The sequence below is a fragment of the Polypterus senegalus genome, chromosome 1, assembly GCF_016835505.1.
Source record: "Polypterus senegalus isolate Bchr_013 chromosome 1, ASM1683550v1, whole genome shotgun sequence".
NCBI lineage: Eukaryota > Metazoa > Chordata > Cladistia > Polypteriformes > Polypteridae > Polypterus > Polypterus senegalus.
The window spans coordinates 80,897,234-80,969,322 of record NC_053154.1 but is presented as its reverse complement, the minus strand read 5'-3'; the positions used below and the strand labels follow the sequence as shown (position 1 = coordinate 80,969,322).

Genomic DNA, 72,089 nt, shown 5'->3' with positions numbered 1-72,089 from the left:
AGGGGTCTCTAAAAAAAGAGATAAAACAGAAATTTTTTCACCAATGTTTGCACACATTAAATGCACACCAAGATTTGAAATTCTATGCAATGTATGAACACCTTTATAGATATTCTTCAGAAAGATTTACTGTCCACCTAGTCATGTGATAATCTTAAATTTTTCATTACGGCTGTTTTGTCAGGATAACAAACTTATCTCCACTAATTTATAAAGCAGTGTTTTTTTTAAGGTAGTAGTGAAGGACAGAATAAAAACAAAATCGAGTACCACTATGAACACTTCTGCATATCATCTCTCCGACGCACCGATACTGAGGACTTTTTAGTGAACAAACTATTTAGCAGAAGTGTGGAAAAAAAAAAAAACGCTACTGGGACTCCTTTAAACACACTGGAATATGCCTGGATAAAGCCCCATTGTGACCATATCTGCCAAGAAAGAGGTCTACTTTCTTTTTTATCATTCTGATTAATTTGTGAGAGAGGGTTTGTTCTTCCTTATAATATAGTAATATTGTTAATTTATTTATTGAGCTTCTGTAAAAAAAAAAGCCAAATTTCCCCCAGGGACTAATAAAGTTCTATCAATCTAAGAGTTTACAGATTCACTACATTGCAAAGGTTTTGTGGTGATTATAAAAGGAACTCTTATATCTCAAAAATTTTGTAAAGAATGACTATATGAAACTGATTAATATATTTTCTCACAAAACATAGTATAATAGGTTTACACAGATTATAGTAAAAAAATAAAAATAAAAACATTTACAAACTTTTTTGACAAGATTTGAAACTAATTTTACAAAGGGTTCAAATGTTTATGACAAGAGTAAAGTGTTAACATGATTTTAAAATTCCAAAAAACAGCCACAATCAAATTTTGTTACTAATGGCTAAAGAAATGGGCCATACACCACAAGGCTGTTCCATTCTTCATATCTCCAATTGTCTCTGCTCTAAATATTCAAAACTAAAAAGCCAAAAATTATAAACAATTGAGCAATATTTATGTTGGTGTTTTAAAATAAAGTATTCATGACAAAAGAGTTAAAGTGGCAAATACAAATCTGCATGATATTCCAACCCACTTACTACAATTTAATGTCTGGCAGGGCTAGGTTTAATTCCAACACAACTGTATGCAATGCAGGAAGCAACTCTGGACTGGAAGAACATCACTGAAGGACCAAATTATGTACCCATCTGCAATGGGTCAAAAACTGAGGTTTTGAAAACGTTATGGGGAAGCACAGTGACATAACATAAGAATCCATGGCCTATAGTCTGAATCTTAGTCTGATTTCTATTCTTTGTGGAGTCTCCACGTGTCTAAATTGGTTTTCCCATATTAGGCATGAATGTGCACTGCAATGTATTGACACTCTATCCAGTTATTCTTTACTGCCTCCACAATTCTGGGCTGGATTATGAGGTAGGAAGACTGTCTTTCAAAAAAAGAGGACAGATACGGGGCACATTTCTAAGGATGGTAACTAATACTCAACACAGTGCATAAGTAACCTCTTCAATTACGATGCTCCTGTCCTCCCACTAAGGTCCACCATTTCTTGTCACATCCCAGACTAACCTGTGCCCTAAGGGTGAAAGGGCCTTCAGTTCTTTTGCACCCAGACTTCGGAAGGAACTCTCTAAATTAATAAGATCAACTGACCCAATTCATTCTTTTTAAAAAGGCAACTTAAAACTCATTTGTTCAGGAAGGCAATTAACTTACCCTGACATTCTGATTCTCTCTACTTACTTTCTTTATCCAGGTGGTTAGATTATTTTGTTTTTATTCTGATTTATTGTCTTTCATCCTAATTCAAAGTTTTGTGTCTCTAGTATCTATCTTTATTTAGTGTTTTATGCAGATATTATTTTGTATGTAATGTTTTATGTCCTGTTCATTTTGAATTTGTGTGCTTTCAGGATGGGAAAGGCGCTATATAAAAAATGTATTAATCTTACAAAGTAACAAATCTTTATTACTTTTTCTATTCATAAAAATAATCAATTTGCACTTCTTAATAAAACTTTTTAAACAGCTGGCAATATTGCTATTTCTTTCCCTGTTTTTATCTTAGTTTTGTTTATCCCCCCTTTCTAACACAACAAAAATCCTAGCCTCTGATGGAATGAGACAGTTAATTAGGGCAAGTCAGATTAGGGAGACTTTACTGTACCAGAGGGAAACGTGTTTGCAGCAGAAAACACATAAGGCATTATTACAAAGATCTAATAAAATCAACAAAAACACAACAACTGACAACCAGCGTTATCATATATACACAAAGTTAAGGAGTAATTCACGTCAACAGTGCACAAAATAATAATTCAGCATTTAGCAGCATTCTTACAAATAAGAGAATTCAAAATACATATAGCTCTAGGAAGAAAAGAGCTCTTCAATCTGTTGCTCTTTACTGTCAGAAACCTAAATATGCAGCCTGATGGCAACAACTGGAATCTGGAGAAAAGATGGCTATTGTCGGACAGAATTTCATTAAGCCTCTTTCTAATCCATCTGTAACCCAATAATTTTACAGTGTTGTTAAAATGGTTAATATTCTCAATGCTGAGGTGGCCAAACCAACATATAAAAGCAAATGTAACAATCGATTAAATAAATGACAGTGGTCACTTTAAAACAATTGAGCTTCCTAAAAAAGAAAAGCAGTCCTCGGTGCTTAGCCTTATCAATGATCATCCTCAGATATTTGTTGTGCCCCATTATGTCTTAGAAATATTTTGCAGTTAAAAGGAACAATAACACCATTGCACAAATGGTCCATAGCTGTCTTCTTTATCTTGTATATGACTCACAATGAGTCGTAAGAAAATTTCAGGGTAGGCCTATTCTTATGTGAACTCCTGCAGTCATTTGTAAGCTAGAAACACAAAAAAGATGATAAACAGCAAGCTTGGGGGTACCGCAAGATATCCTTAGGTCATCACAAAAACGGACATTAACACGCGTCGAGGTCAAGAACAAGCGTAATTATTCTTAACTCAAATAATTTTGTAACTGACGTCTGCATTGGTTGTGTTGTTCACTCCTAATGCTAATCTGTCCCGTCCCTCCAGAGAAAAACGTACCTGGCAGTTTGACTCAGTACAAACCTCTTACTTATTTCTAGAAACTTCTTCGTCACGTTACGGTGTGTGTTAGTTTAAAGCGTCTACTGGCACTTACTTTTTCAAATGATAATATACGTTCTGTTTACAAGCAATATAAAATCCCGGACAATCGTAGGAAAAATAAAAAACCGGACCGGACCCGTACTTCAGGCATCTAAATGAGTTCATGTTCGAGAAAAAGAGCCGGTCTGTAACTGTTATTCGCACACGTTCACATTAAGTTACTCTACAGAAGCAGCAGTATTTTCTGTAAGCGTTTTACTCTTTAAAATTGGTAATAAAAAGAAAAACGTCACTGCCTCCGACAACGTCTTCAAAAGGGACACCACACAAAGCGAAATATAAACATGTCTGTATTGTTTTTGAAGTATTTTAATCTTAGCCACCACAGTGTCACCCCGTAATACAAAATCAAAACAACTTCAACGCGGTATCTTTGCTCCTATGACTTGTAATGAGCGGTCCATGTATTTTCAACTGTCTAAACGTAACTAAATATCTGATGAAATATAAGCATGCTTACATTCTTCGCTGTCCATGAAAACCACCCCCATGGAACCCAAAGAATCTTCTAAATAAATCAAAGACACTCATTGTGTCACGGCTCACGCAACAACAACCCTAAAATAAACCATCGACGACGCTAACGGAAAGTTGAAAGTGTCGTAAAGTGTCGCTCGAATGGGACAGCTTCGAAGAACATGTGACAGAGTAGTTTGCGTGCTCTGATTGGCTGGTGAAGTCATCCGGGAGATTCAGCCTGGATATTTACAGTACAGTATAGAGAAATAATTATACAAGTCATTTTGAAAAATTAGGGGGATGGGGGTTATTTTAAGATGATTGCATTTATGAATAATTTCTTTACCTAAAATAATAAAGAACATTAATTAAAATATCTTTTTTTAGTAATATAATATCTTGGAAAAAGATCAAAGTAACAATTTTTTTGGTCTAACCATTTATGTAAATCATGGCAGGAGTTGTTGGAACGAGAACACAAGTAAAACAAACTGACAGTTGTTTCAATACCAAGACAAAATTTATCGTTATTTCAATCAAAACCAAACCGTTGTCTTAAAGGTTCATTAGAACTGAATATAACAAATGAATTTCTTTAGATTTGGGAGGAGCAGGGAACTTAAATGATGTCTGTCAAAATGCTATGACATGGAATTCATGGAAAAAAACTCAAGTCCTTGAACTAATAATGAAGGTAGGTTGGGAGTTACAGCAACAGAATTTGAAAAGAAAAACATCTGTACCATTTTTAAAACTGTAGATTGAGTAGCCTTAATGATCAAATTATATTCTTTTTGAGAAATGTTAAATTTATATTTTGAGCAGAAATACTTAAAAACATAAACTTTCTTTTGTTTTCCAATAGATGTACCATTGACCAAATTCCCTGTCATTATCCAGATATTGTTATACAGCAATTTGTTTTGAATTAAAATGTATCTGTTGTTCCAAATTAGAGTATTGTGCAGTGTAAAACTCTGAACATACAGCAGTTTCCACTATAATAATACGTACTGGTTAAAAGATGACAGCTGAAAAGGTTGTATGTGAATATTAAAGTCACACGATGAAAGAAAATGAATACTTTCCAATATGTTGCCAAAAATTAACAATTTAAAAATATTTCAACCATCCATCATCCAACCCGCTATATCCTAACAGAGGGTCACGGGGGTACCGGCTGGAGCCAAACCCAGTCAACACAAGGCAGGAACAAACCCCAGGCAGGGCACCAGCCCACTTCAGGGCACACACACGTGCCCACACACCAAGCACACACTAGGGACAATTTAGGATCACCAATGCACCTAACTTGCATGTCTTTGGACTGTGGGAGATAACCAGAGCACACGGAGGAAACCTATGCAGACACAGGGAGAACATGCAAACTCAATGCAGGGAGGACCCGGGAAGCGAACTCAGGTCTCCTTACTGCGAGGCAGAAGTGCTACCCACTATGCCAACGTGCTGCCCAATATTTCAAACACTTGATCTAATTTGTACCATTTAGCCATTTAAAGTCTATAGCTTGTATGTCACTGTTTCTAATATATTTGATTCATTTGACTTTTTTTATATAATGTGTTTTTTCTTCCAAATAAAGTCAAAGTTAGACTTGGAGAGCTTAGAAGAATAGTTTGTGTATTCTGTTTAACTGATGAAGTCATCTTGAAGATTCAGCTTGGTAAATTCTCAGTTGGACCTTGAACTGATCTTAACATCATATTATATTAGCAAGTATCTATCTATCTATCTATCTATCTATCTATCTATCTATCTATCTATCTATCTATCTATCTATCTATCTATCTATCTATCTATCTATCTAATAAAATGGCACTCTGTGTGTGCATGTCTGTTTATGTATGTGTGACCAGTGCCTCTGAGTTTGACTTTGGTCACTTAGTGTTAGGGATGATGACACAATAATTTAAGGATATGAAATTCAATCCCTGATAGTAAGTATTTTATTTTTGCAAAAAAAGAGTTAATATGGAGCATTTTAATGACACCAAAGCAAATAACATACCAAGTGCTGCTAAATACTAACAAGGCGAAACCTGTGTTTCCCTTAGAGAAGGGAAAAATTCATAAGAATAATGTTTTCACACTGGGTAATCAAAGTCTGTCTAGCATTGGCAGTAGTAAAAAGTGGACAAGAGGCGAGCAAAGCTGAGAAGCAAGCTTTATGGGAGGACAATTGAGAAAGGAAGAGCTGGGCAAGAGAGGTTGAGACACATGAAGAAACAGAGGAAAAGGTGTAGGAAGAGTGCTGAGGGCGCATGTAGGGTGAGAGATATCAAATACTAAATATTTTAAAATTTTGTCTATTACAGGTAGCATAACTTATATTCCATATGCAATACTCTAACATACAGTGGTGTGCAAAACTATTTGCCCCCTTCCTGATTTCTTAGTCTTTTGCATTTTTGTCACACAAAATGTTTCTGATCATCAAACACATTTAACCATTAGTCAAATATAACACAAGTAAACACAAAATGCAGTTTTTAAATGATGGTTTTTATTATTTAGGGAGAAAAAAAATCCAAACCTACATGGCCCTGTGTGAAAAAGTAATTGCCCCCTTGTTAAAAAATAACCTAACTGTGGTGTATCACACCTGAGTTAAATTTCCATAGCCACCCCCAGGCCTGATTACTGCCACACCTGTTTCAATCAAGAAATCACTTAAATAGGAGCTGCCTGACACAGAGAAGTAGACCAAAAGCACCTCAAAAGCTAGACATCATGCCAAGATCCAAAGAAATTCAGGAACATGAATGAGAACAGAAGTAATTGAGATCTATCAGTCTGGTAAAGGTTATAAAGCCATTTCTAAAGCTTTGGGACTCCAGTGAACCACAGTGAGAGCCATTATTCACAAATCGCAAAAACATGGAACAGTGGTGAACCTTCCCAGGAGTGGCTTGCCGACCAAAATTACCCCAAGAGCGCAGAGACGACTCATCCGAGAGGTCACAAAAGACCCCAGGACAACGTCTAAAGAACTGCATGCCTCACTTGCCTCAATTAAGGTCAGTGTTCACGACTCCACCATAAGAAAGAGACTGGGCAAAAACGGCCTGCATGGCAGATTTCCAAGACGCAAACCACTGTTAAGCAAAAGAACATTAGGGCTCGTCTCAATTTTGCTAAGAAATATCTCAATGATTGCCAAGACTTTTGGGAAAATACCTTGTGGACTGATGAGACAAAAGTTGAACTTTTAGAAAGCAAATGTCCCTTTACATCTGGCGTAAAAGGAACACAGCATTTCAGAAAAAGAACATCATACCAACAGTAAAATATGGTGGTGGTAGTGTGATGGTCTGGGGTTGTTTTGGTGCTACCGGACCTGGAAGGCTTGCTGTGATAGATGGAACCATGAATTCTACTGTCTACCAAAAAATCCTGAAGGAGAATGTCCGGCCATCTGTTCGTCAACTCAAGCTGAAGCGATCTTGGGTGCTGCAACAGGACAATGACCCAAAACACACCAGCAAATCCACCTCTGAATGGCTGAAGAAAAACAAAATGAAGACTTTGGAGTGGCCTAGTCAAAGTCCTGACCTGAATCCAATTGAGATGCTATGGCATGACCTTAAAAAGGCGGTTCATGCTAGAAAACCCTCAAATAAAGCTGAATTACAACAATTCTGCAAAGATGAGTGGGCCAAAATTCCTCCAGAGCTGTAAAGACTCATTGCAAGTTATCGCAAACGCTTGATTGCAGTTATTGCTGCTAAGGGTGGCCCAACCAGTTATTAGGTTCAGGGGGCAATTACTTTTTCACACAGGACCATGTAGGTTTGGATTTTTTCTCCCTAAATAATAAAAACCATCATTTAAAAACTGCATTTTGTGTTTACTTGTGTTATATTTGACTAATGGTTAAATGTGTTTGATGATCAGAAACATTTTGTGTGACAAACATGCAAAAGAATAAGAAATCAGGAAGGGGGCAAATAGTTTTGCACACCACTGTATTTACTATTTCATTTAGTTTAACATTATCTGCAAATTTAACCAACTAAATAGTTACACTTGTCTGTTGTTCATGTGTTTTGCATGACAGACCAACAACCTTTAGGGTCATTCTATGTCGAATCAACCAATTTTCCAGAAATCCTACGCACGTAGGCCTCAAAAAATCTGAAAACAAATAGCAGGTGTACCCATGTTATCCAGGAGATATCCTGTAAAATTATTTTCATTTAAGATTAATACTTTCCAAGATACAGACAATTTTGTGAGGGGAGAGGGGTGTCATATTTGACAAAGCTTTATTTTTTTCATTAATTTCATAAGACCATATCTCAAGAACTAAACCTAGTTCCCAGCAGCCTCAAATTTTGCATGCTAGTACCTTTATATGTATGGTACATAACAAATTCAAAATGTGTGGCATAGATGACACCACTTAGTAAGGGCAGACCTTCAAAAATGGAAAACAAATTATTTTGAGTCTTTGGCTTTGCCATGTTTAGGCTTTCAGAAAGCATACTTCTAACTAATACAGCCTGCTGAAATTTTTTCCATGTTTAGATATCTACACAGGGCCTTTCAAAAGGCTATAAACAAACAAGAAACTGCAGCAGGGATTGACCAGCAGATCTCTCAAATGTGAAAAAATCATTTTGTGTCTAATTTTCAAATAGGTTTAATGCACTATAGGAATGTCCAGACATTTTTGAATTATTTTTCCATGGTCTCTTCTTTCTAAAAAAAAAAAATCTTAGCTTTTCTTATGTGAATCTTTCATTTTTATTTTCCATTCTAAACAGGAGTTAAATTCACCATTTGTCAGTAATGATAATCATCAAGTTTTTCATGATTAACTTGGTTGTAGGATTAATGGAAAAAAATAAATCACCAAATGCACATTATGAACAATAGCTGCATGATTCATCATTAAACACAACACTAGTTATAATGAAATGTCAACATCTTGGTATTGCAGCAGCAGGGATGTGATCCATTTCATTTCTGTTTCAATCAAAGTGTAGAGTGTACAGCATTTTTGTCTTTGAGATCGAGATGGTATTGCCTGGTGTGCAATGACACACTGTAATGGCATCCAACAAATATAGTCTCTAGATGGCCAAAGGAAAGACTGTACAGAATAGTTTGGATGCATGCAACATATCAGGATGTCTGATTCCGCTTCACTCTTGTCACAAATCATACCAATCCAACATTTTTCATCATCTATCCACCCAACATAGCCTTCAAATAGAACACTGGTCTAATGTGAGAGACACGTCTGATCCATTAGTAGAGTGATCGCGAGAGGGCAGGATCTCAGCTGCTGCTTCAGTGGTGAAAACTCACAGTCAATTGACTGTCTTCACCAGACACCAGGCTGACTTTGAGTTTACCATCTTCTGTAGGGATGTAACACTGGTATTCCTGAGCACCAGGTACTCTTTTGGCTGTGGAGAATCACATTCTCTGTTCAGCAACATGAGAGAGGTCATCATCATTTGATATGAGAAAAAGTTTGATATTTTTGAAACGTACGGATTGAAAACTCAGTGATTACCATTATTGACATATGGCATGTTCAGGATGGAAATTAAACATGAAAGATTAGCAGGAGAAAAGTAAGGTTTGTGTTTTGAGAAAGAAGGGACAATGTAGAATAAATGAAAGATGTTTAAAAAATTATCTGCACATTCCCGCATGCTGTTAGGGTGCTCAGGGGCGGCACGGTGGTGCAGTGGTAGCGCTGCTGCCTCACAGTTAGGAGACCCGGGTTTGCTTCCTAGGTCCTCCCTGCGTGGAGTTTGCATGTTCTCTCCGTGTCTGTGTGGGTTTCCTCCCACAGTCCAAAGACATGCAGGTTAGGTGCATTGGGGATTCTAAATTGTGCTGGGTGTGTGTGCACGCCCTGTGGTGCGCTGGCACCCTGACTGGGGTTTGTTCCTGTCTTGCGCCCTGTGTTGGCTGGGATTGGCTCCAGCAGACCCCTGTGACCCTGTAGTTAGGATATAGTGAGTTGGATAATGGATGGACGGCTGGATATTAGGGTGCTCTAAAAATGAAATCCAAAAATTTTTTTTGGATTTGAGAGGTATGTTGCTCAAACCCTGATAGTTATTTTTCTGTTTGTTGCTTTTTCAGAAAGTCTATATAGTTATCTGAATAGTATTCTGAATAAGGGGGGAAAAAACAAAGTCTCTGTTGGTTACAACTATGTGTTTCTGAGCCCTACACATATCTAAGCCAAAAACTCAAATTAAATTTTTAAAACTTCAAGGGGTTGTTTTGACCATGCAGGGTCATCTGTAGCAAATGTTTTAATTTCGTCACATTCTATACCAATTAATGTAGCAGCATGAAAAGTCTGAGCCTATTTAGTGGTTTAGTTCTTGAGCGATGGACCTGTGAAATTTGATGAAAAAAATGAGGCTGGATAAAATCGACACTCCCCTCCCCTTGGTAAACTGACTGTATTTTGGAAAGTATTGATCTTATATCAGAAAACTTTTACAGGGTGTAGTGGGTGCGGCAATGTGCTATCGGTGCATGCTACCAACCTCCCTATCTCCTGACTTACATGGGTACACCCTGTAATTTTTCTGAAGTGCATGGGCCATTGGTTGATATGACATGGAATGACCCCTTAGAATTGTATATGTTACAACAAAAAGTTGCTGTTAGACCCAGGTAAGAAAATGGGTGAATGTCATGTCATGCCCCCAAGACACCTCTTAAGTTCTGCACATGCTCAGCTAGTACCTGACTGTTCACCATGCTCTCATGGATGGATGGTAACTGACTCCAGCTTTACTTAAAAGCTGCCTTTTGACACCAATAATATCACAAATTTGTATTGCTGGGGAGTATGTGCACTTAATAAAGGATCCTAAAGTCACCAGATGCTCTTGAGCAGGCAGCATCTTGGGGTTTTATGTCTTTATTCATGTATGAGCTTTCTGGATTTTAGGACAACAAACAAAACTTAGTATTTTGTCTATTGTTTGTAACATGGTGGTAGCCTGTCCTTTTTCCAGTTACAGTACTTGACAGCATCTGTGGCTCTTAAAAGTGCTGGTTCTTTAACAGCGCTCTATGGTTCTTTACTGTGTTGTGTGATTCCTTTGGTATGAAAGAATTTAGCATTCCTTTGTGTGAAACCTAATGACATGTGAGTCCTTGTTTAACTATTGTTTGACAAAGAACCATTTAATTCTAGGAAATGATCTTTTCATATAAGCTTGGTTCTTTGTGCTTTGAAAAATTTCCTAATATGTAGAAGAAATCTGAAATCTTTCATGTATGGTAGGCTACCTAACAGGATACTAACAAATTATATAATCTGGACTGTTTTACTGTACATATACATCAAGAGTCTTTTTAAAATCATGACCAATTGGTGTTTCACAAATCTGTTACCATCTCTTTATGGTTATTTACTGTGTGGAGCCTGTTACAGATCTAAATAAATAAGGTCCTTTCTGGAACCTTTATGTGGATGGGTCTTTTTGGAACCATGGCTCTGAAGAACCACTCTGGCACCTTTATTTTTAAGAGTGCAGATACACCTGTCAGTCCATTTTACTCATCTTCTGTCCTTTGATCCTGAATTGCTTGGTGGTGGACTGCACAACAGCTATGTTAGGAATCGTATATTCATATCCACCATTTGCCCTTGTTGAGTACTGCTTTCTTATGCAACACTTGAGCCCTCCATTTTCTCTTATTGTACTTCTTCCTGAAAAAGAGAGAATCTGAAGACCATGTTGAAGATAATGTGTGTGTGTGTGAAAGTTATCCAGTCAGTTAAGAAGTGACAATAAAATGCTTCAAAAGTTTTAAAAGTTACTTTCTTACACAGTGTTACTTTGAACAATGTCCGGAGCATCATTAAGAAGTGAAAGATGTTTGACATCACTAAGAACTTGCCTCGACCATGTTGACAAAATATGGAACAGACTGATCAGAAAGGCCTCACAAATCCAGCAGCTGTATGAGATTTTGCCAAGAAGAAAAATACTTTTCGAAAAAAGTCATCATTGAGTCATTTTTAAGGTATGCAAAACAACACTGTGGAGATTCTTATGTAATGTGGAAAAAAAAAGACTAAACATTTTGGCCTTCATACAAAACATTACATTTGGTGAGAATCAATTGCAACATGTTGCCAAAAGAGCTCTGCCCCCAGTGTAAAGCTGGTTGTTTTGGTAGAGGAGTGTTTTTGTTCAACTAGGACATGTGAAGGTAGAAGGAAAACTACATACTGAGAAAAATATGCATATGCAGGTTTTTGAAGACATATTACTGGTCTCTGCACACACACAACTAAATATGAGAAAGAAAGAAAGAAAGAAAGAAAAGTCTACATTTCATTATAATGATAACACTAGGCAAGCAGCCAGAGTAACTGTGGAATGTGGGAAAAATAAAAAAGTAAATCTCTTAGAGTGCCATTTAAATGAAAATCTCTAGAACAGTTAAAAAAAGTGCTCCCCATTAGTGTCCACCTTGAAATTAGACTCTGGTTAAACAGCCTTGAAAGAAAGAATGGTCACACATTTCAGGCTCTAGTTGTGATTTGTCGTATAACTCGGTATTGAAATGCTTCAGTACTATATCACTAGTGTGTATACTTATCTAATGATTTTTTATATTATACAAAATTTTCTGAAAATATGAGCATTTGGTTTTCACATGGTAATATGTAAACTGCTCAGAAAAAATAAAGGAACACTTTGAAGACACATCAGATCTCAATGGAAAAAAAATCCTGCTGGATATCTATACTGATATGGACTGGGTAATGTATTAGGAATGAAAGGATGACACATTGTTTGATAGAAATGAAAATTATCAACCTACAGAGGACTGAATTCAAAGACACCCCAAAAATCAAAGTGGAAAAAATGATGCGGCAGGCTAGTCCATTCACACCAGTGGCCTGCTGGAGGTCATTTTGTAGGGCTCTGGCAGTGCTCATCCTGTTCCTCCTTGCCCAAAGGACCAGATGCCGGTCCTGCTTAAGGGTTAAGGACCTTCTATGTCCCTGTCCAGCTCTCCTAGAGTAACTGCCTGTCTCCTGGAATCCCCTCCATACCCTTGAGACTGTGCTGGGAGACACAGCAAACCTATTGGCAATGGCAGGTATTGATGTGCCATCCTGGAGAAGTTGGACTACCTGTGCAACCTCTGTAGGGTCCAGGTATCGCCTCATGCTACCAGTAGTGACACTGACTGTAGCCAAAACTACGCTAAATGCAAAACATGTGAAAAAACAGAAAAGATGAGGAGGGAAAAATGTCAGTGACCCCCACCTGTTAAACCATTCCTGTTTTGGGGGTCGTCTCATTGTTGCCCCTCTAGTGCACCTAGAGCTGAAACTGGTTAACAACCCCCTCTGCTACTTAACTGACCAGATCAATATCCCAGAAGTTTCTTTGACTTGATGCTATACTCTGATTAGAAAGTGTTCCTGTAATTTTTTGGGCAACTATGGGGCTCCACCCCCTGCTCGCTTCACTCGCCTGCCCCTGGGTTTGGTTTACCAGATATACAATTTAAAGAGATTGTTAGTTTCATGGGAATTGTTACATATGCATTATTTTTACTTTTATTTTAAAACTTTTGTAAAAACAATACTTTATTTCCGGCCCCGGGTGTGGTTACATCTCTTTCTCGCAGTATGTATAACGCTGCTCGCGTTGTGAAGGGGGGACAGCTGAACGCACGCTAAGGAGATGCTGTCGGATCATCTACTGTCTTTCTGCTGCTGGTGAGCTGCCTGTTCTGCTTGTCTCGCTGCCCGATCATTTCAAAGCCTGTACAGCAGCTGTCCATTTGGCTGAACGCACGCTAAGGAGAAGCAGTCTGATCATCTGCAGGCTTTTTGTTGCTGGCAAGCTTCATGTTTTGCTTGTCTCTTGTTGTTGTTTTAAGTGCTGGGAGTACATGAAGTGTGTCTGCCAGCAGCAATCCAACAACTGCTGGGTTAGATGTCCGTGGACTTGTTTTAAATGATGTCTCACTGCCTTGTCTCGCGTGACGTTGTAAAAACAATACTTGTCCTTTATTTCTGGCCCCGGGCGTGGGTAAATCTCTTTCTCAGGACGTATAATGCTGCTCGCATTGCCAAGGGTTGAACGCATGTTAAGGAGGTGTTGTCGGATCATCTGCTGTCGCGCTGCTATCAGTCTTGCTGTACTCCACCCTCCCTCAGTTGGACTTAACAGTCACTTAAAACAAAAAAGACTTCAACCTGGCCGGGACGCTATAATACTTTCGAATTTTACTGCTTTCATATTCTTTACCTTTCTCTGCATGCGTATCGCACCATTGTTTGTTTGAGCCTTTCGAATTCCACTGCTTTCATAATCTCTTATCTGCCTTTTTTTCTCTCCAACACTTTTGGGTCTCTTTTCTCCACACTGCTTTTTCTTCTTTGCTTAGTCGTTGACGTTTCATCTAGAATGTATTGTCCTTATACGCTTTATATGTGCTGAGAGCACAGGATCTGTGTGTGCTACGTGCCTTTGCACAACTGAGTGTTATTTGATACTGTTTGTGTCTTGCGGATCTTTTAAGTGTCTTCAGAGAACATCCGAGAAGATCATGTATCGTCGCCGTGCATTTCCTTTGCATGATTTTTTTTTATAATTGAGAGATATATTACAGTTTGTGTGGGTTGGTTTCTATCTTTCTTAGTCTGTCCTTCAGCAATAAGGAGGAATGGAAAACTAATATTTTCTGCCATAGAAACATTTTGAGATTTTTAATAAGAAAGTATGAGAGAGGACACCTAGTCTAAAGTGCAACACTCAAAACAAGGAAACCTAAGTTGATCTGTCATCAAGCTTAATCAAAATACCAGAAATGAAAGTCAAAAGGAAATAAAGTCATAACCAGAAGATCAATACTTTTAATGTACTTGCCACTAAACAGTTTTATCTAAAATTCATAAACCCAATGAAGTCATTAAGTTGACTTTTATACCATCATGGGTCACAAATTCCAGTTGTCGTGCACAGCAACAAAACTGGCAACAGTACACAAACTAAGCCCAAAATGTGTAAAGATTACATTTTTAATGTGTTTCAATAAAAGTCTTAACAAAAACTGTAACCAAAATAAGATTTAACAGCCATCAAAACCTTTAAAAGTGCCCAAATGTCCAAGAAAAAATGAACAATAAATCTATTAAAATGTATAACAATCAAATCATAACTGAATGAATGCTGTATGTAATGAATGAGGAAGTTGAAACAAAAAGAAAATTCTGGGAAAGAAAAACTAAGCTCCATGAATGTGTTGTTTTTGCAATTCTTGCTTTCTCCTCACACTATTTAAGTAATCAAGTGAGGTGTTAGGACAGGGTCAAAATTTCAGTTCCAAGTTTTCAATCGATTTACATGTTTTAGACTTTTCTGAGCACAACTTGCCCACTTTTAGGGGGATGTCTGTGCAAGTGAGTGTGGTTGGTGTGTTAGGATATGGTGACTCTAAAACGGACCACTCAATCTGAATAAAACTTGGCACAGTCATTAATGTTAAAGAATGATGGCAGTCGATTGACTTTGAGCACAATTGCTCCAGTAGTTTTTGTCCTACAGGGATAATGTTTTTACATTTTTTTGAGTACAATGGCCTACAGTATTTTATTGCTAAAATCACAGTCTTATGTAGGGAAAGCTGCATGGTGGACATATTAGATTTTCTGCGTAGCTGGTTGAGTGTGGTTGCAAGCTACAGGACATGTGCTCTGGGTTGTAGTCTGTCCTTACTTACCTCTTGGATCCTTCAATTACTCAAGTGTTATTGAGAAGAATTTCCTGTATTCATGGGTGGGGTGGTGGGACTAGCAAGTCAACTGACATATCACAGGATCCTTCTCTTTGCTCAGACTTGGGAACATTATCATTTGAGAGCTCTAACACTACTGATGGCCCATTTAGTTTAATATGTCACTATGCTCTGTCCAAATATTTTAAATCTGCTTTTCTTTTCTTCTCACATGTACAGCTAACACAAAACCAGATTTAGTACAGGGGCCCAGCATTTGAACTGCTAGGCAAGCATTAGAAGACAAGATAGGGACAACTGCGAAATGGGCATTGTACTATTTCTGTGTGTCAGAGTCAGCATGACAGTGGATCTTCTTTTCCTTGTTTGGAATTGTATTATTCACCTAAGTCGGGGCCTGCACATGAAGAAAGGGTATAAAGCCTTGGAACATTGCTTGGCACACCTTTGAAGCCGACAGACAGATGGGAGATAACATCATCCGATCCGGAAAATCCTTCCAACGCAGTGCAGAAAATGTCAGACCTCTATACAGCGGGCCCCAACTCCCAAACTGAGTTCTTGCCATTGGCTTCCTTTATCTGTTATGCCGCGTATTAAAGAAAGCTAAGTTATTTCTCCTATGTGAATTCTTACTGCCATATCACTAAGGGGGGGGATCGCCTTTTTATATAATATCTATATAGTTTCGGGTTATGTAACACACCACAATTACAAAAGAACTTATTCCAACAAGAGAGCTAGCGCCCCCTGCTGGATACACCTTCTTAGAGTGAGCTACAAGTCACCTCTCTGCCAAGCAACAGTAAAAGTTTACACTCTGTGGTAAAAATATAAGCAATTTGTTATATTTCTGTTAAATTCACAGCTGACACAACTATGGTATGCATCCAGAAGTTAAACATTTGATACATTTTTTTTCTGCTTAAAAGTTTATAAACCGTAACACTTATTGGAAAAAGTATTCGGCATCTTAGAGTAAAAGCTTTGTCAGTGTCTCTTTATTATAATAAAAAAATATGTGACGAGATGAGACTTTTTGGAAGATTTTTTCAAGTCCCACGAGATGAAACTTTGGCCATGAGATGTTTTCAAGTCACGCTCTTCTCTCAACCATAGAAAACCATGTATACAGTACTCTCACTTCTCATTCGTGTGAATGCTTTTGACAGACACATTTTCTGCTCTCTAAGCTCTTATAAATTTTAATGTTTTCTTCACTTTAAGTTCCCAATTAAAGAAGACATTTAATGTCCAAATCTTATTGAAGAATTTCATCATGAAGGGTTATCAACAGAAAAAATGAGTACATGGGCAATCCTAGCACTGAGAAACAAGGAAGTCAAACGAAATTATGCCAAAAATTTCAATCAGTATCAATAGACTATTCTGAAACAGTTGGTGATGATCGTGCGGAAGATAAAAACAACAACTTACAATATCCTGAAGAATATCTACAACCGTTAACACCGTCCAGTCTTCCACCACACGAATTACTGTAGAAAGAGGGATGTATCCAAGAAAGGTAATGTAGTACATCTGCAGATAACATTACACAACACAAGAGATCTTGATATGCCATTTCTATTACATTGTTAACGGTTTCCCATTAGAATAGCTTTTGCATAGACAATTAACAAATCTCAGAGCCAAACATTTGAAAAAGTCGTTTTATTTAATGCAAAGAAAAGAAATTCAATTGTGCAGTTATACCTCGCATTGTCACGATGAAACTCCAAACACAGAATCACAATTCAATACGATATTGACGAAAATTTTATTCAAATAATTGTTTTTGCTTAAGTTTTACAGTAAAAGTGTAAGTTTAAAATGTTTTTGCATTGTAATTTCAAAGCCAAACAGAACGAAATTGTATTACGCAACAATTAACTAACGCAACATGAAACATAATTTACATTTCAAATTATTACGTTTTAATATTTTTTAATATGGTTAGTAATGTAAAATAGTTAGTAAATTTTACAGCTCCATCCCCATACGCAAGCGGCAGAACCGCAAAGAGGCTAGCGTGTAGTGGAAGCACGGTGGTTGGCGAGTAAAGCGAGCAGGGGGCAAAGCCACATGGGGCCTCATGCATAACGCTGTGCGTAGAATTCGCACTATAACATAACGTAAGCACAAAAGCCACAGAACAATCCAGATGCAGGAATGTGTCGTTTGCCCACTTCGCGTTTGCCCACTTCCGCGTTCTTCTGCTACATAAATCCCGATCAGCGTGAAAAGTAACGCTCGTGCACGCGCTTGCTGTCCCGCCCCAACTCCTCCCAGAATTACGCCTCTTTGAATATGCAAATAAATATAAATAGCCCTTAAGCTCAGTGTTCTGTAAAAAGACAATAGAAAAAGCAAGAGGGAAAATGGAAGAATTTCAGAGAATACCAAATGGAGGCAAGGAAAAACAGTGGTATAAACAACAAAAGGAAGCTGATCGACTGACATAGCGTGTCGGAGAAACTCGAAAGCTCAAGTTCACAAAGTCGCACAGTGCCCAAAATAAAAAAGAAGTTGTCAAATATCAAAGTCGCCGTGAAAAGGCGAGTCGCAGCCCACCGTCTGAGTATCATATGAAAGCTTATTAGGGTACAGAGAAAAAAAAGGCACACAGTAGAAAAAAAGCATGAAATGTCAACTTCAATCTTGAAATTTCCACTTTAATTACGTAGTTTATTTTGTCATTAAAGTAGAACATCATAAACTTCATCTTAAAATCGTTTAATTAACCAGTTTCTCAAATCACATCGTAATTAAAGTAGCCCGTTAAATGCTTTGTTTTGTATTTGATCTTTTGCTCTATGTGTGTGAATCACTACGTGCTTCTGCTTTCTCTTTCTCCGACAGGACACAGAATCCATTACATTTGTGATATTACGGCTCTCTGAATAATTAAAATACTGAGATGTATACCTGATATCTTTTTCATGAAGATAGGAGTTAAAGCATGATATTAAACAGGGGAGCATGGTGCGTGATTGTGCGCGACCTTCGATGAAATTATTGTAGCAGTACTATCTCTTTCAAACATACTAACCTCCAATTCCTGTGCTTACTTTTCTTTCTCCAAATACCCAATCGCCACACAATCAGCTCTGTAATAGACGTTAAGCCATTTGTAAGCTTACAATGACGATTCTTGAAAATTTTTAAGGAACATTGAAATATCTTTGTAGTACATGTTTAATTATTCTATCCATCTATCCTTCCAGAGTCGCGTCAGCCCCAGAAAGAATACAGCACAAGGTACTTCAATCCGTGAACTAGCTAGCGCTGCGGAACTGTGTCCTCACAAGTTTAATTATTAACAATACAGATTATTTAAATTAAGTTAAAGTTTTATCTCTATAATATAATCAACATATTTTGCTGCATTTCATCATAAAAATGATATCGTCATCATATGTAAATACGCGCTTTATAAAGTGGCGCAGGTTGTGCAATATTATAACTATAGTGCAAGTTTACAGTGAGGTGATTGTACTTATAAGTACAAACAGTTCTACAAGGAGGACTTGATGGACTGATTGACTGTTTAAAGTTCTTGGGATGAAACTGTTTCTGAACTGCAAGGTCCGTACAGGAAAATCTCTAAAGCGTTTTGCCGTGGCTGAGGCAGCATGTGCTTGATACTGTATACCGATAATTCTCTTTCCGATCAGCTGCTGCTGTGATTCACACTCAGATACAGTGATAAAAATACTCCGAGTGGTGCAGTGAGAGTAATATGGAAAAAGATGATCCGCTGTGGTAACCCCTGATGGGAGCAGCTGAAAGAAGAAAAAAAAGGTGCAGTGTGAGTAACAACGCTAAAGCAGTTATGGTATTTGGAATACTATGGCTGTTCCCTGGACCATTATATGGTTACAGGTTAATTACAATCAGATGCATTACACTAATAAACAATATGCTGTTAGTTTCAGTGTATTTATAAAGCTGCGTCAGGAAAATAAAGAGTAACCACACAGGAACAGTAGCACTGCTTTGACGCTGGGTGCCGCAGACTGCAAAACCAATACGACAAGGTATGAGGTGCCGTAGAAAAGTGCGTGGCTTTACGCCAAGTGTAGGTTTTATACATCACGATTTGAACGTGGAAAAGTTCTTAGGCAACATTTCTGTGCGTACGCACCGTTTATGCATGAGGCCCCTGGTATTTTTATATATTATCAGACAGGCAAGCTTAGCACATGCTTTGTGGCAATGGGATTGGTTAAAAATATGAGGAGTTTGAATGTAACACCAGCTTTAACCCGATTTCTGTTTGCTATAGTGTGGAGGAGGACCTATCTGAGGTCTTTTCACACCACTTCAGCTCATCATCCCACCTCTTTCACCTCTGCCTCCATAAAAACCACCTGGCCTGAGACAAAGTCATCATTTGTGACCAGGAGCTTGTGTAAAACTAACATCTGCAAAGAGCTGCCATATTTTGTGTCAATACAATGTTACTAACCCAGCGCTATTTTTTTGCCAAAGTTTTCCTTTTTTTCCTGTGCAATTAATGGGACCACCTCAGTGCCAAAACGTTTTTCATTTGCTTCACAATCATATTTACAATATATACATTTTGATAGCAATATATACATTTTGAAAATCATATACAGTATGATTCATATGTCTATTTAAAATACTTGTTGCCAATAGGGAACATCTCGGGACCCCAGATTCTCAACACAACTACACAAACAACAGTCACAGGTTTAAGTAACTCTTTATTTCATGTTTGTACCACCACTACACAACTCAAAAGTTGCTCCTGTCTCTTTCTCCCAAACCTCCTCCAGTAAGGGTTGTCCTGCACTTTTCAAACCCCCAAATGAGATGAGGAGACCCCATTTATGCTGGACTTCAAAGCACTTGTGGTGACACAACATTGCACGAAGGAAGCACTTCTGGGTCAGGTAGAAGCTGTCCCTGGCAGCATTCACAGAACCCAACAGAGCTGCCCAACAGGACTACAATGGCCCAGTATGCTCTACAGAAGTGTGCATTGGTGAACCACTCCAGAGAAACTACTATCTAGTGAGTCAGGGAAGCATACAGTCCTGGAAAGCTGTCTCCTCCTGTCCATCCATTTTATAGTCCTGTCCAGGAAAGGGAACAATGCCTTCGAATTGCATTGTATTTTGTCTTCTCATCATTTATCATCCCCTGCTTATTCACACTCACATTTCCTGCTGAACTTGGCTCCTCTCCGTTATGTCAGAAGTCAAACTGAAGGTATTGCCATGGATGAGCACCTGTATCTGAAGGCATGGTTGGCCAACATGCTGCTGACACATATTTGCAGTAATGATGAATGCGGTGATCAGAGAGATAAGTGAAAAAAAAAAAACTATGCAGACTTTTGTACTTTGATGAACCCATTTTAATGTGAAGTAACCACTGAATGGAAAGTCTGTACAGAAGCAAAAGGTCTGTGGTGAATGCAGGAACGACTGAGGCAGTTCTGAAAGAGAAGGTATGGTTGACATTGGTAACATGACCTGTGTGGTACGTGGTTTGCATTCTGTGCATGAGTACCTGGAAGGGAAACTGTAAAAGGGGGTAGTGGGTAGGATGCTAGTGTCAAAAACACAAAAGTGTCTGAGAGATGTACTGGGCAAGCATGAGCTTGGATAACAGAGATGGGGTTAGTTTGGAGGAAGTAAGAAAATTCTGCATTTTAGGTAACATTATAAATGTGGATGCAGGTGCAGAATCTGTTGTAAAACCAAGGCCGAGGTGTGCATGGAGGAACTGCCTGGAGCTCACTTCTACAAAGTAGTCAAATTGCTTTTGTTCTGCTTTGAAAAATTAGCTTCACTTGTTACCATTGCTTCTTTTTAATAATTTGTAATTTTGTGCCAGACTAATAAACAAAGATATTAACATTTATATATCTGCATATTTGGTTCATAACATTAATTTATCAGTTGCAAATATTGGAGAGTATAAGCTTGTATAGTAAAAATAATGCAGAAAATAGAAGCCTATCTTGGCAGCACGGCATTAACCATTCTTGGATAATGGACCCGTTCCTCACAGGGCACACACAAACAGACACACTAACACTGGGGACAATTTAGAGACATGGGGAATCTGCAAATTCCACACGGTAAACACAATACAGGGTTCAAGCATTGGATAAAACAACCATGAGGCTGCAGAGCTAACCTCTGCACCACCATGTTTTCCTTCAGTCTAAACAACCTGTGGCAACAGTAACTTATAAAAGGCCTGTTGAAAAAAAAAAGTATTGCAGAGCCTTAAACTTAAGTGGTCCTTTGTGTGGAGTTTTATTGTAGATCGTGAATTTGCTTCTCTGCTGGATTCACTGAGATAAGCTGCCAAAATTAGATTCAGGCGAGGAGGACAAATTATTTCAAGATGAAACGCATTATTTATATTGAAAGCAGATTAGAACTGAACACATGGCAAGGCGGGACCATTTTTTAAACAAGTAATGCAAACACAAAGGAAAAAAAATACAGATCACAAAAAATCCACAATATCTCTTAACTCCCCATGAGAGTGCTGAAGCTAGATAAGGTACTGACAAATCTGATAAGTGTGCTCACTACATTTTGATTCATTAATAACAGGAATAGATGCTCTTGATTAAAATGTGCATGAACATTCGAGTTATTGGATTTATGGGTCCTGAGGCTATCTGGTTCACATGTGGTCAAAATGAGGCATCAAGTGACTTCTTTAAGCTATATAATAACAACAGTAATGAAACATATTTTTTCACATAATAATTGTCACGCAGCATCCGAAATGCACTTCAAGTTTTAATGAAGGATTGCATTGATCAGATGCAGTCACCCCGGGCTGGTAGATTTCATTCATAGTTCGAGCACTGAGCCATGATACAGGGTACAAACATTTCTTCTGGTACTTGTTTGTTTTGAGTGCAGCACGGTTCCAGTTTGTCATTTGTTCCCTTTGGTGAAGTCTAAGATAACCAGCCTTCATGTTTAGTATATAAATATGGTACCAAATGGGATATTGGCAGGCATTTTCTGAAACTCAGCTGTCCATGTTGTTTAACTTTGGCTTAATAAACATCACTCATGCAGTCATTGAGAAGATGAGTTCACCATACTGGGTCAGATGATGCACAGAATGATTCTGAAGAATTTTAACTCCACAATCCACCTAATGTTGTTCAAACTCCTTTTATTAACAAATTTGTTTCTGTGACATCTTGAAATGTAAGGAAATTCAGACATACTTGACTGGACTAAGGAAATACTGATTGTGCACCCCGAACATCTCTTTTGATGACCAGAAGTTTATTGTGAACGTTGTAGGTCAGCAGTTTGTGCTTTTTTCAAAATTTCTGACCCTCCAAATGTAGTCAAGTTTTGGATTTCTTTTTCAATACAACCTTCACTGGGGCTTCAGGCAGACATTTAATGAACTGCCATGCTTCCAAGCGCATGAGTCCCTGCATGCTCTGGCCATGAATCTCTAGGATTTCATCTCCAGGTTGAACCAAGTCTACAGGACCTCCTACAAAAGTGGAACAATAGAAAAAGAGAGATTCAGGAATTAAAAGTGCTTGGTGACTAGAGTGTGTTGTTCTTGCACATAGACATTCATACACAAGTGCTTTATGGATATGTAGCATGGAGAAATATTTTGTGCAAAACAGAATAAATAAATTCACAAATAAATAAAAGTATATGAGTATAAAATAATTAAATGTGTCACAAAATACATATTTTGTTGCTTATTTATTTATGGTTTTAATTATGCATTTATTTATTTTTCTGAAATAAGCCCTGAAGTGAAAACTGTCACTTTCACTGGTCAAAGTTGAGCTGGCAGGTTTAAGGAAGTACTGACTTTTGATTAGTGAAATATTTCAGTTTATCCCTGCCATACTCTTATTATGCCAAGTCTGAGAGGCTTTTTATTTCAATCCTTATTGTACATAAGAAAAAGTAATACAGTGTGCTGTTTCGGTTACACTGAAAGTGATTCAGTAATTTTAGTATGTCAATCAGTGCCCTAAGTTGGAATGGCACTTCATCAATGGACTGGTTTTTGCCTTGCACCAGTTGCTAGCTAACCTGACTCCCATGTTACTTTGACCAGCAAAAAGCAAATTAGAAGATGGACAGATGAATGCAACAACAAACTGCTAATTGTCAATACTGACTTTGGTTGCAATAGTATTGTTGTATCCCAATGAAAGCAGTAAATATTTCCAACAAAGTATTTCTGAGGCCTGTTTACAAGAAATACTCTATAAGTTTCTTGCAACAATTAACAGATTACCTGTATCTAGAAAACCTACCACTGTGCCACATTTAGATGGACCATTTCTTTAAAAAAAACAAAAACATGATCTGTAGAATTGGTACTTTACATCTTAATGTGGAGCTGCACTCTCAGTCTGTTGTTTGTTGTTGTTTTTGCTTCTTCCATAAAGTTTGTACATATTCCCAAACTGCACATGTTTCTTGGACTAATTAGCTTGCACACAGTATTATGACCGGAGGGGGGTTTCCTAGGATTGATGTATCTTAGAGAGTTAAGAATAATAAACTAAAGAAGGATGCAAGTAAAGTTCCTGTCACTTTTGCTACCATTTCATTATTTGTAAATTTCAAAACACAGTAGAAAATGCTTCTTGAATCATCCCCTGCATCAGAATGGGAAAATGGGAAGCTTTTTTGTTTATTAAACAAATACGAAAATACAAATTAGTGCAAACCAAACACAACAATGAAAACATCAATACATATAAAATACCTACCCCATGGCATTCATACAGGAGACAAGTTGTACTCGGGATTGTTAATTAAAAATATTGGGGATGGCTGTACCATTAATTCTAGCAGGAAATAGTTCAAGAAGCATAAGGCTGTAGACAGAGCGAGGAGACTGCCAACATGAAACTACGACCAGCTTTGTAGCAAATGTGCCCAAAGTGAACAATCTCTGTTGGAAATAGAAAAGACAAAGAGCAGAAAGATCTAAGAGAATGAAAACTTGAGCAGTAAAAGGGGTGTTACAGGAAAGAACAGACGAAAAAAACTGTGACACAGCTCACCAAAAGCATGAGACCTTAGGACATTCCCTGTAAACATGTAAGAAAGTTCCTGCAGTTATAGAAGATCAAAGAAAACAAGGTCATCATTAGAAAGGCCCATAGCAAAATTTTTATGAGTTGTGAAGTACAGGTGATGCATAAATTTCACTTCAGTACGTTGATGATTAGGATTTTCAGAAGCAACAGTGGTGTTCTAAAAAACTAGGCCCCAATTAAGAGGAATAAACAATGATAGATCACATTCCCAGTCTGATTGAAAGGTCAAGGACTTGGAGGCAGCCTTGAACAAAAAGGTGTAAGTAGCAGAGACAGGTTTAATTTTACAGGACAGAGAATGATTAAAAGAGGGTAAAAGGAGTGCTGAGAAAATATACAAATACTTCAAGACCTGTTAACACGCTGAAGTTGGAGGTGAAACAAAAAAGTGGAGTAGAAAAAGTGGACCTCAGCAATTAAAACATTCTGAGCCCTGAGCCAACAAAAATATCAATGATGCCACACTGTTCCAGCCTGGGAATGAGACAGGGTTACCTCATTTATGGAGACTGGGGTTATGAAAGATGGAGGAGTGAGAATTCAGACTTGTGGAAGAACCTACATGTTTATCTAATTTGCACAAACCCATGAGTTCATAAAAGAGTAATAAACATTATTTAAAGGATTGTTGTTTTAAACTCACAGAAGTATAAAGGGAAGACGTTAAAGAGTTAGTTGGAAAGCCAGGTTAGATTCAATTAAAAAAACAGAATGGGGGGCTATCAACACCAAACAGATGTCATGGCAAACAGCCAGTGGTAGAAAATGAGGACATAGAAGCTTTAAGAATTTGATAAAGCAGTGTGTTTCCATAATGCTGAGAAGAGTTCTTGTGGAAAACAATCAGGGCCAGGAGGTTTCCCAGAATGCAAAAGATCAAAAACCTCCTTAAGTTCAGTCATATTAATAGGGACAATTATGGTTTAGTTAAAAAGGAATCAATTTCATCACAGAACACAAAATGGTTGTGACTTTATGAAAGTAACAATAATTTTTATTAAGTTTAATCCAGCATTTTTAAACCTAAATCACAACAGCCTTTTCTGTGTGTTTTAAGCTCATGTTTTCACACAAAGCGAAGCTAATAAAGTCTATGCTTCAATATAAATGGATGTTGAAAAAAATTTCACCTTACTTGTGTTGCATAACTGTTAATCCAATTGAAGACCGGACTCTTGGCCAATGAACTGGGGAAGGGGCAGTCTTCTATTTAAAACCGCAACCCTGTGTGAAACGGTCCTGGATTGTGTGCTACTTTTAATGGAGGAATCGAATTAACAAAAATTTAGAGAAAAATGCATGTGTTTTACATGTTTTGGGTATTCAACTGGATAACTTTACATGGATTATATGACACTGAGATTTTTCCATGGATTATTTTTTTTAGTGTTGGCCACTGTCTACTTACATTGAAGTATAAACTTTGTTAACTCTGTTTTGCATCAAAACATTAAATTACATTTTTTTTCAGCCACTACTAAAAAAGTACTCAGCATAAGTAACATTTTAAAATAATGTTATTTTTGGTTGAAGTATTCCTTTAAGTGAACACCTGGATCAAACTCTCAAGCTCCTGTGGCCCTTGAGGATCAGGATTAGATATTTCTACAGTACCATATGCTTTATTTTTATAGGAGGATTAAAGGCAGATTTTTGTCCTAAGTTTTTCTGTGTTTTAGTTAATTTGCTCATCTCTTCCACCCAAATCTGCTTTCTCTATATTAGGGCTTTGGAGAGCCAGTAGCACCAGATGCAAATGAAATGACCAATAATGGATTTGACATCAAATTGCTGCAGGGAAGACTTGTACACACACCCACGCTAGTGACATCTTGAGTCACCAGTTAACTTAATGCAAATCTCTTTGGGATACTGAAGCATACCAGAGTTATCATAGAAAATCAATGTAGAAACAGTGTGTACCTAAAGAAATCATATATATGGGGATAAAATCATAATATTATCAGTAATATATGTTTTGGCATTAATCAATGAGCATTATATACAGCCCATATTCTAAATGCCCATTTATGATTTCAGTTTTATATGAAAGGCTAATGTAATTACTGGTAATTATTTACCAAACAATAAAAACACCTTTGCTGCATGTCCCATTTTACACTTTTCTTGGATTAAACTTTCATTTTTCTAGAATATACAGCATAAAGAATAAATGTAGAGTGTTGTCTTTTTCTTTATTTTTTTGTTGTCAAAGAACCCTTTACAATACATGTTTATTTAAAGGCCAGCATGGACGTTCAGTGTGTAGATCCAGTCTCCTGATTTTTTATCCCATTTCTTGATGTTGCTCATGTAGAGTTGGCACATTTGCACATCTATAGTATGTGAATTTTCCCTCAGGTACTCCAGTTTTCCTCCCACATTTCCATTCAGGCTGATTGCAAGTCTAAATTGGTGTCACTGTAAGCAAAGGTGAATGCATGGGCATGAAATGGCGTCTTGTGCAGTGCTGTTTCCTGCTAAGCTAAATCTTCCCGTGGCCCTGAATTGAACTAAACCGACTTGAGAATATTATGTAGCATTCACTTTATACAGTATACTATGTGAACTCATCCACTTGACCATTTGATTTCATATATTGTTAAGGATAAATTTCAGACAAACAGAAGTTTTTTTGGTAACACTTTATAATAACTGCACACTATGAAGCATTAGTTAAGCATGACTAAATACTTTGTTCATCATTTAGAAAGCATCGCTTCCACATTAATTGGCATTAGCAACCACTTTATAAATGCGGTAAAACTTTATAATAACTGCACACTGTGAAAAAGTGCTTGCTAATGCCAATTAATGTGGAAGCGATGCATTCTAAATGATGAACAAAGTATTTAGTCATGCTTAACTAATGCTTCATAGTGTGCAGTTACTATAAAGTGTTACCGTTTTTTTCTTCACACAGAGAACCATAGACATGTGGACAGTAAATAGCAGGACTTTAAGAAACTTTATAACTCACCCTGATGTTATTTTGGATAAATTAGGAGAATAGGATTGGCAAGCTTTGTTGGTTTAAAAGAACTGCTCTTAAGAAAATTGTTTTCATGTTCTAATATTAAATGAATGTACTCTTACCAAGCTTTTGGTGTTTCAGTTTTTATTTATTTGTTTGTTTGTTCACAGTATTTATTTTTAAATACCAATGAATACTAAAAATCTGTGCACCGTAAATAATTGGGGGGATTTTCAGTCTGTAGTAGCCTGCATCAAAGGAATGCTTACACATTATATTGTAATGCTGATATGGCTCTTCACATAATCAGGAAAAAACAAGATAATTTTATTATACAAATCAATGTTAGAAAATGACAAGGGCATCAAGCATTTACTAAAATCTAAGATAATTCTCTTCCTTTTATTTTTTCCTTCAGATAAGAAACATAGAACCAAGGAGTTTTGTCTTACCCAGGAAAACCTTCTTCACTGTGAGAGGTCGATCACCCTGGCTCGATTGCTTGCCCCCTTCCAGACTGAAGCCCAACCCAGATGACCTCTTGGTGATTTCCACAGTGACCATCTCTTCTGATGGCTCTTCTATGCAGAAGGAAGGAGAGAGATAGAGAGAGAAGGTTCAGTAAATCAAAAGATATGTTTTCAATAATAGCCACCTTAATGGGGATAAATTGGGAAAACAGGACATTGTAATAAATTTTAGGAAACATTTCTTCACACAGGGGACAATCCTGACATGGAAGAAGGCTCCAGTAATGTAGTCATTGTAGCTGAAAGTAGCACGTAAGAGAGTATTTTATGTCTTATAGCCTGGTCTCTGCGGTGGGCTGGCGCCCTGCCCGGGGTATTTTTCCTGCCTTGCGCCCTGTGTTAGCTGGGATTGGCTCCAGCAGATCCCCGTGACCCTGTAGTTAGGATATAGCGGGTTGGATAATGGATGGATGGATGGATAGCCTGGTCTCATCAAAACTGTGTTTGTGTAAAGAGAATTTCAGGCCTCAAATCATAGAATATTGGGAAAATTAGATGAATGCAATTGAGGAATAATTTATTGCACAGTTGTAAAAAATTTCCAACTGCTTAATCCAATTTAAGATCCTGGGGGTTGGAGCCTATCCTGGCAGTGCTGTGTGTAAGGCAGGAACCAGCCCTGAACACGACCATTGTGGGATCCACTCAATCACACCCACACAAAACTTACTTGGAATTGTCAACTAACCTTACATACATATATCTGTGGTCATTCAAGGGAAAAAATGCAAACATTAAAACAATTTTGAAAAGAACGGATCATTTATGCCAACAAACAAATCATTCCTATTTACTTTATTTTCCTGAAATAACAATCTGGAGAATATGTGCAAATTTCACCACAGATGATGAGAAGGTGGCAGACTGAAATCATAGCGCCAATCACTGTGCCACTCAATAAGTCTAAATAATGTCCTCTTATCCTGAACAGCCACTTGATGCACATAACCTGATGAAATAAATACAGTAGCCACACTAATCTTCTAAAGCATGTTGTGAAAACATTGCAAATCAATTTACTACCTGAAAAGCAACAAGAGATCAGAAATAAATGAAGCAGCAAGTTATGTGAGATAACACAAGGATAATCGTGGTGGCAACAGCTACAATAAATATAGGAAAATACCAGTAAGCCAAATATTTGTTTGGCATACATGAGACAGGAATGTGACACATGCAAATCTCTTCTCATAAGTCAGTGACTCTGAAGGGGATGTATTTGTGGATTCTTGTTTAGCAGGTACTGTGACAACAACTGGGCAAATCTCCAGAGTGCCTAAAGAAACTGTTTTAAAAAAGTAGAAAAAATAACCACTATCATCTAATAGCAGACAACAGAACTCCAAAACGGTACTACAAACGTTTGTTTGTGATACACAAACACAAAAGTGAACAAGCATAGAGCTGACAATAAGAACTGTTATTTGGTACATGCAAAACAAGCCAAGAAACAACATTACCCATCCATGTTCATGCTGCCTCAGCAACACTGGAAATTCAATGTCCCACAGTTTTCAATTTGGACAGTCACAGGACTGGACCCCATTGTTGCTATAAAAACACCATTCCTAATGTGATAATGCAGTGTGCAAAGAGCAGAGAAGACCTTCTTCATCACAGAAAAACAGAAGAATGAGAAGCTTAAACAGTGGCTCTGACTATAAAGTTTCTGTTAATACCACTGGGAAGATGTGCTTGGGCTTAACCACTTCTTTCAAAAGCTGAGTTGATGGTACTCAGTGCACCACCGTTCAGAGAGATTACCCATATGCCACAGTTTCATCTTGTATGGTGTGGTGTTTTCCAAGACAATAGTGCTTCATAATTATCCATCCTTCCTTGCCCTCACAATTATCAGAACTTATAGCCCTTAGATATTGCAGAAGTGACATTATAAGAAATGCTATAATGAGTAGGAATCATTCCTAGACGCCACATTCTACAACACATTAATTTTTAAGATATGCTGGTTGAATACCTGCATCCAACCTAATGGCAATTTATTGATGTTTTGTTATTTCCTTCCAATATCTAACTTCACATTTGTGACTAATACAAAAAAAAGCCATAGAAGGTATGTTGTTCACTCACCTTGTTCACATTTAAGCTTTATGGAGCTCTTCACAACATTTTGGTCCACATTAAGTGTTTGCACATCATTTGGGTCAACCGGGCCCTGTTTCTGCAGCACAATGATTGCCTGGGCAAGCATACGGGACTTGCGCAGAATTCGGAGTGCCTCACTGTGCGTACAGCCCTTAAGTGAATAGCCATTAACTGACAGAACTTTATCACCATGTTGAATTGTCCCTTCCTGGGCTGCCAGGCCATTGGGAAAAACCTTGTGAACCTAAAGAGGAAGAAACAAACGTCTTTTTCAGATATTTCCACCATCCACCTGTTTTCTACATTCACATATCTTGGTTCTGGGGTAGGGGGACCAGAACCTATTCTAGAAGCATTGAGTGCAAGTCGAGATATAACAGTGGTTAACATTTCAGGGCATTGCAAGGCACACACCCATACTCACTCAGTTCTGCCTGTAAGAAACTAGGTAAACAAAAATAAGAAGAGCTCAAAGTGAACAAAAAGCAGAGGTCTAAACTAAATGATCAATCCTACCAAAAATCACATTTATATTACGTGTATTTGCTTAGCAGATTAGACACTGCCTCTTTCTTCTGCTCAGTTAATTTCCTGGTCAAAACATTTCACAAACCTTGAGTGTCTGTAACTGGTTTGTAATAGTTGATTCTCCAGAGTGATATGTGTTTTCATTATACACCATACTGTGCTACGTATGGAAAAAGCAAAAAAAAAAACACAACCAATCAACTTTGAATTGTAATCTAACAAAAACAGTATAAAGAAAAGATAGTTAATGTTTAGTGTGGTCAATTTAATTTTTTCACATGTATACATTCATTCTTGCCATTGAGGGCCTACAACACATTCCAAAAAAGTTCTCATGGGGCAAGTTAGTGCCTATAATGAGTTAAAAAGAAAATTACAATGTGAATAGAAGCAGATCATATTCAATAGGTGATTGTAATCATGGTTTGGTATAAAAGCTGCATCCAGGAAAGGCCTAATCCTTTAGAAGCAAAGATAAGCTGAGGATCATCAATTTTCCCATAAATGTGTAAAAAACATCATTCAGAAGTTTAAAAACAATATTTCTCAAAGAGAGGTCAGAAGGAATCTGGGTATTTCAGTATAAGCAGTGCATAATATAATTAAAAGATTCAAGGAATCTGGAGACAGTTTAGTGACTGCCCGTGACCCCTCAATCTCACAGATGGCACCACTTCAGGAATCATCATTCATCAATAAATAGGAAGAAAGCATCACTGTAAGTGTATTTCCAAAGCTTCATGGCATGAATCGGTAGCTCACTGGTCATGTTTTCTGAGTAACTTCAGCAGCAATTCATTTCATTATTTGTGACATCCTGAAGGGTGAAATGTCCTATGGTGCAAAAGCCATATGCAAAGTTGGGGAAAAATCGATCATTTCCACCTCAGCAGTATTCCTCAATGATAGTTAGGAGTGAATAACATTATAAAAAATGTAGGCCATGAACATTGTAAAGAAGATACATGTTTTACATGAATTCTCAAATTCTTACATGGCTAAGCTATTGTAATTATCTTTTACGAAGCTAAAGTCATTTCAGCCACAGAACTTGCTTACCGTGACCGGTCTGCTTTGGTCGGCGCCGCCAGCAATGCTGAATCCCAGGCCAACCCCCTCCTCTTTATGCAAAACAACAACGTGAATGTCTTCATAGTTCTACAGGGCAAAAGAGGAAAAGATGAGCAACCATTAGGCCAAAGAGTGAGTAAAAATGGAAACAAAGCAGAAGTGACACAATGACAAAATTGTCAGCATAGAGAAGGACAAAAAGATGACGAAAGCGAGAGACTAATAAAAGAGGATTTATAGATGTAAGGGAAAGCACTGAAGCTACAGGGTGAGGTTTTTTTTTCCATTTTGGTAACAGGGTAAATCTTCTGACTTCTTCATCAAGGTTAGCAAATCTTAGTTTTGTCTAAATAGAAACCAGAACTGTAAATATTTTCTTAAAAAAAAATCCTTGGGGGTTTTAAGCTAGGGGAAATCCAGGCTGACTGAGGAATGATACAGATTTAAGTGTTTATGAATTACGGCTTATTTAATAAACTTGTGGGTTTTTTTCATAAGCAAAACAGAAAGATAAATAAATCAACTGCAAATAAAAGGGGTCAGTTATTTACATAAGTTCCTCATCTAAATAGCCTTTGAAAAATACTTTAAATGTCACATCTAGCACTCCATTACATATTTAAATATTTTTAAATTGTATTTTCTATGTCGTTAATGAATATGGAATATCAGGAAAAGATGTGCACCTTCTTCAGTGTTTATTTGATCAATGAAAGGTAATATAAGGACAACTATGAAGAATCCTTATAATTGTCATCCATCTAGCAAAAGACTGAGAAATAGAAAATAGCATAGAACTGCTGGGTGGTGCCATCAGAGAGTGGTTAGCACTGCTGCCTCACAGATTCAGCATCCAAGCTTTGAATTCAGTGCCTACAAGCCGTCTGTGTGGATTCTGAATATCCGGATTCTATGTCTATTCAATTTCTCTCCGTCCACGAAAAAATATGTGCATGCTATATAAATGTGCCACTCCTGTGTAAACACTAGTGTGTGTGTCAATGGGTCCAGCATCCCAGTCCAAAGTTTGCTTCTGTCTTGTGTCCACATCTGGGTTCCACAACTCTAAAATGGACTGTGCCAGCTTAAGAATGTTATGTTATAAAAAGATCTTAGCCTTAGCTCAACAAATCTCATTCTAGTGTTCTTTTCACACCAAGTCCAATAATTATGTGAAAAAAATATTAAGTTGTATGCTTCCAATTTAGAGTCTCATTTTATCAATCCTGAAACACCATCAAGTTTAACCGTCGACCACTACTTAAAGTAGCTTTAAGCTTTGCCTTTTTCATGAGTGAAAGTGTACTAATGGACACTCAAATTGCAACACTGTTTAAGTGATTTCCTTTAGATACGGAAACACTAAATTCACATCTAAATCCAAATCCATTCTGCACCCCCTGGAGTTAGTAGCATAGGAGAGAATTAAAACAAAACCGTGGGCCATTATGAACAATGCTGCACATCCCCTCTCTGATACACTAACACTGAGGACTTTCAGCCAACAAATCATTCAGCAGAAGTGTGTCAAGAAACGCTAATAGGCTCCTTTAATCAAATCAAAGTTTTCTTTTCTTTCTTTTTTTTCCTGGGCACAAATAAAGTATGTTCATATAAGGTTTGTTCTATCTATCTAAATCTAATCTAAATTAAACTTAGGTAATGCGCATATGGCCACACAATTAGCTTGGTTTCCTTGCAGCTCCTGGAGACTGGCTTGAAATCCTGGCTTGGTCACTTTCTGTGCAAACTCAGCATGTCCTCCCTGTCTTCATGAGGGCTGTTCTCTATTCTGCCTCCAGCAAACCAAAAATATACTTTTTAGGCTAATAGTTCACTGTAATCTGGCCCTGTATAAATGACTGTGGGTGAGTGTGTTTGTGAGCCCTGCTGTGTACTCAGGCCCCTTTACATGGACTGCTTTGTGGTCAAAGATGTCAAGATAGGCTTCAGCACTGCACAACCCTGAAAATTAATGCATAAATCAGCATTTGTAATTATATCAAATGTGCATGCAGAGAGCTTACTGGTGTTACAGTACCTGCTTTAAAAAATATATTTAAATTAGAAGAAGATCACTGCAGGCTAAAGGCTGCTTTTTCCATCTTTGCACTGTGCTTCAAATACTCAAAACGTCTAAATGTTAATATGATTATATACAAAATTATAGCTTAACCATCTAGTTTTTTTTTTGCTTAATTCGGTTGAAATATGATTGTTTTCTTGTATTGCCTGATCTTTACCCGTATAGATATTTTTTACCAAATTTACATATTTCAGGCTTCCCTGAGCACTAGTTCACCATTTTCTCAGTGATGTCTGTGTGTCACAATGTGAGCCTCTGGATAGCTACAAAACAAATTGCTCACAGTTACAAAATGCTAAAAGTGTATTGACTTTAAGCTAAATCACCCCAGTAGACTTTTCCTTCCGTGATAATGATTTTGTTTCTGTCAAAGCAGTACAAATAGGGAAAGAGAATATACATTTTTTATAAAAAAGAATATTTTTTTCATCTCATTCTACATAATTAAATCTGCAATGCTTTAATTCTAAAATCACACTTTTATGTGGGCATGGTTATGTGTGGAGACATTCTTTTATTTGCAAATTTATATACCTGCCTTGAAAGTCTAGCAATGACTCTGTACCTTCAGCTGTAAGAAGAACCTATCCTTTGAAATCTGCCATTTCCTTTTCATTTTTTAATTATGGACGTCAACCCAGTATCGCCTTTTCCTTTTTCTTTTTAAAGATGTGAATACAATAAATTAATCCTTAAAGAGAGCTGACAACCTGTTTGATGTCTCAGTATGATCTTTGTTTTCAGAAAAACTTAGAATTTACATCACGAATAGAACATTGGTGTGTGAAGACTATTTATGGAGTGACATAAGGCAGCACTGTAACAGCTGGGCTCAGCATCCAAGGTCATTGTGGCCAGTATCATATGCATCTTCTGTAAAGCTCAAGCAGGCACATCTTTGTCACTCACAGTTGCCTGGCTGTGGCGAAATACTTTGGACCAATGAATTACACAGATTCATCTTTGTTAAAACGACTGTGCCCTGCCCTGGTTCACAGGCCAATACTCGTCACTCACCATCAGTGGCCAATAAATCCACTACTGCTGGCCATTCCTAGTCAAAGGGAAAGGGAAAAACCTTGGGAATAAAGGACAACAATGTTGCACTGTTTGGAGATTCAACATCCACAGTACAGCATTTCCCATTGGGTCAATTGGATTTCTTTCTGGCAGTGCTGACTATTGATAGATAGCTGTCATTTCTTACATTTTTGCTTGTTTGAACATATCTTTGTATATGCCTTTTTACATCTCATTTGATCATTTAAAAAATAAACACTAGAATGTATTTTATCTTAAAAATTTCTAAAAGCTAGGGCACAGTGGTTTGAGCTGCTGCCTCATGGTACCAGTGTCCTTTGTTTGAGTCCTTCTCCTCGATGCTGTCTGTGTGGAGTGTGCCATGTGAGGGATGTGCACCCCATTCAGGGTTGGTTCCTGTGACCCTGAACTGGATAAACTGGTAGAAAATGGATCGGTAAAATGCAAATATTCATAGTTAGTGGCTTGTGGTTTCATTGTCTGCTGACAAGAGAACAGATCATCAAGTATCATTCTGAAAATGACCAAACGGTAATTTGCTCTTCAGTATGGTTCTAATTTCTTTTTTTTAAATACCAGTTCTGTTTCTAGTGGAAAGTGATGTCAACTACATGGCTTTGACCTGACCCCTATCTGTGTCGATTTTGCATGTTCTTTCCATGTTTTTTCCGGATCTTTTTGTTTCCTCTCATATACCACAGATAAGCATTTTAGGCTATGGGGCACTTGTAAATTGGCAAGACATAAGTGAAAGTGTGTGTGTGTGTGTAAGAGAGAGAGAGAGAGTAGGTGTTCTTGTAATAAACTGAACCCCAGCCAGGACTGGTTCTTACCACACACCCATTGTGGCGCCAGTTCCATGTCAATGTCATGTAATAATCCAATTCACATCAAGATGGAGGATACAATTTAGTGTGCAGGTTCAAAAGGCACTAACTGAGCCTCTTCTCTGCTGGATACCTGCCAGTTGGCACATGTGCTTGCTTATTACTGGCTGATTAGGTGACGCCAAATTAATGACAGCAAACAAACTTGTGCACTACATGCCATGGCATAAATATATACTGCATATTTCCAATTTTCTTGTAATAGCAGGCCAAGCACAGTTTGCTATGTTGGCTCTGCATGCTCATAAAATAAATTAGTTATTTAACTGACATAACATACTCTAAATGAAAGCATAGTTACAGTATGAAGAAACCTAACAGTCATGGGGTCAGTACAAGGCAGAGTTACAAATTCTTCAATATTCCTCAGTTTTAGTAAACATTTTAGTTTTGCTCTGCAACAGTAGGCTGGTACATCAACATACTGTAAATGGTAGAAAGAATATTATTGGTTACCAAATACTAAAAGCACCATTTGAAGTAGAGGAAGAAAAGGTAAGTCCCCAATTAAAATGTCGGGAGTGAAGGAGCTTCACATGCACAGCGTTCCTGACACACGGTGTACAGTACTATAAACTGATGCTTACTTCTGACTGAACAGTGCGGAGTTCATCTGATGGCCTCAAGTGAAAACCCACTTATTGGAAGACCCTGCTCTGCATTGTAGAGAGAAGCTCTGCAGCTACTGTACCTGCAGCACATCCTCCCTCACTCCCTGCACATCTTCAATCATCCTGTCGAGATCCTCCGAAGGGATAAGGGAAACAAAGGATAAGACGGACATATTGGAGCCAAGGGAAGCGGTGCCATCCATCAGGTTGCCTTGAGCTGCTTTGGGATCATCAGGGTGGCATAAATCCAGTCCAAACTCGCGCAGCTCAGCCAGGCTAGAGAAGTCAAGACAATACACAAAAGGACTTACAAAAGAAAACACAGGCTGTGAGAAAGCAAAACCACAGGAGTGTATTACATTTATCTGGGAAGTGCTGAAATCCGTAAATAAGAGGTCAAGTAAACCAGGATTTTGATCAAATAAATATTTAAACATATGCTGCACAACCCTAAAGTAGATTAAGAGGTTTGATAATGATAAGTTATACACAAACAAGTATTATTTTAATATATAGCACTTGACCTAGGAAGCCTCGGATAGAGACGGGTATCTGAGAAAATCACTGCTGCACTGGAGTTGGGCATTGCTCTTTTATTGGATATGGTGCTGAGCAGATGTGTAGGGGTTTAAGGCAGAACTTTACACACAATGACTAAAATCCCTTTGTTATATGTTATCAGCATTTTTAGTAATACCATTGTACTCTGCACAGATGACAATACTCTTACACTTACCACACCAATCCAGCAGCAGGACCCAGCATATCAGTTTTTAAGAAGACGTCACTGATAACCCGCCCCATCCCAAAACAGACAGCTAAAAGATCCTTATCGCAACAGGAAACCCACTCGCACAAAAGCAGCTTTACATCGCTGTGTTATCTTTTTCAGTCAAGACTAAAACTTATTTTAAGCCTTTAAATGATACACATAAAAACTACTCAAGACTACGATAATAAAGTGAAAGAGAGGGCCGGCACAAGGACTAAACCATCATGGTGTATCTTCTCCATTTTATATAATCATTTCATGTTCATAAAACATGCCATTGCAATTGGTAAGAATAAATCCACCCCACCTGCTGCCTCAAACATCCAGTGGCTTGGGCTCACATATTGCGCCTGTTCATTATCTGTATGGAATATGCAGATTATCTGTGTGTCTGTAGTCCTCCTGTATCCCAAAAGATATGTTGGTTAGGCTGACTGATGATTCTAAAATTGCTCTGTGTGTGTCCATGTCTTATCCTTGTGCCTGATGCTGCCTGAATATTCACCATCCCTCAAGGCTGATTTATAATTCTGCAATAAGCCTATGCCAAAGGTACACCATTGCCTGAGTAGCCGGATGTGCACATCCTCAAAAATGTGACTATGTGTCACACCAATGAAAACCCTATCCAGACCCCCTCAGCTCTGACTGGCCAGCTTGGTAAGAATGTATCTAATGAAACACATTTACATTCATCTTCTAGTTTGGAAGTCGATGAATGCATGAAGAAGTGAAAAAAAGCTAGAAAGAAATACATTCGCTTATGGAAGAAAATCAGTAGCAAGAGAAGGGGTGGGAAAATCCATCCATTATCCAACTCGCTATATCCTAATTACAGGGTCACGGGGTCTGCTGGAGCCAATCCCAGCCAACACAGGGCGCAAGGCAGGAAACAAACCCTGGGCAGGGCGCCAACCCACCGCAGGGTGCGCACACACACTAGGAACAATTTAGAATCACCAATGCACCTAACCTGCATGCCTTTGGAAGGAAACCGGAGTACCCGGAGGAAACCCACGCAGACATGGGGAGAACATGCAAACTCCATGCAGGGAAGACCTGAGAAGCGAACCTGGGTACTCCTAACTGTGATGCAGCAGCGCTACCACTGCGCCACCATACCGCCCTGGTGGGAAAATACTGCCCTTTATTTTAATGGATCATTCACATTTCTTGTGTATAAAAATACTACCAATTAGCATTCAAGCATGTCCCAACATAAAACTGTTATCAACGATGTAATCTACAGTGCAGCCGCTGCACATAACTATGGTGTAGGCTCGATGTAGAAGTATAAATCAGTCTTTAGTGTCTCTCATCTGGACTAAGCACATTTAAGAATATGTCACCTTCTTATGTTACTTTTTAAATTATGTTAAACTGCAATATTACAAAAATAAAAAACTCATAATATAAAAGTTTTCACCATTAGGCGAATTAATTAATGAATTCATCCAACCAACTACCCATTTTCAAACCTGTCTAATGCTGTTTTTGGAATTGTGGAAAGCCAGAGCTTATTCCAGCAGCACTGGACTCAAGGCAGGAAAGGATCATGGACAGGATGCATTCACACTCCATAACAACCTAAATTAACAGTACACACAAATGTCATAGGAAACCAGTTTACCCACAGAAACAACATGCAGTCACAGGGATAACATGCAGACTCCAAACTGACTGTGACCCAGTGTGTGATTCAACTCCAGCCTCCTTGAGCTGTTAGCCAGCAGAAGTGTCCACCTGGCCACTGCTATGAACTAAGTTACAATGTTATAATAACTGAGAGCATGATGGCTTGGAGAGAAGAACAGCAGGCCTACAGCACAGAATATTTTTCTTTTGTTATTAATGAAGATGCCAGAGTTTGTAAAAGTGTGGCAATATTAAAGAATGATCTTAGTAGAATTTACTTTGTTTTTATTCTGTTGCCATTGGGAGGTGGTTACAGGAAGGAAGGCAGTCAGCTTCTGCTTTCTTTGTCTTTTTATTCATTATTTCTAAAGTCAAAAGTTCTGCAACTAAATTATACAACAGAAACAGAAGTGTAAGAGGCAGCCAGACATACACTCTGGGGGTGGCCATGTTGGGCAGGTGGGCTAGCAGAACAAAGTAAGTGTTCATCTGTTTTATTGAGATGACTTTCTCCCTAAATTACATTAGTCATCTTTATGCTTGTACAAAACTGGCTATTTTGCTAGCAAGTCATAAATACATATTGCTTCCCTCCCCAACGATATTAAAGTTCGGCCAATTGTCCCACAAAATTAGCATAAAGGGTTAAGTATGGTGCAATGCTTGATGGTTTGCTAAGAGTATAGTGTGGCCTGTGACATCTTGGAAACAAAGAACCCTAGCAACAAATATTTCAACCACAAGAGTCTTGATTCATCCTAAAATGACTCACCATTCATACAGTTTTGTTAATGATAACAAATGAACACAATCTGGTAAATAAAGAGTATTTCATTACTGAGCAATGTTCCATAATTCTTTACTGAACACTTAACCACCTACTCAAAGCATCATGATGCTCCAACAATGATGGATGGATCAAAAAGCAGAAGTCTGCCTGACCATCATCATCATGTCCTTCCGTGAGAACCCTAAATCCCAAGAGGACTGTTTCATTTATGTTAGGTAGAATGCCCAGAGGGGACTGGGCAGTCTAATGGTTTGGAATTCCTACAGATTTTTTTTTTCTCTCTCCAGCCGTCTGGAGTTTTTTTTTTTGTTTTGTTTTTTCTATCCACCCTGGCCATCGGACCTTACTTTTATTCTATGTTAATTAATGTTGACTTATTTTATTTTTTTTTTTACTGTCTTTTATTTTTCTATTCTTCATTATGTAAAGCACTTTGAGCTACTTTTTGTATGAAAATGTGCTATATAAATAAATGTTGTTGTTGTTAAGATCAAAAGAAATTTCAAAAACATCTCAGCAGTGCATGACGCAACTCTACAAAAAGCAGGAGAAATCTTTGCTGCTCACAACTTTTTGTCTGTTGCATCTGCAAAATTCTGAACTTTCATTTTAAGACCACAAAGACTAGCAGTTCCTTCTTTGCTATTTTCTTTACACTTCTGAAATTCTGGTCTTGCAAAAAAAAACACCTATAAGTGTTTTGGATTCAGTAACTTTAAATAATAACAGCTTGATAATTTAAGTGTGGTTCTTGAGAAGGCCCTGACATTAAAGTTTGCTTGCCACTTTTCAAACCTCAGTTACATGTCATCATTAAATACATGTACAAAGTGACAAGTTTTAAAAACCATTTTAAATTTATGTAATAAGTATGACTAGTTGTAAAATATCAAATTTCTTAAACCACATTTTGTACATATTTTCCCATGGGGTAGTGGTGCTTCTTAATGGATCTAGCATCTGGATTTCAAATTCCTCATCTAGTCTGTCTTTTGGGTGACATTGAAGTCATGCCTGAAGAAAAGGCAATGGCTCACCTGTAACATTGGGAGAATTTGGGGACAGAAATAAGGACAAGGGCAAAAATAAGACATAAAAGACAGAGTAGGATCACCAGGGTTCAGGAAGCAAAATTTAGTTAAGGCAGATTCGGTTTTGTTTCTTGCTCACCCATTGTTAATCTGGTCCCATCTAATCTGAATAAATTCCCATTATTATCAGTGTTAACTGGCGTCTGGGCATTTTGTTGGTTGTGGGACCAAAAAGTCAATCCTATTTTTCACAAAAGCCTAACAGTTAACCAAAATCATAGTTGTAATTTCATAGCAAAATGTTTCTTAATGGTAAGTTGAGAATGAAAACCAAGAGCACAAACCTTGACACATATTTTCAGGAAGTCACTGTGCACTGGAGAGATTCCAAAGGACTGGAAAATGGCAAATATCATCCCATTATATAAAAAGGGTGACAGGGCAGATCCAAGCAACTATAGGCCAGTAAGCTTAACAAGCATCACAGGAAAATTAATGGAAGGAATTATTAAGGATAAGATTGAGCAACACATGGCAAGGACAGGAGTTATTCTGAACAGTCAGCATGGGTTCAGAAGAGGGAGGTCATGTTTTACTAACATGTTGGAATTCTATGAGGTTGCAACAAAAGCATACGATCAAAGTGGAGCTTATGATATTATTTATCTGGACTTTCAGAAAGCATTTGATAAGGTGCCACATGAGAGGTTGGGCATCAAGTTAAAAGAAGTGGGAGTTCAGGGTGATGTTTTTAGATGGGTGCAGAATTGGCTCAGACACAGGAAGCAGAGGGTGATGGTGCGAGGAACCTCATCAGAACTGGCCGATGTTAAGAGTGGTGTTCCACAGGTGTCAGTGCTAGGGCCGCTGCTATTTTTAATATATATAAATGATTTGGATAGGAATATAAGTAACAAGCTGGTTAAGTTTGCAGATGATACCAAGATAGGTGGATTAGCAGATAATTTGGAATCCGTTATATCATTACAGAAGGACTTGGATAGCATACAGGCTTGGGCAGATTTGTGGCAGATGAAATTTAATGTCAGTAAATGTAAAGTATTACACATAGGAAGTAAAAATATTAGGTTTGAATACACAATGGGCGGTCAGAAAATCGAGAGTACACCTTATGAGAAGGATTTAGGAGTCATAGTGGACTCCAAGCTATCAACTTCCAAACAGTGTTCAGAAGCCATTAAGAAGGCAAACAGAATGTTAGGATATATAGCACGATCTGTGGAGTACAAGTCCAAGGAGGTTATGCTCAACCTTTATAATGCACTGGTGAGGCCTCATCTTGAGTACTGTGTGCAGTTTTGGTCTCCAGGCTACAAAAAGGACATAGCAGCACTTGAAAAGGTCCAGAGAAGAGCGACTAGGCTGATTCCAGGTCTACAGGGGTTGAATTATGAGGAAAGATTAAAAGAGCTGAGCCTTTACAGTTTAAGCAAAAGAAGATTAAGAGGTGACATGATTGAAGTGTTTAAAATTATGAAGGGAATTAGTACAGTGGATCGAGACTTGTATTTTAAAATGAGTTCATCAAGAACACGGGGACACAGTTGGAAACTTGTTAAGGGTAAATTTCGCACAAACATTAGGAAGTTTTTCTTTACACAAAGAACGATAGACACTTGGAATAAGCTACCAAGTAGTGTGGTAGACAGTAAGACGTTAGGGACTTTCAAAACTCGACTCGAAGCAAGTGGATAGGACTGGCGAGCTTTGTTGGGCTGAATGGCCTGTTCTCGTCTAGATTGTTCTAATTCTAATTCTAAAACCAATTGGAAGTTTTGTTTATATCTCAGATGACCAGAAAATGTATGATGCTGACATCTATACTGATAATAAACATGAATTCCGTCCAAATGTTTTGTTGGTTAGAAGGTTTACACTGCCAGTTAACACTTTCTCTTTACTACATTTCTTGTTTAACCCCATCATGAAAGCTCATTCAATTCATTGACACTTCTGGTCTTAATGTTCTTCTTTCTGGTTTGTGTGTTCCACAAACAATCTATCTATTAGATGCACTTTCATTGGTCACTTTTGGAGGTGTCCTTGCGTACAACTAGAAAGTTTCCTGGTCCGCTTCACTTGAATTACACATGGCATCTTGTGGAGGCTGAGGCACTGTGCAGTAAGGTGAGAGACAGGGCACAGCTGACTTCACCAGCAAGTGTTTCACTCACACTGTTCACAAGTGATATCTGCTCGGCCAAGGCCAGAAACCACCCTTAAGATCAAGCCAGTAAGACATTGATTTTGAGAGCCATTATAATCCATATGTTACGGGTTCGGGGCTGGCTTGAAACTACCACTCTGTTCAACTAAAAATTCTTGACATCATTTATACCAGCACATTTAAATTAGAACATGAGATTATATATAACATTTTAACTTTATATTTTATTCTTTGATAACAGCTTACATATGAGAAATCTTATTTCTATGAAGCACATATTTACCCAAGATTTTTAATGATTACCCATTTTGGGACCTTTGGGTAGTACGTAATAACGGAGAGTTGTAACTAGAATATGCTGTTTATCTGTGTGCTGATTGATGTAACTGAAATGCTTTCTAGCTGTTAAATGTACATAAGCCTAACTGATCAAAGAAGCTAGTGTTTTAGATTTCTTCAGTCTGCCCTATTGCACTGCACAAGAGCACATGGTAAGTCTCCACCACTGGTATAAATAAAGGACATCCATCTTGGATTGACACAAGACTCTTTTTTTTACTGAGATGGCTTGTGGTGTGCGTGGGTCCATGACAAAACACATCCCATTTTCTCTCATTGTCCTTTTCTCATGCCCAATTTCTTCCAAGAGAGTCAGCTAAGGTGAGGGTTATTGGTTCGTTCAGTTCTATTTAATGCAACATTGCCGGCCATGGGCTTTTTTTCTGGGTACTACAGTTTTCCTCTCACATCCCAAAGTTAAGTTGACTGGCAACTCTAATCTATCCCTGTGCGAGTGTTTGCGGGAGTGTGTCCAATGATGATCTGGTGCAATTTCCAGAGCTGTTCCTGTCTTATGCTCAGTGTTGAGGGGATAGGCTACAACACCGACATTGGATTAAGAAGGCTTTAAATGGATGGAGATTCTGAAATGATTATGTATTCTCTTTCCTTATCAATTTGTTTTCATTTTATCTTGGATTATTTTATTTAATATACTAAATTAACCACATGGGTAAGTCAATAATTATTTTGGGTTGGATGTACAGCTTTCCCCATGCACATGTGGAAACGTGGAGTGTCCCTGGTTAAAGCAGTAAAAACTTTCTACCTTGGTCAGTCAGTTTCTCTTGTAGTTTTCAAGGAGTAAACATGGTTGTTCCATTCTTGGTTTGCATCACAGAAGAGCAGCAAGCACTGATTCACTGCTGTTCTTCAAAGCCATAGAGGTTCATCAATGCTCAATGTTGTCATCAGTAGTGGACGTGAATGGGAGTCCCTCTCCTTCTTTGTGCGTAACACTTGTCTAAAGATTTTTGAACCCATATGTAAAAACTCCACTGTGGTAAAATGCTGTCTTCATGTTGTACAGAAAAACCTTTGATTTTGGCACCTGGAACACCAAAGGCCCATATAAAGCATATTGCTGCACACTGCTCTTCTTTGGTGCAAATGGAGAGCAGAGTAGCCATGCTTACTCCTAGAAAGCAACAAGGGAAACTGACTGATCAAGGTCTAAACTTGACCACGTACACACCACGTTGCCAAATATGCATAGGGAAAGCTGTATAGCCAACCCAAACAAAATGATGACAAAAGTGTGGAAAATTATTGACTTACACTCATATAGCTATGAATATTTTAGCAGGTACTCAGTGCACCTTAGATTTGTTAACAGAAAGAGCACTTGCAGGGTTTTGTATCCTTGACATGAAATGTCCGTGGGATTATTCAAGAGGAAGGCTTGTTTCTCCTGATCAAATGCATTACCAATACCTGCTGCCAATGTCCATCAAGGGTGTGACATATGCAGAAATATAGAAGTGGAGTGCCCCTTTGGAAGCCCATTCCAAATCCTGCATGCATGCAGCAGAATTCTGGCCTGAACATCAGCATGTAGAGAAAGTTGTTATGGACCTCTGGTAAAAGTCATGTATCTGAAGCACTGATGGACCACATGAGACTAATTGTTGTATGGTTCCATGAGTTTTTATTTGCATATGACATCGATTACGTGCTTTTTGTGCCTGGTGACGGGTATATTATCTCAGTCACCATTATTCATGGGTATTCACTATGCAGTGGCAACTGCTATGAGTTCCCACGAATGTTTAGTTATTACATTTCCATCAAAACATATTTGGATTTAGCTCTAACTAATAAACAAAGACAATTTAGGAAATGTACGTCAACATATTCCCACCCTGACCCAAACTCCCCAGTGCTAATTCCTCACCCACCCGCTTGTGTTTGTAAAACACCAATTAGAAAGCAGTGACATAATGGGAACTGGCAGAAGACAATAAGATGTCACACCTACCCTGTTATGTGTGCTCACATTGTGGTTGTTTTCTTGTGTGAAAGCCATTTTTTACATTTCATGTTTTGACTTAAGATTTCTAGGGTTTCTGAATGTTTGTTGCACACTTTTGGATTTTTCTCCTGATGACCGTTGTGAATACCTTTTAATGTTTCCTTATTTTTTGATCTTCTCCTGTGATTTGATTACTTCACATATTGTGTAGATTTTTTTACCTGTTTGTCCTCTCCATACTATTACTTGTTCTTATTGGTTTAATATCTTGAATAAAACTTCACAGATCTTAGAAAGATTTAAGATGAACACTACAACCTGAAAGTTGAACCAATGCAAAGCAGAAAGCTCTGTGCTAAAATCTTTATGAACAGTGCCTTTCAGCATTCTCAGTACTAAAAGACAAAGAAAGAAAAGCACCAGTCTGCTGACAATTTGGCTCACACTCCTACGGTATCTAAACATGACTCTCTCAGTCCTCATGGCTCAGAATTGGAAGATCTTGGCAAGCTGAGCGATAAACTGACTGTGTCTGAAGATGCAGCCAGTCACTGTGCACTGTGCCGTCTCTTGTTTTGTATCTCTTTTGATGATAGGTTTAGAAAGACCTGCCTGTCTATGTTGTTGGGTTCCACAAAAATAAAATCCTTTACTATCTCTGCAAACCTTAATTACAGTGTTGGAGAGACATATTTAAACTTTTAACTCGAAGATGTGACAATTCCTGGACAGAAGGGTGGAAACTTTGGGATTGTTGGATAACAATGTTGAGAGTCCACACTGAAGGAGGCACTTCGACGCTAGAATGAATTTGACACTTGAATGAATTTCCGCCCTTTATTTCCTGATGCTCTTTATGCTGTATTGTTTTTCTCACTAAATTGTAGTATTATGTTGACTGACTGCTGGGACTGCACTTTTTAAGTGGGTGAAGAAGAAAAGAAATTTAGTTTCATTTGCCACATTAGACAAAATAAACCTGAAACTGCAAAATGGAAATCTTCATCGTTACAGTTGTTCTGCAGCAGATATGCTGTAGCCACCCATCCACACATTTTCTAAACTATTTAATCCAACTCAGGGCCTCAGGGAGGCTACACTGTCTAGAGACAACCCTGGATGGAGTGGCACTCCTTTGTACAGCACAATCACGCATAGTCGCTAAACAAGTTAACCTAACATACATGTCCTTGGGATGGGAGAGCAAAGCCCACCCACAGGGAGAATGTGCAGACTTCACACACGCCATGCTGGAACTGGAACTCTAAGCTAGGACATTTGAGCTGTTAGCTAATGTACTAAATGCTGCACCACTGCGCTACCAAAGTGTGCTATAACAAGAAAATAATCACAAAAATACATGCATGGCTGCAATGCAGTTAAGCAGGTAAAACCTAAAATGTGATCATTTTTTAACGATTCAGAAAAGGTAGTAATAATGATAGCAGTAGTAGCAGTGTCACATGTACAGGGCACAATAAAATTCTAACTGAACAACCAATATGTTACACATTGCCACTTTCCAGCACCATGACAAAATATAACACAAAACTGCTGTGGCTAGATTTGCCGTAATAAGGGATGTATGACAGAATAATAAGATAACACAGTATATCTACTGCTTTTAGGAATAGCTTTCCATGTTTGCTTTGATTTGAGCCATAACTTTACCTTAAGGAGAAGCTTCTGGTATCAGTCTGACTGAAGTCACTCAGGGAGGTCAGTACTGAATCGGAATCCTCTTCATCAGATGAACCGTTCTCACCCAGTTTTGATGGTAGAGATGGATGTGTTTCAAGGGAACACAAAGGATTGTCAAGTCCTCTCTTTCCATTGAGCTGGCTGCACACTACTGGGGATGAGGTCCAAAGTGGTGAAATGTTAGAAGAGGGTGCCCTGCCACGGGGCGGGCTAGCAGCTGGGTGGACAGCTAACTCCTCGTTATTGTTTTTCAGCTTATTGGAAGCACCGCAGTCCAGATATTCGGTGGACTCTGCTGGTACACTTTCCTGCTCAGTGGTTGTCAAATCAGAAAACCCCTCAAGCCGTGAATTGCTCAGATGAAGTGCACCTGGTGGAAGACAGAGCCAGTCACCTATCAATGTTGTTTTCTGCAAAGGGTCTCTCCGAGCAACATCTCCTAAGTCTTTTAAATCGCATGTTTTTTCTACATTCCTGCTATTTGCTTCTAAATGAGGGTGAAGGCTGCTATTTTCTTGGTAAATCGCATTGCTCGGAACCTCTCGTTGTCTGATTACGATTTCACATGAGTCTTTGGCTGTCGCCCTTTTGTTATCCTTTCTCCATTCCTCTCCCATCAAACCAGAAGTCTTTGGAACACTCGGCGATGTCCTGCCACAGGTGTCCTGGTTGACTTGTTTATTTTCCACAGGGCAGGGCCGAGATGAGTTTGGCCACTCATGTCTTTGAAGCCCTTTAGAAGCTGAATAAATACCAGAGGATGGAGCACTAAAAATGTGTGAGGAGGCTGATCTTTGTAATACAGAATCTGACTTTCTAAAATTCTCCTTCCCACTGCCTAGCATTTCAAAGGAATGAATTCTGCTTCTCACAGATGGTACTGCACTTAGCAGCTCCTGCTCAAAGGCTGAACAGTGGGTTAGAAGGGCAGATCCTGACCTGGGCATCTCTGTTTGGCATCCTGGATTTACTGTGTAAACATCTCCTGATTTCATCTGGATTCTGCCATGGAGGCCATCCTTTCTCCGACTTGATAAACGCTCTTTGACTTTGACTGTAAAAGGTGTCTCCACACCCCCAACTGCACTTACAGCATCACGGTGTCTGCCATAGTTTGCAGCAAGACTTTGGATTAGGCTTTCGGGGCATTTCCCATATTGCTTACTGGTCCAGCCTTGCTCCGTCTCTTCTCTTGACAGGGCAGGCTTTTGCTGCCATGCTTTTTGCTGGCTCAAGTTGCTTTCACTTGATCCATCCTTCTTCAAAGATTGGCTTCTATTGTGTTGTTGGCTGCTTAGTAACAACAGGCTGCCTGAAGTCCCAGTTACTTCTGACACCACTGGTGGATGAGAGTGGCCGGATTGATCTTGGGAAGATGTGCACTTTGGCTGTTTTGAAAGTGCATTTCCATTGTCTATGGATTTCCACACATACCTCCCTGAGAAACTCCCAGTATGGCTGCTGCGGTCCATGGCCTCACTCATGAAGGGCTTGTATTGAAGAGCAGAAGCTTCTCCTGGAGTGGTGTTTATGAACTCCTGTGATGAAATGTTGGTGTCTGTCTCCATATCTGTGCTGGGTTTAAATGTCAGCTTCTGGCTGTCTCTCTGTGGATTCAAAGTATAATTATAGCATATGGCCTCTGCCTCCTCATTAACAGCTAAAGCCTTTAATTTGTTCTGCTCAGTGCCATCCCTGAGATCACTTTTAGATTCTTTTCTTAGACAGTAGTCACATTCCTTTTGGACACACTCATGGTCCTTATACCTGGCAGAGCTGGCACATTCAAATGTCTTAAGAGCACTAAAGGCAGACTCAGACTGCATCCTTTTCTTTACTTCATCAACCCTGTCTGCCGTGGGCTTGGGTGGTATTGGTGGCGGCACAGGTTTGCCCAGATGTTTCAGCCTTTCCTTGCTCCATGTGGCATCACTATGCCTGCAACCATTACTATTACTTCCATCTCTGCTGCCACTTTTCCAAGTTGGAGACTTGACAGTACCATCACAACCCTGCTCAAATATATTCCTCCTTTCCTGTAAGCTGAATCTGCGTAAAGAGGAGGTGACCTCAGGAAAGCGTTTCATAGTGCTGGCAGACCGGATGGAGAACTGAGTAGTTTTGTCTTTTTTGTTGTCTTCGGAATCCGCGTGGGCAGCACTGTCAAGCGATACCATGCAGGAGATGTCTGACGCTCTACCAGCCCTGCGAAAAGGCTGGGCTGTGGTGATCATTAAAGAAGACAAGGAAGATTTGTCATGCAAGTCCATCCTCCTAGGAATCGTTTGCTTTACCTTTTGCACTGTAGAGGTCAGCTCTTGTCATATTCTGTAAAAGCTGATGAAGGATCCTCTTGGGATAACTGGTGAGCCACCAAAAAGATGTGAAAAAAGTCTTCCAAAAATAAAATTAGCATACTTTTCTTTTAGAGATGACCTTCATTCTGCTTAATATTAAATAAAGGTCTGCAACAGCTTTAATTGAAGAAACAAAATTCCATCTTCAAAATTCTGCAGGGAATTTCTGGGGTGAAATGTCTATAAGCTGAAAAAAAAAATCAATCTGAAATAAAGGCCCCCCTCCTTAGACTTAGAAAACAAAAAACAACTGTGGCCTTTCCTGAAATCCCATAGTTTGAAGTTCACAGGTTTAGACAGAAGTTCAGAGTCCATCCACAGTCCAATCCACTCGCTCTTCAGGCCTGCATTTTTGTGGTGCTGATTTCTTTTGGAGACACTGACGCCACTCGTCAGAAGGAAAAAAACGGAGATGCCAGAGCGGCTCTAAAACTTCTCCCGAGTCTCGGCGCACACTCTGCGGCTTAATACGAAACAGATGCCACTCATCTTCCTTTTAATCTCCAAGCCTCCCCTCCATTCCACTCTTAAAGATTTTTTTTCTTCATACAAACCCTTAAATTATAAAAAAAAAGTCGAGTTACAAAAGTTAATGCAGGTTATCAAAAGGCAGACTAAATAATCTGAGCCGTGAAGAATTCACAGATTTTACCATCATTGACTGAAGATACTTTATATCTTTAATACACAGGCATTGAAAATGGGGTACTGGAATTTCAGTCTGTTTAAATACAAACTCACAATTCCATCCACCCATCCCTGAACCTGCTAAACATAGTGTTAATATCGCAGGGTGCCAAAGCCCATCCCAGCAACACTGGGCACATGGCCTGAACAAGCCCTGTACAGTAGGCCAGCTCTTCATAGACTAACTCAGTTGTCATTTTTTTTTTGCTTTAATATGCACGAAATCTCAACATTTAGGATCAATAGTCCTCAATCTGAACATCTTTTTATAGCTTTAGCTGTGGTGATGGCATCACTAGCCTTCTTCTCCTTTAAATGCTCCTGTTTTCAAATGTTACGCTAACCTGATGAAGTCTCTTTGCAGCTCCATGTTTTATGCTGGTTTAATGAGAGTGGGTGAGCTGTTATTGGGGACCCCGATTGTGCATTGTGCTCTCACAACAGGTAAAAATAAACATAAACCAGTACTTGACTGTACTGGTTAGGTAGGTTCAGAAAATGATTGGAGAGATGTGCAGTCAATATATATATATATATACTAGCGACTGGGAGCCCGATCGAATCGGGCTACAAATTCTACATTTGTGAAATTCATACTTTCTTTGCAAAGAATTATTTGTTTTTTTAAGTCCTTGAAATGATTTTGTTATCATGGCACTGACTGCTTAATATAGACCTTTTTGGCCGATGTAACGAAGAGCTTCCTGTTTAACCGGGGCTGCAAGACATGAACTCAGCTCTTCGGTGCACCTCATTTGATTTTTTCCGGCAAACAAATTTTCAAAACAAAACGTATTTTATGACTCTAATCAGAGCCGGAGTAATAATTATGTTGGCGTGGTCATTTTAGATCTGAGATCAGCTAAAATTTAAACAATGACTGTTGTTAATACCCAGCCATCAATACTCAGTTTACCGATAGATGTCAGAAGGACGGATGCCAAAACCGAACTCACCAAACATAGATTTCGACGTACCAAGCAAATGGCGATATGTTCTAAATTGCTTATGGTTCCAGAGCGGTCGAAGGGTTTAAGTCAGTCGACAATGTTAGACCTGTAAAGTACGCCCCCCCAAACCAATGCTCCAAAAACCAACTTACTGTTATCTGCTCAAATCAACACTGACTTGCTATACTCAGCCGTCCAGCGGCGTCACTGAAGCATTCGAACATTCTTAGCCAATCATGCAATACTGCGTCCGTGTTTGCCACGTTATGTTCTAACTACAGAGGCAGAGACCCATTGCATGGTTCTAACTTGTATTGAGTCGAGGTATTGACGCGAACACCATACATACGGGGTATTGACACAAACACCATACATACGGATAGTATCAAATTACTGTATATATATATATATATATATATATATATATATATATATATATATATATATATATATATATATATATATATATATATATATATATACTCCATCCGTACATTTTTTATATAATCGTGAGGATACACTGCCTATCCCAGCAGAACAGCGTGCAAAGCAGTAGCTACAATAGCACTAGATGGTGGTGCCAAGTCTTTGTAGGACACACCCCACGGTAAAATTGTCAGTGTTGAATGAACTGTTATACTGCTAAAGTACCTCTTAAAGGTGTATATATGGAAAGAGTGTTTCCATAAATACAATTTAAATGTTGCTTTAACACCGGGGAGTTTTCTCTGCAGGCTCACTCACATCAGACAAATTTAGAACTACCAATCAATCAAACACAAATGTCTTTGGGATGTTGAAATAAACACAGGATAGCCAGATGAAAACCCATGCAGACACGGGACGAACATGCAGACTGCATAAGGATGGGCTACCACTAATCTGTGTGCTGCTATGGCTCTCTAAACACAAGATCATATTTTTTAAGATTAGAATTAGGTTATTACAATCTGCAGTCATCCTGGGGATCTGACAAAACAAAACTTGCTTATATCTGCTTAATTCAATTGAGGTACACCATCCCAGCAGCACTGGGCCCGGGTCCTTAGCAAGGACCAATCCTGGATGAGATGTCCATTTTATAACTATATGTATTTAAAATATGTGCGCATATGGACCAGTGCTTTGCACAGCACTTACAGCCTTTTCTATTTTTATTTTCTCAGCAGTGTCACAATACCTTGCTGAAAGTGACTATGACTATATCCTTCTGTGAGACCAGGAATTTTCTTTGGTATACAAAGAGATGTTTTGGCCATTGTCCATGATGCTGTCTCTAAATAAGAGAACAGAATCTTAGCTGTATCACATGCGCACTCACTACCCCAATGTAAAAGGAAGGTGACTACAGTCAGCGCTGAGGGCTTCTGGTTCTCCATTTGTTTTTTTGCAAGCATAATTGGATGTATATTATATTAAGCCAAGACAAATTAAAAACAAATACATGTCCATTGCAAAATAAGGTGGAGCACTGACAGCCTGTTGACTCACTGTTCCCCATCCTCCGGGCATGCCAGGGAGTGAAATTAGGTAATGGGTTGGAAACAGAGAATAAATGTTTGGGAGGTTGGGATTAAGCAGCAGGAGATCAGTAAAACCCTCAGATAGATAGATAGATAGATAGATAGATAGATAGATAGATAGATAGATAGATAGATAGATAGATAGATAGATAGATAGATACACTATATCCTGAACAAACTCCAGAATGACTGAAAAGAAAGAAAATTAAAAAGAAAGAAAACATCTGTTTACTAAAAGGCCTTAGTGTTAGTGTGTCAGAGAGAAGATGTGCAGCATTGTTCATAATGGAACTCAGTTTTGTTTAAATTCTTTCTTTTGTTACGACCTCTGGGAATTCAAAGTGTGTCCCATAACTGAGCCTGTCTTTTTAATTAGTGTGTTGATTTAGTGGGCCTCTCTTGACGTGATGTTAACAGCCCAGCAGACAACATTTAAAAAAAAAAATCACACTGGCCCTCAGAGTTATAGAAGCTGTTTAGGATGTCACTACCCACATCAAAGGAACACAGTCTGGCTGTGGCCTGCTCTGGCTAATCTTATATAGTTTCTCTGTGTTCTGAAACCAGTCTAACTTGTCATTGATGTGGACCCCCAAGTTCTGGTAGGAGTAGACCACCTTTATGTCCTCTCCTTGAATAGTGACTGAACATAGAGGCTCTTTGGTGTGGTGTGGTCCAGTTCCTTGGTTCTGCTGATGTTAAGTTGCAGACATTTTTTTCTGAACCAAGGAGCAAAGTTCTCAACCTGACTCTTATACTCTGTCACATCCCCTTTATCAATACACCCCATAAGTACAGAATCATCTGAGAATTTTTGCAAGTGACATGACCTGGTATTGTGTTTATAGGTGAAGGTGTAAAGAGTAAACAAAAAAGGAGACAGGGCTGTTCGTTGTGGTTTGCCTTCATGTTTTTAACACCATGGCTTGAATACACTCTCTCCCAAGATGGCATATTCTTCACTCCTTGCCCACCAACTGAAAACTGAGAGTGTTCAGACTATGAGTGCACCAACACTATGGTAACCACTCACATCCAGACCTACTTGAGATACTTCTTAAAATAATACTTAAATAGAGATTGACAAGCTATTTTGGGCTGAATAGCCTCTAGTTGTCTAAATATTTATGTTCTTAGGATGTACAGATTATGTATAGACATGTCTGTGTTTAAACAGATATAGCATTGAGATTGTTACTGATTGATTCAAAGTATAAACCCAGCTCTGTTTGTCTAAAAACACTGTTGGCATCGCAGATTTGTAAGATCAGATGACTCTGTGCAGCTCACCTTATGTGTGACATTGCGTGGGAAATCTCTGTGACAAGCCATTTTAACATTAATCTCATTTTGATATCAAAGTTCATAATAACAATGATTTTCTTTTTAAATTTGAGGGGGATGCTTTTACTTTTGATTTCAGATTTCTGAATCTCAACCCCCACCTTGTGAACTTTGATAGTGCTCAGTGCCTGCCTTCAGAGGGAAGCACTATTTAAAAATAAACTGCATTAAACAGTGAAAACCTGGAGGGAAAGAAGTAGTTGATTGTTAAAAATAAAGGTGCCAAAGTGGTTCTTCAAAGTGATGCCATGCAGCAGTGTTTCGCAGCCTTTTTTCTTTGGTGGCACACTTTTTGTTACCAAAAACATTCCAAGCCACACTAACCACAAACATACATCCATCCATTATCCAACCTGCTATATCCTAACTACAGGGTCACAGGGGTCTGCTGGAGCCAATCTCAGCCAACACAGGGCGCAAGGCAGGAAACAAACCCCAAGCAGGGTGCCAGTCCATCGCAGGGCACACACACACACACACCCACTAGGGACAATTTAGAATCACCAATGCATCTAACCTGCATGTCTTTGGACTGTGGGAGGAAACCAGAATACCCGAAGGAAACCCACGCAGGGAGGACCCAGGAAGCGAATCCGGATCTCCCAACTGCGAGGTAGCAGCACTAACCACAAACACAAAACATATATATATATATATATATATATATATATATATATATATATATATATATATATATATATATACTGTATATGTATATACTGTATATCTCATACACATGCTCAACTGCCCAAGGACGACCACAGAAGCTGGTCAAAAAGCAGCTCCAAGATCACCATTCACACTTAGTGAGTATTTTGCTGGCATCTCCCAGCTGCTTCATCCCTTTGCTCACCATTCTCTGCCTCAGAGGTAACTCATATGCTCATTATCCACTAGCCCTGTGAGACTGGTTGGTGACCACACTCTCAGTGCACATGGACTCTAGCAGCCTGGAGACACATCTTTAGTGCTCCATGTGCTGTCTCTGCAACACAGCAATCACTGAGCGACTAATTTTACGCCAGCTTCATAGATAGTCCTATCCTCCTCGGACAGGTCTCGACCACCCAAAGAGGTTGACCCTTTCAGGTTCAGACCCAAGTGCACAACACTATTATTTCCATGGCACACCACGTTAGTTCTCACGGTGTACCAATATACTGCAGCACACTGGTTGGCAAACATTGCCATGTTTTGTCTCCAAAAGAAGTATCCAGAAACAACCATTATTTATTTAGATCAGTAACAGGTCCAATAAATAGCTATGGATAAATTATAACAGATTTGTAAAATGCTAATGGGTCCTAATTTCTACCGCCAAGCTCAGAGGATATAGATTCAGTCTCCTACTGTCCATTTGTCTATTCATCAGTTTTCAGATCACCATATACTGCACTGTTCCAAGGAGATGGTGCCTATCTAGGTAGTATCAGGTTATGATGGAATGAATTAATTTTTCTCATCACATCTCTCTCTCACATTCTTATACATGATGTTTGACTTTCTCTGTCAGATGCTATGCTACAACATTTATAGAAAAACCCACATAAACATGGGAAGAACATTCAAAATTCACAGAGTGACCAGGCTAGGATTTGAACCTAGCCTCCTGAAACTGCCACTGCGACACTCCCTAGGATCAATTATCACGAGTGCTACCAGAAAGAAATATGCCACCCTTGGGCTCTGAAGGTAACTCAAAACACCTTCTCTCATTCTTGTTACCTGCGCCACCCCTTTGCACAGCTAATCACTCACATTTGTTTTAATGAGAAAACTAATTACGCTATATAGGAAGTCTTCCATTTATTTAAAAATAACTTACATTTTTTTGCCTTATTTGCACATAGCTGCCTTTCAGAGTGCATAACCAAAGGATCTGATTGCAGTGAATCTTCTTCCTCTAAAGCTATTCCTACTCTTATGTTAGGTGGCTACATTGGACCTGCCTCCTCCACTTTCGTCTGTTGTTAACTTCCTCACCTGATATCTTTTTCTCCCTTTGCTCCCGCTTCACACAGTCTATCCACTTTCTCTTTGGTTGTCCTCGTTTTCTCCTCTGTCCCAACATTTCCACATCCACGATTCTTCTCCTCACATTGTTTACCTCTCTTCTCACAACATGTTCATACCATTGTAACCGTTTTTCCTGTATTTTCATGGAGATGTAGTCAACTTTAACTGTACAGTACATGTGATTCTCTCATTCCTGATCTTATCAAGTTTTGTTAATCCACACATCCATTTCACCATCCTCATTTCTGTAGCATCCAGTTTCCTTTCAGGCACCTTTTTAACTGCCCAGGTGTCTGGCCCATACAACAATGATACTTTATACACTTTCTATTTACTCTTGCCCTGATTCTTTGGCCACATAACACTCCTGGAACCTTTTTCCAATTTTTTCAACCTGACTACATGTGTTTATTTCTAAATCTAGCTCTCCATCCTCGTTTATCTCTTGACCCTAGATATTTGAACTTTTCCACCCTTGTAAGCCTTTTTCCCTGGAGGTTAACTACTCCATCTTGTTCTTGTCCCTTTAATCTTAGGCATTCTGTCTTTTTCCAAGTAATCTTGAAGCCTGTGTCCTCCACAGTTCTTCTCCAATGCTCCAGTTTCCCTTCCACAATATTTGTAGTGGTGCCACATGGCACAATGTCACCCCACAACAACATGGATCATGGGGCCTCATCTACCATAGCAGTAACAGCCACAACAAGACTAAAAAGATATGTGCTTGATTATGATCTTTATTGTAATTCAGCCTTAACTGTATCTAATGAAAAGTACTGCAATAGTATTAAGGACAGAAGGTTTGGTTCCTAACTGATTCAATTGGCATAATTTCCAGCTGCTTGCGACTCACTTCAGTGGGCTTAGAAAATGACTGGGTATAGATGCATTAGCATCTTACATTTTTATGTACGCTTTGCGCAGTACAAGCTGGTGGGAAGTCAGGATCCCCCCTGACAACATCTTGTATATGGCAGGAATATGTCTTGGATGGAATATAATGTGCACTCGAATGGTTCATGCTGGATCAATTCAGAATACAGTATATGGGTGAAAACAGAATACACAGAGAACACCATGAGGGGAAGGACAAGGTGCAAACTCCACAAAGATAGATGACTGGACTGAAAAGCGAGCCCAGATCCCTGCCACCTTTCTTTTAGATTACTAATATTGGAATATTGACAGAATTCGAATTTCCATAACAATTTCTAAAATGTTTTGCAATTCTGGAAGTAAACGGAGATGCAATTACGCTGATACCTCAGAGCATGAAGTAAATATAATGATGTCATAAAAGAAACGGCAAGAAGAGCTACTGCAACGTAAAAAAACTAAATTTCAGTTCTCACCTAAAGGTGGGCACGCAGATGCAATGCTTGGGGTCGCGTCGCTCTTCGTCCCTCACACCCTTGAGAGCCGAGGCTGTCCTAACAAGACGAATAGTCGATCAGCACATCGATTCTGCGAAAACTGGCCACGGATGCCCAGGTAATAGTGCACGGATGATGCCCCAGATCTGTGGATTACACCCCATCGACTGTAGCGGAGCCGCCCTTGGTCTGCAAAGGTTGGCAATGGAAACCAGAAAAATCATTCAGCAAGTTAAAAGCTTAAGAAGACGAGAGTCTCCAGCAACAGAGACACCCGAGTTCGCTTTCTCCTGTTCTCTTCTTTGCTCTGCATTGAATTTCATTTTTATTTCCTTTATGAAGAAACCAGCATAACCAGTCCCTCCTTTCATTACTGCATGTACTCGTGAGTTTCCGCCTTCCTCCCTTTCACTTGCGAACAAAAAGGAGAATCCCGTTAAAAAGGGAAGAAAAAGCCCCCGTGAAAGACGGCGAGCCCAGCGGATGAGACGATTCGTGGGCGGCTGCAGCAGCCCTGAGCCCCGCACCTGCCACCACATTCCGCCAAATTCTTATCCAATGAAGGCGGCATTAGCTCTGTTTCTCTGTTTAAAGAAAAAAAAAACTGCTAACTGCTGACAGCCAGACACTGAAGCTTTGGGCTCAGAAACTCGGAGAACTTTCGGAGGGGCGTGTCTCTGTTCTGTTTGCGCCCCGCCCATCGCGAGTCCAGTCGACGAGTTCGGGACGCCGGAGAAGTAAAACGGCCGCTGAGGATGGAATTGGCGTCATGTCGGCTTTTATCAGAAAAGTTACGAGAGAAATGCTAATGTGGAGGATGTCAACCTGTGCCACCCGTGAACTGCCATGACTCGTATTTCTAAGCTGATATTTTGGTATTACATGCCCACTCAGTACTAGGGTGCTTGGAAGTCTCGGTGGCCGAAGACTTAAAATGCGACTACGACTGGCGACACGTCCAGGTATGGTGCCATCAATTAGATTAGGAGGGTTTGAGAAGTGAGATGGGAGCCCTACTTGCCTCGGAGAACGGGCAGTTTTGATCACGGAACAAAAATGTACAGCTAGCTGAATATCCGTCCACTCATTATCTGAACACACTTAAGAAATATTTTTACAAAATGGTTGAAAAAAAATAGAATTAATTGTGAGGAGTGCTAGCAGAAAGTGCCACCTGTTAGACTCTAAATAAAACCTCTTCTTTCATTGTTAATATCAATTTCAGGCTGCCTGAACTCCATACAATTTAAGATGCCATTATAAAAAAAATTAACAAAAAAGTTATTTCATAAAAATATGAGCCATGTTGTACTAACCAACTGTTCCTGTTAATTGACTCTGCAATAAAAATGTGTTCATGAGTAATTCTCAAGCTGTCGAAAGAAATCTTGCAGATGTTCACATTGCATCCCATCATCCCCTGCCACTGGTGTAACAACAGCTGTGAGCTAAGTTGGTGAGGCACCGTCTTCCTTTTGGCCAGGCATCCACATTAACAGTGTGCCTTGTCTTTCAATTTTGGGGGATCGCGAGTGTGACCGTTCAAGATAGTTTAAACGTCCTGTAACATGACATCTTAACTTGGTGAGGGACCCATTCTGAAAAGTCAAGAACTCTGTGATGTACAAACGAGGTTACAACGAGTGTGGACGATGTGCAGACTGCTCTAAATGAAAATATTAATTTTAAGGTATTTTTTCTAGAGAGCATCGGTAAGGGACGAATGCATGCGATCGGTTCTATATAGCGCCTTTCTGTAGTAGACATCGTATGAAGGGTGGCTTCACAAATTCGGAGTGCTGTAATTATGTTATTTCCTGTCATTCTCATTTTTAGCCTTTATTCCAATTTTTGAGTCTTTCCCAGTGGAATTGACCAACAAAGTGTAAAACACCTCTGAACAGCGCGTCCCTCCATCGCAGGACCCATTCTCACACAAACACACACCTGCATTCACACACACACACACACATACACAGGGTCAATTGGGAATGACCAATTAACCAAACCACAAAAGTGGATTCAGAAAGTGTTCGGAGCCCTTCACTTTCTGCACACTTTATTGCATTGTAGTTTTAATCTGCAATGAGCAAATTCGGCATTTTTGTCAATATGCCTAAACTTAATAACCCATAACGAGAAAGCAAAAACATATTTTCATAAAGATTTGTAAACGTATTAAAAATCAAAAAGTGAAATAACTCCAAGCAATCTTTATTTTCTAAAGTTCCTTTTATGGTGAGTGCTCAGGTCTGGTCCGCTGTAGTAAGTACGGTGACATCATAAGCGGAATACATATCGGGGGTCGCCGCTGTTTTGCGTGTGTCCAACAGCTGAGCTCTGGAGGCGAGGAGGCGGCAACTGTTTTGTTTTTGGCAGTCGATTAATTACGACCGAGGGAGGGTAAAGAGGACGTCACAGTTTTTATTTATTCTCGGCTCCGCTTCTCGTTATACTGCCACGCGCTGATTGGTACGCGTGACAAACACACCCCTTTCTCCTTCTGTATTAATGAATTTGAGGTCATGTGATCAGAGATGCGCGCATATTTGCAGTCGTGACACGTGAACTGTAACTCTGACCACCCGTGCAGCAGTTTTCGCAGTGTTTTCTGTGAGAGTTTGTTTTTTTCTGAGTTTCCTCCCATCTCTCTGCATGATTTAGCAGGATTCACCTTAGCAATTTGTCTCACTGTTGGTACGCTTTCGAGGGTACACTGGGATCAGTCCAATAGTCTCAGACCCCATAATCCAGTAAAAAATGTACGGAGGAGCGGAGTCTATCCCAGTACTGGAGAGGTTCCAGTCCATCACACACTCCCGATGTAGTCGCCAATTAATTCAACCTAAAGATGTTTGTAGTTAGATTCAATCAAAAAGTCCTTGTTTGGCCATCCACCATAGCTTCGTTCTGCCGCGGCCCTGATGATCTTTTCTCTTCCTCCGATCGCCGGCGACTAGTGGACTTTAAATGTTGAGTGGTTGTGATCAGTGCTGCTTTCTAAGCCCTTTAACAACTCTCTCATTTACCTTGTGCTACGGGACATGTGGTAGGTAGGACAGGGTTGGATATCCAAGTGCTACCACATAAGGAAGGCATGTTAGATGTGTATTTATTTGGTTAATTCGCTAATGAAGATATCCTTGATTTATTTAATTCGATGGTAAAGAGATTGCAACTCTCTCTGTCTCTCCCATAATCTCTTAAAATGGCTCCCCTCCTAACAGTGTCTTTCTCTTAGATCCGTTTATTAGGTTAGTTTTATGTATTTATTTAATGTTAGTCGATTGTGCTGTTATGTGATTTAAATACCAAAACAGTGTATGACTTTATTTAATGCGAAGACAGATGAAGAAATATAAGGAAGCTTTTTTCCACCACCCAAGATAAATTTATTCCATTATGTCGCATTATAGTCAATTATGTCCATGTCGTCACGTACGCTCATGCTAAGGCTATCAAGCGACAGTTACCAAAATATTGTAACAACCCAGTTATTTTGGAGACTGAGGAATGGGGTTAGCCACTTTACGCCGATTGCTGATAAATGACCCTTAACAGGACCGTTGGCTTCTTTGGTGGCAGCTTCGGCCGTGCCGCTCAGATCTTCAGAGGCGGTAAGCGCTCCTATCTGCTTCATCCCTTTGTCCGCTAATATACGGCGCCCGGCTCAGCCTCACTCTGCTCAGTCGGGGTCAGACACAAAGCGTATACCAAACAGTCGGGGTCGATGGGCTTTATTAGATGCGTCCGAAGTGCTCCAGTGATGGGCGAACCGTAAGCGATTTGTTCTTATTAAATAACACTTTTCAGCGAATCATGCTACTCAATCTGAGAGCATGATATAATCGTTTCAGTGGACGCTCAACGGGAGTTCTAAAGCGCATGCGCGTTCTGCTTGACGTCCTACTGATGCTGGTAAGTGTTTAAAGCACATGCACAGAAGCACCTGAATCCTGAGCCTCAGCTCGCTTTACTTACGATCTTCTGAGTTCAAGCAATATTAGTATTTGCGAATGAAAACGTTGTATCTAACGATTGTCTCATTCATCATACAGGTACAATGCAGTAACAATACATGTATATTAAAGTGTATTTATTATTTTGTTTTGTAAAATTCACTATTGGAATAGTTTCAGATTGAATGCATCATCAGTATTAAAACTAAACTACTGTACTGTGATTTCTAGCAATTATTTACTTTCAACTTTATTTTTGGGGCGCGGTGGGTAACGCTGCTGCCTCTCTCAGGATACCCGGGTTCGCTTCCCGGGTCCTCCCTGCGTGGAGTTTGCATGTTCTCCCCGTGTCTGCTTGGGTTTCCTCCGGGTACTCCGGTTTCCTCCCACAGTCCAAAGGCGTGCAGTTTAGGTGCATTGGCGATGCTAAATTGTCCCAAGTGTGTGTACCCAGCAGTGGGCTGGCGCCCTCCCCAGGGTTTGTTTCCTGCCTTGTGCCGGGTTGTGTTGGCTGGGATTGGCACCAGCAGACCCCGTGACCCTGTAGTTAGGATATAGCGGGTTGGATAATGGATGGATGGAACTTTATTTTTGTATACACCTTTTTACAGCTCATTGACTGATTCTTTTGAGTTGGAACTGAATCATTACCAGAACAAGTCACATGATTTTCATTCACTTAACATCTTATTTGAATTATTCAACATAAATATGTTGTAATGCTTTGGGTATTGAAACAGGGTAATATCATATAAATTATCATTGTGTTAAAAAAAATATATATCAAATTTTAAATTATGGGCTACCCTAACCATTACATTTTTATACTAGTGTTTAATTCTAAAAGTGAATCAAATTAATCAATTAAAAGAATCAATTCATGGGTAGTATGAAAGAATCGTCTCACTAAAGTAAATCAAAATGCTCTTCGCTTAGGTGGTCTGTAAGTGCTGTGTCTGTACCCCTCCACTGCTCACCGGGCTTCTTTTATTGGGGGTTTCTCTAGGCATTCCCACCCCTCGGACAGTCACAGCCACCTGAGGTGTGTCCATCTCTGGTCCAAACATTACATTACGGTATGTTTAGTCCTCAGATTAGTAACACTCTTATCCACTGTGTCCTTTTTGTTTTGGGGTGGACTTAATGAATCTGCAGCGTCTGAGAGGAGGTGTCAGGACCGGATTAGCATTTGATTTCTAGTATTTCCATTTCTTCAGACAAGTTAATTTAATTTCTTGCCTTTGCAATTTTGCTATCATTCTGTCTTTTGTTTTGACATGTGGCCTGTCTCTGTGAGGCGTGTGATGTCATCATGAGTGCAGTTCAAACATACATCCATCCATCCATTTTCCAACCCGCTGAATCCGAACACAGGGTCACGGGGGTCTGCTGGAGCCAATCCCAGCAAACACAGGGCACAAGGCAGGAACCAATCCTGGGAAGGGTGCCAACCCACCGCAGGACACACACAAACACACTAGGGCCAATTTAGAATCACCAATCCACCTAACCGGCATGTCTTTGGACTGTGGGAGGAAACCGGAGCGCCCGTAGGAAACCCACGCAGACACGGGGAGAACATGCAAACTCCACGCAGGGAGGACCCGGGAAGCAAACCTGGGTCTCCTAACTGCGAGGCAGCAGCGCTACCACTGCGCCACCGTGCCACCGCAGTTCAAACATTGACCAACAAAAGGTAAACAAGTAGCGGTTTATCACATGGATTCTGGTTTTATCTTGACTGTTGGTTTTGGCCTTAAACGTACTGACAGTGTTTTGACTGACCATTGTTTAGGACAACGTTTATGGCTCACTTTTACTTGGTAATATCTTCCCAGGCATGTTTAGAATATTCATTACACAACAGGACGAAAATGTGTAGAATGGAGCTCAACACCAAAAAGCAAAAGGAGGCCGCTATAGGAAACCACTAACAATTACGAAACTAAGAGTCACAGTTTGGCAATTAAGCAGAAGGAGAATAAAATTAAAAAAAAAAGATGATGGCCTGCAGAGAGTCCGAAGATTGCAATGTTGCCCATGTCTTCATATGTTTGGCATATATAACCCATTTTAGCCTTTATTTTTGAGCATGACTTCTATTATTAATGTCTGTGTGGTTCAACAACATGCTCTTTCATTTTCTTTTTGCAGATTTCCAGTTAATTGCTTAGTTCAAATCAGACCACCATGACAGCTGGCTTTCTCTTCGACACTTTTTTGTCGTTCTCTTATCAGCCACATTTAGCCTTATTAGTGCAGAATGGCTGGAAGTTTTCATTGCAAAATATCTTTCAATGGAAGGCAAACTCCATTTTCTACTGAAATGTTTGGTCCATCTGTCTGTATGTGAATGACAGAATCTGTTTTATGAATATTTTATGTCTGCCCCGTGGTTGCCAGTACTGGCCCAATGGTAATTTTATTCTTCTTAAGGTAACTTGCTATCCTTAGAAGGATGAATATGGCAAGCCAAATTATCATTTAGAGATATCGTTAAATGTTTTCAAGGTATCTTTTTAAATGTTTCAAAGATATCTCTGAATGATAATTTGGCTTGGCATAGATGAATCACTTAAGCCACGCTAGTTCGTGATCATGCAACTGTGGCAGGCTTCTCGTTCTCAGGCTCCCCTGCATCTGGCACTGAAACTGCTTGTTTGGATGATGGGACACCAAGTCATGTTGCTGCTGACTTGGAGATGATGCAAAACTCGATGCTGTTACAGTATGTTTAGTAGACCACCCAGGTCACTCTCTGTGGGGGTCTTCACCTGTTTTCCACCCACTTCCAAAAAACCTCCTTGTTAAATTAGTCAAAAAGTTGAAATTTGTCCCAAAGGTGTTGGTGAGTTTGCCCAGTGATTGACTGGTGCCCTATCCACTGTGGGTTCCGTACTGCCAGAACTGGCATTTGCAGGGTGTTAAAGGTGCTGTGGAGGGAAAAAAGGGAGCTACCCCATCTTAACTGCCCCCTCCACACTGTTTTCCGATGAAATAATTTTCTGACCACTTTTGCTTATTGTCAGTGATCATCCATTCCTTGACAATTGTTATGACTAAGCCGCCCTTGGAGAATCGGAGCAATCAATGGAGTGGGTGGATCAAGGAAGGTCGCCAGAGCAATGTAGATAGTTTAATCAACCCACCATAATCCATTCACATAAAATAACAGTGATTTGTGACCCACCGGTGGCAGCCTCCATAGTTTAAGAAACCCTGGATTTGAGCAGTGGGTCCCAACATTCAGTCCTGGATGCCCCTGTAGCCGCAGGTGTTTGCCCCACATCACTTCTTCTTTTAATTGGACTCCTAATTTAATTAAGCAAGCCATTATTTACCAGTTTCAATGTTTTTTACATTTATTCAGAATTTGCAAACTGGTTATGCCAGGAGTTCACAGCTCCAGTCTTGAAGTTCTCAGTTGGTTGTAGCTTTTCTTTTTAACCCTTTTCTTAATTATTAACCAGTTTTCGCTACTAATTAACTTCTTTTCCCTTCATTTTCATTGACTTGTTTAAGATTCAGTCCTCTGAATTTCTCCATTTTTTCTTAATTAGCACCAAAACTGTCATTTTCTTTTAAATATACTAGGGGGCTTCACTCTCTAAACCCCCAGCCAGTGCTACATATCTGCCACTTCACGTCTCTGGATTTCACTTTCACCAAACAACAAATCTTTTCATTTTCGCGGATACGCCTCTTCATTTTGAAGAAACACTACTTTTCCCTGATGGCACCACGACGATCTACAATTCTCCGACTTAAAGTTTAAAGCCGAACAATATCTACATACTTCTGTCATATCACCTATGTTCATATATTCAAATTCTTTTTGCTGTTCCGTTATGTCACCAAGTCATCATTTCCATTTGTTAGCGCTAATGTGATCTTTTCTTGGCAAAAAGTCTCATCTCGCGGGACCTGAAATTATCTCTGAGAAAGTCTCATCTGAGGATTTCCATTTATAATAGAGAGGTATATTTTTATTGTTGAATGTTCTGGTTATTTAGACAACAATTATCTGCTTCCAGGGCTGGATTAAGACGAAATTGGGCCTGATGCTGCAGCGCAAAAAAGGTCTATTTTTTTTCGGTATTGGTGCCTGTGCATTCGACACTCGCCGTACATGCGCACTCAGACCGACAAAGGAGCTTGTGACGCAACCAGCCAGCCTTTATTGAACGTGTATAATAATAACGACGTTGTATCGTAACAACTCGAGATTAACATCAAACTATGTAACATCAACATTCAATAGCAATTGTCTGAAAAATGCACTTAATGCAGAAAACCTAACAATGAAATACACAAAATTTCGCAATTCACTTACGAAACAGAGTAAGAAAGAATGAATTTGCAGAGACATTGGGCCAAAGTGACTCAGTTCAGGCTCTTGAGGGTAAAAATTTGTCCACGATTTAAATTTCATAATAGACCAGAATCCTGTGGAAGATTTTAAAAATTCTAAACATCCATGCCGGGTCCGCGGGCCAGCTTTTAATTTTACCTTTACAGATAACCATTTAAATGGCCATCGATTTTTATTGTTCAACTAAATTTCAAGGTGAAAAATGTACTACGTGGCACTTCCCGAACAATAATAAAGAGGCAAGAATCCCCAAGATATTGCAAAAAACGCAACTCAAATACTAAGTAAACTGTTTAACTTAAAATTGATAACACGAACTTGAAATCTTCGGTTAACAATAAACACAATGACGTTATAGTTACGTCACAGCACAAAACAATAGTAACTATAATAAGTAACGCTGTGTCTAGGCGTCAGAAAGTCGGACTCCAAATTTCATTCTAAGAATAATTTTGAGGTTAATATAGCAAAGGAAAACTGTTCAGCTTCTGGAAAATTCTCGTCTGTTTTCATCTGGGCCTATTTCCGGAATGGGTCTAATGCTGCAGCATCAATAGCAGCCACCTTAATCCGGCCCTGTCTACTTCTAAGGATAAAAGTGAGTAGCACTGAAAAAAGCTGCTCCTTTCTGGGTCATATTTGTGCAGGTGTCTGCTCTGTTCAACATTAATTAACAGAAAATTAAGAAAGCAAACTTCACAGAAAAACTGAATTTAAAAAGTATGCAATACAGAAAAGAGAAAAGTGTGTCTTGATTTCCTATATGAGTAAATCTGACAAAACTTTTTTTTTAATAACTTTAGCTTTCTAAGATGGGTTGAAATCTTAGTAATCAACGTAAACCCCAGCATTAACCTTCACATCACACCATGCAAACCGTAAGCCTCTGTTGTATGTCATTTGATATGGGATTTGTAAAAGCAGTGTTAAGGTTTGTGAAGCGCCATGTTTTGAAATGACAGTCCGCAAACGGACAGCACGCGGATACTTGTCCTCTGATTAAGGTGTTTGTGAGACACGCCGTCAGACCATTCACGGTGCATCACAGAGATTCAGAACTTCAGAAGTCATCAGTCAAGCGGCAATGAAACTTCTCTGCACTGTTTTGACAAAGTTTGCCTCATTAAAGTGAAGTCAAATATTTCGTCGCTAAACCAATAAATGCGGCGTTCCATTTGAAATGAGAAGTCAGAATTTTCTACCAGAATACTCTCACCAGTCGGATTTCATACTCGGAAAATCAGAGGTGAATTTGTAGTTTTCATTATTGTATTTGTACTTATACAATTGTGAATATAAAATTTTATATACAATTTAAAAAGTCGAGTTTGTCTTACATGGGATCACAATGTCAATCCAAAATTGCGACGTACACAGCGAATTTTACCGAAAGCTGTAGTATTATATCATTTAATACCACTTCTGTTTGTGTCTCATTAAATGAGACGTACATACAGAACTGTCCAACGTCTATCTGTGGATTTGCTCCTACTGTGTTTTTGGATACGCAAAATACCATGGAAAGCGTTGTTATCAACTTCTGTTTATTCCAATGGAAAAACCACAGCAAACGTTTTCCTTGACGCTTCCAAATAGTTTTACCGAATGTTTTACTGGAACGGGAATCAACTCGTATGTGACGTCATTCCCAGCTCCGCCCTCCGAGGTAAATGGGACGCAGCTGATTTCACACTGAAAGTGAGAGTTCAGCACGGAGGAAGCGCTCATAAGTCCTGTTCACATCAACTCCGTACCTTATTAAAAGTGGATGAAAAACGGGCAGCTTCTCACAAAGTTCACGAATCGCTTAAGTTGTAAAGTGCATTAGCAGCAGCGGTTGTGGTTTGGAGTCTTCATGATTTGTTTAGCAAGTGAATTGAGCTTCGTAATTACAATAGTTGTGCATTATAAATGCACAGTCCTGAAGGGCTATAATTCGGTTAAGGTATGATATCAGTTCAATTTAAATGTAACTCATTTCATAATTCCTATTGAATATTAGTTGGTACTTCATTTGTTGGCACTGAAAGTAAAGTTCTACTTGCAATGGCTCTGTTTTTACTAAAATATCACTGCCGCCTGTGAGACAGCAATTTCAGACGCCTTCCCCATAGATTTTTTTCCCTGTCAACTGTCCGATTTTCTTAAACTATGGGTCGCCTACTTTGGTTCGTGTACAGTCTCCTGTCTTGCATTTAATGTTAATGACTTGTGAATGGCTTGCAAAGTGTGCTTTGGTGGGTCACCGCGGGTCGACATTACTCCGCTACGACTGTTGCCGGCGAATATCCAATTGGAATTTGCTAGTGACCCCCACACGCCCCCCAACTCTGACAACGTGCGGCGATTCTCCAAGGGGGACCTCCTCTCCGAGCTCTGTCAATCGTCATGGGTCTCGAAAACAGAAGGTAGAGCAAGATTGCGTCGCATAAAAAAATAATAAACCCTGTCTTAATGGGTATGGATGGATGTTTAATATTTTAATTTGAAAGACAGCCCATTTGTTTCTTAAATTATCAATAACATTTTTTTGTCAGTCCAAAAAATTGATGGGCATAACGGTGACCAGTCATGTTTAGTGCCTCTGCAGGATAAGAATGGATTTGCATCTGCAAGAGTCTTGTAAAATGTATCCGCACACTGAAAAAAAATGCGGTCTCAATGGAGCGGAATTTAAAAAACGGTCGGGAGCACAGATCGGTGTACAGGTTGTCTCAGTAAAATGAATGCAGTCAACAATTAAAGTTTTGTCAGTACTATCAGCTGTTTTCATTTTGTTTTTAATTTACAGCTTAACATATCCAATCATACCAACTCAAGTTAAATAGTTCAGTGTTGTAACTTTTATTTTGTATTTTGAGATTATCAACACCACTTAGCGCCATCAAAACAAACAAAAAAAAAAGAGGTCAACAGACTTATTTTAATCTTTGGATGTAACCCAGCATTTACAGAATGTGTAGTGGAGAAGGAAACGTTGCTTATTTGATGCAGGGTGTCCTACAGTTTTGCCAGCATATCGAAAATAATTAATCATAAATCAGCTTCCATAACCACAAAAAACATTCAGAACACATCGAGAATTCATTGTGCTGACATTCGTTACATTTTTGTTTCTCATAGTGCAAAAACTATGGGGCTTATAAGAAACAACTTGCTGCTTTACTGCAAAGGGGGCTTCTCACTTTAGAGTGCCGTACAATTGTGAGTTTACAGCAATTCAGTTATACATAAAATAGTCTTGCACATTAAAACAATTGATATTGACCGTTAAAACACTGCTGTATTTATCTATTTAATTTCATTGTTTTTACAGTTTACTGTTTTTTTACTATGAACATTTTCAATTAATGTAATGCATTTTTTGCTGAATTTTTTTACAGTGCATATTTAAACCTGTTAAAATGGCATGAGGGTGGTGCAGTGGGTGGCACTGCTGCCTCGCAGTAAGCAGACCAGGGTTCACTCCCTGTGTGGAGTTTGCATGTTCTCCCCGTGCCAGCGTGGGGTCCTCCAGTTTCCTCCCAGCTTTCAAAGGCATGCAGGTTAGGTGGATTGGCATTACTTAACTGGCCCTAGTGTGTGTGTGTGTGTGTGTGTTCACCTTGCGATGGACTGGTGCCCTGTCCAGGGTTTCGTTCCTGCCTTGTGCCCTGTGCTGGCATGGTTAGACTCCAGCACCAAACCCACACCCCCCCGTGACCCTGTTCAAGACAAAGCATCCTTAAAGCTCCATCGTGAGCAACTAAAAATGTGAGTTTTCGTTTGGGTGAAACCCATCTAAAAGTGTAGAATATGAACATTGAAGGGTTCATTATACTGTAGCTGAAGGAACTGATAACCGTGAAAACTCGGCTTTCCAGGGTCGAAATGTCAAAGGAAATGACACTGGGAAGATGAAGGCTACCCTAATGCATGTGCTGTAAAAGAGAAACATTCGGGCAAATAGATGTGCTGTGGATCTGGACATGCTTAGTATATTAAGATGGTGCTATATAAAATAAAGGTGGCTTGTTTGCAAAAAAACACCTTTTTAGATAATTAGGAGAAACATTTCGATCGTCTCATAAGCTTTGTTTTATCATCAGTTCATCTGGACTCGTTTTAGACGGGCTGTGTAAAATGAACGACTGATTGCTGATCTCTGTCAGATTCTGTTTGTGCTCCTTTGGATTGCAGTCTTCCTTTTTTTGTTTGTATGTGTGACACCTTTAAATCAGGTTCACACTGTGTGTTGGAGGACAGCTGCTATCGGAGTAACTCTGAAGTTTAAATCTCGGTGCTTTAGCCGTTCAACTGCACTGCCTACCTAACTAAGCAGACCAAGAGGGGAAAGTGAAGTGAAAAGCACAAGAGGACGCTCGCTTGTCACATCAGGTAACTGCCAATTTAAAATTTAGTATTGGCTGCAGTACATGCTGGTGGATTGAACTGAAACTCCAAAATGAAGTGAAAATTTAAAAAACTGTGTGGAATGAGGAATGATACCCGTGAGCAGCACTGCTGTCTCCTAGTCCCCGGGCAGTAGGCCCAAATCCCGGCTTAATCTCGCTCTGCGTGGGGTTCGCATGTTCTTCCTCTGCCTTTGTAACAAGAAGGAAGTCCAGTTGCCATGACTCGACTGACAGATAATTTCAGGTGAATGACTGAGAATCTTCACAGACATATTCCTCACTCATCCCAAAGACATGGGCACTGGATTGTTTGGTTCAGTATGGGTGTGTCATACAGTGGGCAGACCCCCAATTCTATGACGGGGATCAAGCCAGTTCTGAAAATGGATGGATTGTATTCAAACTAAAGAACACTGAAAGTTGTTTTTTTTTGTAATTCTAAAAATTGATAAAAATGTAAAATAAAAGATCCCTGAAATGCTATGATAAAGAAAAGTTATGCAATGTAAAAAATGTTTTCACTGTCATTTTCAAACGTCTGCGTAACAGTGAATTGGATTGAGCAGATCTGGAACTCTTCTGTTATTTGTGAAGATGGCTGATAGTAGCACATGTCAGCCGTTACTCTTCTTTCAAAGTGAGCAAACGCTGCTTTCCGCAGGAAGTTGTCTACTGAATTGCTCTCCAATGTCAGATTCTGTTTGCTGAAACAGCAGCACTCATCGAACCATTCCTGAAGCCAGGGGGTCTTCTTGGCAGTGAAAAACGAGCTTGGATATGGCGCCACACTCCCTCACCCGCCAGAAGCATATTTGTGGCATGCAGATACGGGGAGAACAAGCAAGATCTTTCAACCCAGGAGAGGAGCTCTGAGGATGCGATGCTAACCACTACAGCGCCATGCCGGCCTGTACCTCTGAGGCTTAATTTCACATCTGTCTCAGAAGTGGGCACGCACACGGCGGCACTGACGTATTGACATTAGGGCAGGCTAATCACTCTATTAAGAATAGACTTTACTTCTTATCTAATGGAAGCACAGAAAGAGGCAGACAATACCAAGAAGCTCTCACCTTGCGTGCATCCGAAGAGGCAGAGTCCTAATGTGCATCTCCTTACGGTAGCGCTTACTATGGAGGCTGCTCTTCAAGTTGCTGAAATTTCAAACACAAAATTACGACTTGGTGCTCGTGTTTCCTGTACGGGCGATCAGGTGACTGCTGTGTGGCTTTATGAGGGGTAAAAAAAAAAAAGAAAAGAAAAGTAATTTTGCTGTTAGCCAGTTTTCAGCCAAACTGCCGCAGGAGACAGCTGCCAGCCTGTGCCACTTCCTGTTATGCACTCATGTGTCTCCGCTCAGGAGCTCTGTCACTTCTTGAGAGTATAGCACAGAGAGGCCCTGGCACCAGGGTTGAGCGGGCAGGGCTGCGGCTCAAGCAGGAGGAAGTGAACTTTTACAAAGCAGATCACTGAACCAGAATCTGACTGTCGCTGCAGACCTCGCCAAGGAATCCAGTGTTGCAGATAAGGGTGTCCGAGTCCATGCTGCTTTTACAACGGGGATATTGAAATGTGATGGCCATCAGCCCATCCCAGACAACTGATCGCTCAATCAGTGATGACGTTCTACACTCAAACAACACCGGTAGGGACCAACAGCTCACGTGTGTGTTTGGGTGTGTGTAATTCAGAATAAGAATGGGCAAGAATGAAGACTTACTTTATGTGACTTTGGTTGCCTGACATATTGCTTTGATGGGCTTGACCCAGATTACAACATCTGAAGTATACTGAGAATGGAAGAATATCCAGCCAGTGACCTTCATCTCATTAGGACCAATGTGTAGATGAAGGTGGATGATAGCGACCGGCGTAGCAGCAGAACTGGAAAAGGTCCATCATCACAACGCACAGCACATCCTGTCTTGGCAGACAGCAATTGAACAACAGAGATGTCATGTGGGCTGATAAAGGCCGGTTCTGGGTGGGTGACAAGGTGAGGGGGTCACTAAATGAAGCGAACGGTGTAGGCTGCTGGTTCTGATGCAGTCATCTTCACTGTGACTCCCGCTGTACAGACTGATGCAGTTTGGTTTAAATTCCACAGCATATATGAACATCACTGCTGTTCACGTCCCGTTGTTTCTGTAAATGTGTCATTCCCAAACTGAGTTCAGTATCTTTGTACATTGTGGAGGACATTGTTTAACTCCTATCTTTGTATATAAAACCAGTGTAAGCTTTAGTTTAGTTAAGCTGAGAGAAATAAATTCTTCTTTTTAACGGGTGCAGCATGATTGATCACTCAG

The 72,089-nt window shown here is 39.3% G+C and overlaps 2 protein-coding genes across 6 annotated transcripts in view; both read right to left on the bottom strand.

Moving 5' to 3' along the window:
• The window catches only part of hax1 (HCLS1 associated protein X-1), a 24,007-nt gene extending 20,189 nt beyond the window's left edge, over positions 1-3,818 (bottom strand). The window contains exons 1-2 of the mRNA XM_039751970.1: positions 3,667-3,818; positions 1-8 (exon numbers count right to left, since the gene is read on the bottom strand). The exon at positions 1-8 is cut by the window's left edge and continues 201 nt beyond it. Of these exons, the coding sequence (XP_039607904.1) occupies positions 1-8; positions 3,667-3,737 (79 nt within the window). The 5' untranslated portion in view covers positions 3,738-3,818. The remainder of the gene's footprint in view (positions 9-3,666) is intronic.
• A 17,865-nt stretch (positions 3,819-21,683) lies between these two features.
• Positions 21,684-71,142, bottom strand: si:dkey-92i15.4. Of its 5 annotated transcripts, none has more exons than XM_039751940.1 (8): positions 70,854-71,142; positions 46,776-49,717; positions 36,458-36,653; positions 31,741-31,839; positions 30,767-30,841; positions 30,139-30,397; positions 27,970-28,098; positions 21,684-22,958 (listed from the first exon to the last, which is right to left on the bottom strand). In XM_039751940.1, exons 2-8 carry the CDS (start codon positions 49,073-49,075, stop codon positions 22,804-22,806), a joined length of 3,213 nt encoding a protein of 1,070 aa, XP_039607874.1. In that variant the 5' UTR covers positions 49,076-49,717; positions 70,854-71,142; the 3' UTR covers positions 21,684-22,803. The 5 variants fall into 5 exon arrangements, with proteins under 5 accessions (XP_039607874.1, XP_039607867.1, XP_039607883.1 ...); XM_039751933.1 differs by lacking the exon at positions 70,854-71,142 and adding an exon at positions 57,035-57,911; XM_039751949.1 differs by lacking the exon at positions 70,854-71,142 and adding an exon at positions 57,035-57,911 and having other exon boundaries at positions 27,970-28,095.
• Positions 71,143-72,089: the final 947 nt, after the last annotated feature.

Excerpts from the sequence above, each read along its gene's own strand:
- si:dkey-92i15.4 (XM_039751940.1), bottom strand. The coding sequence starts at position 49,075 with ATGGACTTGCATGACAAATCTTCCTTGTCTTCTTTAATGATCACCACA. Across the intron at positions 30,842-31,740 it reads ACCAAAGCAGACCGGTCACG|CACAGTATGGTGTATAATGA; the intron begins GTAAGCAAGTTC and ends TTCCATACGTAG. Across the intron at positions 30,398-30,766 it reads ACCAGTTACAGACACTCAAG|GTTCACAAGGTTTTTCCCAA; the intron begins GTTTGTGAAATG and ends CTTCCTCTTTAG.